This window comes from Pelodiscus sinensis, chromosome 1 (genome assembly GCF_052426305.1).
Source record: "Pelodiscus sinensis isolate ZL-2025 chromosome 1, ASM5242630v1, whole genome shotgun sequence".
NCBI classification, from domain to species: domain Eukaryota; kingdom Metazoa; phylum Chordata; order Testudines; family Trionychidae; genus Pelodiscus; species Pelodiscus sinensis.
Window position 1 is genome coordinate 99,241,203 of NC_143052.1, and position 72,089 is coordinate 99,313,291.

The following is a 72,089-nucleotide window of genomic DNA, read 5'->3' on the forward strand; positions in this document are numbered from 1 at the left end:
ACTGCCCAGCCAAGATAGGGGCTTATTCCGCAAGATGTTAGGCAGTTCCAGCAAGATGCTGAGTTCCTTCAATTCCTAGTGGCCTCGTTGGGAGTCACTACCAGGAGTTACTCAGTCCCACGTTGGATTGCATCCATACTATGGAACTAGTTGCACAGACTAAGTGAGTTGATTCCAATGGATTCTATTCACGTCATGTTCTTCACAAGTGTAAAGACAGGGAGAGATGCTCAGGCAATAGCCTGTATAACTACATTCCCCTTCTTCCTGTGTCTCGGTGTAACTCTTTGCTGATGCATACACCAGAATTTTGTCTTTGCAGAACTCATGAAAAAGCATTCCACAGAGTTAAAGCTCTGGGCTATTGTATGTACACCCAGAATAACTGGATGTTAATAATTCCCAGTCAATTTCAAACAGAGAGCACCACAAACATTCAATGCATAGAAAATATTGTAAATAGTATTTGGAATACTGCAAATGACTTAAATAAAGCTATTAGACTGTAAATCTATTGGTGTGCCTTCGGCAAAATCCCTTGCCCCACACCTTGCATTTCTATTATAAACATTCAAATATAAGGCTTTAACAAAACATTTACCATACTTCTGCACACATCAAAGACATTCCCCTCTGATCTCTTCTCAGAGAGGATTCCTCAGGCTTTACAGTGTGACCAAGAATGTGGGTTACCTGGGCTCTTCAGCACTTGAGAAATGGCAGCATCTCAGTCCTTTCAAACACTTCAGAGCCCTGTCAGTAAACAAACAGTATGGAGGGCTCCCCAGCTAGCAGCTGTCTAGTCCTTGGATTAATAGCTTTCAGTTGCAGCTGAAATAGGCTGTAGCCCATATCTGAAGCAGTACCAGATAGGCAGATAAAATATCCATTCCCTGGATCTCCATAAGGCTCATTCTATAGGGCGCCATCTTCTTCTCACAAGCCCAGCTAAGTCAGGCAAGAATTCACAATGCTCCCCCTCGCTATCTGCTGCCCTTTTGTTTCATTTAGACAGAATCCCCATTTAGTGCAGGAAGGCTGTCTACACTGCACGGTTTTTGCGCAAGAAGCCTTTTGCGCAAGAGTTCTTCCACAAAAACGTCTTGCGCAAAAGCATGTCTAGACCTCACAGCACATCGCAAAAGTGACATGCTTTTGCACAAGAGAGCGTCTACACTGCATGGACACTCTTGCTCAAGAAAGCTCTGATGGCCATTCACAGAATGGCCACCAGAGCACCTGTGTTTTTTCCCCAACACTCCAAGAACAGGCCCTTTTAACCACTGCAAGCTCTTCCAAAGTAGCCCTACTTCTCAATGGGGCCACAATGGACCCAATTAAGACTCTATGGTAGAACCCTGAATCCCTTCCCCCAAACTTCTGTAACCCTTCTGCCAGGTAGTGCCGGCAGCAGCCAGGGCTGGGTTCAATATCTAGGGGTCTCTTTTCATCCATCTCACACGCAACCAGCTCGAGCCCTCACCCAGTAGCCTGGGAAATTCACACACCCCTGGGCACCTCTGAGAGGCAATGCTTCCCCACTCACAAGCACAGAGTCTGAGTGTAGAAAAGAAACTTTTAATGAAAAAGAAAGAGAAGTCACATGGAATTAGCTTGGGAAAATACCATAACCAGAGTTCATAACCAACCCATGATGTCCAACTTCCATCCCAGCTCAAATGAATTGAACAATGTCTTTTGCCTCTCAGGCTCACTAGTGCGACAATGTAAGTCACCAACCCAAACTTTCTTCATACCCCACTTCAGACGCCCCACTTACAGCTCTGTCCAGTCAGTGCAGACCCAGACACATCACCCTGGTGAATCCACTCATTTAGCCTGAGGCCATGCCACCTTTGTGCTGCTCCTGTGGTCCACTTGCTCCACTAGCTGCCCTGCTGGCCTCCTGCCGCTGCTCCTACCAGCTGCCCACCGCTCGTTCTCACCAGCCGCTCTGCTGGCCGCAATGGGTCTGGGTCCAGGCCACATCAGTGACTTCAGCTCTTAGTGATTTCAACTCTTTAGCCACCACCTAGGCTGGCAAAAAGATTCCAGCTTTCAGTGGAATAACAAAAAAACTCTTAATGGAGTCTGCTTTACATCTATCCTTTGAACAGGGGGGGGGGGGGGAGAGACAGATTGAACCAGTCTTGCAGCTCACACCTGGCAAGCATGAAGCAGGCTGGCTCAAGCCCTTTCCCCCTAGCTCAGTTCATTCAACTCTGGAAGGGGGAGGCTTGTTTATCTGATACCTCTTACAATGATGGTGTCTCTCCCCCAAGCACTTGTATCATATTTTACAGTTCCTACATTTAGGGGTAGCATGGTTTGTGACCCCACAACAGCCCAAATTAGTGACAATACATCACATTCCATTCTAACAACCGATCCTCCATCAGCCCTGGCTGAACTGGATTTACATAACCACACCCTGGATTCCTTTCCCATCTTAGCATGAGCTGTATTAACATATCAACAGTTAATTATCTTGCAGGGCTAAACAGCTTCAGCTGGCTGCATTGAAAGCAGTCTTCAGACCTCTGGCTTACACTTCAAAAAGGACTGAATGAAAATATCACATGCCTGCCCCAAACTATGAGTTCCTCTGCACACTACCCTCATCCCCGAGACCCTTGTGTCTGCTGCCAATGAGAGAGAAAGGCGGGGGCATCCAGGCACAAACCTGGAATCAGAGAACTCAGAGAAGTTGGACCTGTTGACAAGAAAGTTTATTCTATGAGGCTGGAGGGGAAGGGTGCAACCCAGAACTGCAAACCAACAGGTGTTACTATTTGTGCAACTCCAGGCAAAAGTTCACAGACTTGCAGCCAGAAGATACTGGAAAAGAATTCTCACTTCTGGGCAATGGAAAAATTGGTGGTAAGAGCCTCTTAACAGGCTGCTCTGGATGCAGCTGACATGACTGTCAGGTCCATGGCTTTGGCAGTTGCCATGCACAGGAGCTCATGGTTGCAGTCCTCTGAGCTCCTGCAGGAAGTTCAACAGTCAGGACCTGACTTTTGAAGGAGCTTTGCTCTTCTTGGCACAGAGGGATGCAGTTCCATGGACCAAAAGACTCAGGAGTGACCCTTATGTTCCTTGGGCTGTACACCCTGGATCCTTCAAGGAAGCACTACAGCCTGAATGACCTCTTTGGTACATTGCCTCAGCTGCCAATCAGGACCTGCAGAGGAACAGAAGTAGTCATAGGCCAGCACCCACTTCTACCTCGACCTCTGTTCCTTCCCCACCCAGACACTGGGGGCTCTACACAGGTGTTTTGATAGGACTCTCAAGGACACTGGACCAGTTTCCATGATGCCAGATCCGGTTTCTCTCTTATTTGCAAACTGCTTTTCCCACTTCCTCAGTACTGGGTCCTGTATCACCATGGACCATTGGGTTTTGAGCACTGTTGAGGTGGGATACACCCTCAAGTTCATTTCTACCCATCTTTTCCACTCTCCCTCTCTGTCCCTCTGCAAAGATCTCTCCCAGGAAAAACTTCCACTCTAGGAGGCTCAGTCCTTCCTTCAAGTTGAAATCATAGAGGAGTGGGCCACAGAAGTTACAGGACAAGTTTTTTACTCCCACTTTTTCCTAATTCTACAGGCCAGGGGAGATCTCATGGCTATTCTAGACCTACATTAACTATCTCAACAAGATAAAAATTCTGCATGGTCTTGCTGGCATCAATTATTCCCTCCCTAGATTCTGGAGACTGGTATGATGCCCTTGACTTAAGAGATGCCTGTTTCCATGTGTCAATATGCTGAGGGCACAGGAGTTTCTTCAGAGACATTACCAATCCATGGTGCTCCCATTTAGCCTGTCTGCAGCTCCTTAGGTGTTCACATAATGTAGGACCACAACAGCTGCATTCCTGGGGAGATTAGGGGTCTCCTTATCTGAATGACTAGCTAGTCAAGGGATCAGGTGGTATCCAGTGTTTGAGTCATCTAGTTAATATTCAGGGCCCGAGGCCTTTTAGTCAATGCAGACAAGTCTACTCTTTGTCCAGTACAGAAGACAGAGTTTATTGGCGTAGTGTTGCACTCCACCCAGGTCAGAGTATTCTTTCCAGAGCTGCAATTCCAATCGATTCATTCTACAGTGACACACCTCAAAAGTCATCCAACTGCAACTGCTTGGAACTGTATGAGGCTCCTAGGCCACATGGCCTAATGCACTGATGTGGTACAACATGCAAGACTGCATGTCAGACGCATCCCCCCAGACATAGCTGATGTTAATGTACTCACCATTTAGCTACTGTACACTCACTACCATTGTAGGTCATCACCTCATTGGACTGCTGGTTGGATCCTCTTGGTGTTTGTGCAGGTGTTCTGTGCAGGTCCCTGCAACCATCAATGACTCTGGTCTCAGACATATCAACACTAGAGTGGGGAGCCTACCTAGAGCGCCTCAGAATTCAAGGCCTTTGGTCTGAGGCAGAGAGCTCAGAGCAGTTTGTTTTGCCTGCCAGATGTTCCTGCCTCACATCAGGGGCAAAAGGGGGTGTTCGTTTGATTTTAGATAACATTATGCACATATTTTACCTAAACAGGCAGGGAGGAGCTTGATCTTCCCACCTTTGTCAGAAAGCATTGGGAATTTTGTAGCTCACTCAATCAACCTAGAGGCCTCTTAAACTTCTGGGGATGCAAAACAAGGTCTTTCTCTAGTCAACATAAGTGGTCTCTTTACCTAGATATAGACTCCACCTGAACCTAAATTCCCTTCATTTAAAGGTCTGGAAACTCCATGGCTAAGTCCAGAACAGGCTTGCTCAAAGCAAGTCTGCTAGCTCTGGCTTAGTTGTAAAATCCTTTTACCAGGACCACCTACCCTGGAAGCAACCTTTAGTCTGGGCTTTCTTAATCTGGCCCTGCTTGCCAGGTGGGTTGCCCCCGACATGTAGTCTCAGATCTTACACATCTACTGCATCATCTGTGTCATATAACTGCTACTCCCTTTTTGGAAGTCTGAGTCCTTCTAGCTGAGTTGCCCTGCTCTCTGCACATGTGCAGTGATACAGAATATCCACATAAAATCCCCCTATTTGTCCCCACTCCTTGGAAAAAGGAAGTGGATTATACAAGTAACATGCCTTTGTTTTAAGGACCCATGTATCTGCTCCTGGATTGTGGTCATAAAGCCCATTTGATGTTAGCACTTTGTATAGTCTAGGAGAGTGTAAGTAGCATAAAATATGGATAAGTAAGTACTGTATAAAATGATCTGCAATGACTTCCAGTAAAACACCATAATTATTGCTGTACAAAAGATGTCAGCCTATTGTATTAGTTATGCAATCATGTTAATCAAAAGTAATATGCTAGCCTTTCTAAAGGGGGGCGGGAGAACTAAATTCATATAGCAAGCTGCAGCAGTCTGCTATGTCTGTGCAATGTATGGTGATCTGACATCTAATTACATCCAAGGGCATTCTGGGAATTGAGATAATATTTTCTGGTGCCAGGCCAGGTTAAATGTATATAGATACTAGACCTTGCAAATGCTCACTCAGATTCAGAAAAAAACAGTGTTTGTTATAGTCAGCTGGCATTCAGCATATATTCTGCATTTTCAAGGCAAGTACACAGGAGAAATTAAGAGGAAGTGGTTTACCACAATAAAAGCACTCATGGCTTTTAATGTCTTTCCAGTTCTAAGGAACAGATGATTGCTCATCAGAAATGTCAGTGGGAAAACTGAAGGGAAACAAAGCTTGCCATGTATGTGAATGAGGAGATTGCAGAATGAAGTCCCACTTTCACTGAGTCTCTTGTTAATAGAGAGTGATTCTACTGAAATCAAGCCACTTGCTATTTGCACCAGTCAAAGTAACCATGTAGGTTAGCCCCAACTCTTCTGTCACTGTGACTATGTCTACACTGCAGCGCTATTTGGAAATACCAGAGGTACCCTGAAATAGCTATTCTGCATCTTTTGAGAATGCCTGGTATTTCAAAGTGCAATGGGCTCACTATTCCAACGTCCCTGTAAACTTCAGTTCATGAGGAGTAAGGGAAGTTTCAGACTAGCGATTTATTTCGGAAATAAGTGTTGTGTAGACAGCGCCAAATTTCAAAATAAGCTATTTTGAAATTGACTTAAAGAAGCTACGCAATTTGCATAGCTCAAATTGCGTAGATTATTTCAAGCCATGGGTGCAGTGTAGACACACCTTGTCACTCCTACTCACAGAGAGAAAAACACCCATCCAATGCACCATTAAAGCTTTCCCTCAAAATATTGTGCTTCCTAATTTTCAAGATAGATATCAGCTTGGAAAGTCATAATAAAAAATTGACTCTCTTCTTTCGTTTGCCAAAATGAAGATTGTAGCTATGCTAGATAAAAATCAACAGATGGAAAACTCTAGTAGTAATAATGAGCCTGTTATAAATTTGTGCTTCACTAAAGGCCATATTCATGCTTGGACCATCACCCCTGAACTCCACCATTACACAGGAGGTAACTTTCAATGGAGTCACATCAGCCTAAAATGGAAGTAGCACAAAGTTGAATCAGTCCCAGTGTGTAGCTCCGTTTTACCTAGGGCTCACTCAAAATGGCCTGGAGAATCTTGAGGATGGGTTAAGGATTGTTAACTGATGTAGACTTGTAGAAAAGTTTGAAGCTGCACGCAAAAATAAATTGATGCTACAAGCTGTGCCTGTCTGTCTGTCACCAATAAATTGTAGGTGGCTTTAACTAAATTAATTAACAAAATTAATTAAAATTTCATCATTTTAGCAAACAGTGACCTCTAACTAAACAATAAAAAATAAAAGTAAATTAAGTTATTAATTTCAAACAGGGCTGCCCAGTGATGGAGTGAGTACACAGAACCTCTATGATGCCAGATGTACCATGCCTCCAAGACAGGCAATATACATTCTTCTGCAGCTAGGGCTTGCAGGCTCTAGCCCTGATTGGTCCAATAACATCTTACCATGGCTAAGTGAAAGGGTATTTTACTAGGATTCACTGGATAGAGAAAGTTTGCAGAAACCCTAAGTACAGACGGTTGAACAGCTACAGTTCACAGCGAGAAACAGCAATAATACATTTAAAAAGTAGATGCGCAGCATGGGGGACCGGGAACAAGTCAGGACAGCTGATTCCCTGCTTGCTCCCAATACCCTCCCACCACACCTCTGCTTTTTAAATGTATTAAGATCATGGCAGCTCTTCTTACATTTAAAAAGCAGAAGCGCAGCATCTGGGACTGTAGGTGAACTGGAAATCAGCTAATTCCCGGCTTGCACCTGGTTCCCTGCTATGCTTCTGCCTCCCCAGCCCCACCCTAGCACCGACTCCTGCTCCCGCCTCCCCACCCCCCCACTTGCTGCCTCTTTCTGATAGAGGCAGCAAGGGCAGGGAGTGACTAATCAAGTCACTACTGGATACACAATAAGCATAAGCTTATCTGGAAGTCGACTAGTCACATAGGGTATGTCTACACTGCCACCCTAGTTCGAACTAGCGTGGCTAATGTAGGCATTCGAACTTGCAAATGAAGCCCAGGATTTAAATATCTAGTTCGAATTAAAGCTCCTAATTCGAACTACTGTTAAACCTTCTTGCAGGAGGAATAACAGTAATTTGAATTAGGAGCTTTAATTCGAACTACCTAGTCCGTGCCGCATGTAGCAGCGGGCAGGTAGTTCGAACTACAGGCATTTAAAAATGAAGCCCGCCTGGGAACATGCAAATGAAGCCTGGGATATTTAAATCCTGGGCTTCATTTGCAAGTTCAAATGCCTACATTAGCCACGCTAGTTCAAACTTAGGTGGCAGTGTAGACATACCCTTACATCCCTATCACAGGGAGTTCAGGCAGTGTGCAGCCCCAGTCTGCTCAGCCCCAGAGCATGCAGAGGGCAGAGGGTGCATAACCCCAGCCTCTCTGCTCCCAGTAGACATTCTGGGGGCCAAGCATGGGTGGGGCTAGGCTGGTGGTTTGGGAAGTCATTGCCTTCCCCCACCTACAATACCCACCGCCCATGACTACATCAGTCAGCTCTTCTCCACTTCATATCAAATCACAAGCCGTTCTGAAGAAGTTCCGTTTTTTCTTAGTCAGTTGCTAAGTGTGCTGGTATTTTTAGTCCAACACAAAACCATTAATCAAATGGCTGACCACGAGAAATAAATTGGGTCTGATCTTCTCTTGCTCAGCAATGCCAAAGATGTTCTTAGCTTAATAACACTGGTTGACACTTGCACATTCTCCGTGGTTTCCAGTGTTTATTTATTAAGGTGAATGTATTCAGCTCAGCACTTTCACAGTCCCTTACACAAGGATGCTGACATCATTTAAAATTTATAAAGCATTTAAAAGCATTAACGTTGAACAGCACAGCTAACCTGGAACTTGAGTTATGCCTTGATTTATGTGCTGAAGGTTTCCACTGACCCTGCTATGAGACACTTTTAGTATATAACTGAATTTCGCAGTTGGCTGCTGTTTCTGTAGTTGACCAAAACTTTGCATCCAAACTCTGGATGCCTGAGGTTTGGGTTTGAATTGTTCACTTTTGGTCCATACTGTTCTGTTTCAACACCCAGGTGAAGAGGCCCTGGGGGCGTTGTTTCCCCCAGCCACAGACCTGGCCATTAGAAATCCAGATGGCAGCACAGTGGGGCTGGCAGACACCCCTCCTCCCCCATCTCAGTTCAGCTCCTGGACAGCAGCTGATATGTCCCATTGGGGCTCTGTGTGATGCCCTTGCCCACAGGTTCCACCCATGCAGCTCCCATTGGCCATGATTCCCAGCCAATGGCAGTTGCTGGGTGGCTCCTTCAGACAGGGGCAGCTTATGATACTCACCAGCTGTAAGGGAAGAATATACAGCAAACACCAACCACAAACAATATGGCTACCATAGCATGGAAACTGTTTGCATCTCCTACGCTTAAAGAACCAGCTACCAGAAAAGCAGGCTCAGAGCTTTCTTTAAAAGGTGAACTCAGAATGGGCAGTTTCAGCAGTGACAAGGCAGTCAGAAACAAAAGGAGCTTTTAGAACAGGGGCTGAATTCCCACCTTTCCAAAGATCAGGGATTTATTTGGAAGACATCCTGGGTTTTCAAAGCTAGAATGTGGAGTGTCTGAAGCTGTTGGGGAAACAATTGTCATTTTATTTCTCTTTTATATCATCTTCACATAATAACAAAGGTACTTTCTGGGCATCTACTACTTGCTTTATCTAAAGTACAATCACCCCTGCACAACAACAGACATAGCACTGCATTAGGTGACTCTGTCTCTGTGCAGTTTCAACCATCTAGCCAATAAAATGATTCAGGATCCAATAATTGGAAAGACAAACAAGTCCAAAACCAGAGAACTCTTGCTAATGGAAGAATACTGAACTCTCAATAAGACAGATGAGTTAATTAAAAGAACTGAAGCAGCCATTAAGGCTAAGATTTGGACACCTAATTCACATTAATTTTAAGAGGAATGGACACTCTAACCCATTAGGTTTGCAAAAATCACTAGCCCTGGTATCATTTCATTATCTTCTATACCACTCACTGACACGCTACAGAACATAGAAATGCATAGGAATGTTAAAGAAAGGGGAGTGAAATTGCAAAGGGGCAGATACACCAGCCATGTTACAAAACATGACAAAAATATTGTGTTAGATGAGGTGACACCAGCCATGTGCCTGACTTCTCAAAAAGTTTCAAATGTCATAGAAACCCAACATTGCTCACACATGTAAGTCTAGCACACCACCAGAAAGGCGCCACCATAAAAATAAGATCAATGCATCATGTTTGCCAAAAGAGTTTCCAGTTTGGCAAAAAAATTCTGGATATCAGACATAGTCCCTCTCTGTGTAGGTTCAGTCCCTACAAAGCAAAGCTACTTCCTGTGGATGGCAGTGAATGCAGAGAGATAAAAATGAAACCAGCTGGAAGATGCCAACCCTACTCTGTAAGGACAAAATCCAAGTTTGGGGATGTCACCTTGAGATTTTCCATTGACTTCAATGAGATCTGCGTTTACCCCAGTGACATCTCTAGTTGACCAGCACAATGATTTCTGTGGAAGCTGTCTTGGTAGAAGCTCCAGGTTTGATTTGTCATAGTAGCTCTCTCTTGGGCGAGTACAATCTAAGGTCAAGCTGGGAGTCTAATGCTTTTTTACCCATATAAAGCAGGAATGACACTCTTATTATGATTCCAGCCCTAGTCTATGGTATTTGGTGCTAAAAGTGTGGATTTTGCTTGATTCAGAAGCTTGTTGGTTTGTATGGTGCAGTACCACATGCAGGACTGCAGTTTTATTTCCTTATTATAAGGTGTGATCAGCTACTTCTTCACACCAGCTTCACTTCATTGGCTTCAGTGCAGGTGTCCAGACACAAAACTGATAGAAGATTAGGCCTCCAGGTCCTCACAGTAGGTCCTGGGAGGACTAGCCCATTGCCCTAGAGTTCAATTCTGCTTGATTGCTGAAAGCACAGAGTAGGTTGCTCTGAGAGCTGGCTTTGTAGCCTATAGGTTTTTGTAAGTACCTATTACAAAATAAGGAAAATTCGCAACCAGACCATGGTTTGGTGTAAATCAGAATAAATTCATTGAAATCAGTGAAGCTAGGCTGATTTACACCAGTTGAGGGTCTGCCCCATAGCATACATCTAGAACATTTAACTTTCAGTGAACTGGATACAGTTCTTGTACTTCTCGCTACTGCCCCCGCACCAGGGAAAGGTTTGCAAAACCATCACCTTTAATTGAAAGCACAGTTTCCTCCCCTACTCCCTCCCCCATACCTGAGCCAGGTAGTTATTATGGAACCAATGATAGAAAAGAAGCAGAGTTGCTTTGTGTTCTGTGAAACAATCATCTCTAGCATATTTTGATCTGTCCTTTAGCCTGTGGACTGGCAGGCTGTGTCCAGACTCAGGGGTTTTTTCGGGAAAAGTAGCCTTTTTCCGAAAAAACTTCACCTGCGTCTAGACTGCAGCCGCGTTCTTTCGAAATTAAATCGAAAGAACGCGGCTTTTCTTTCGACGGCGGTAAACCTCATTTCACGAGGAAGAACGCCTTCTTTCGAAAGTGCTTCTTTTGAAAGAAGGCGTTCTTGAATGTAAATAGGGCTTCTTCGAAAGAGAGCATCCAGACTCACTGGGTGCTTTCTTTCGAAAAAGCGGCTTGCTCTTTCGAAAGTTCCGCGTGCAGTCTAGACGCTCTCTTTCGAAAGAGGATCTTTCGAAAGTATCTTTCGAAAGAGGCTTGCAATCTAGACATAGCCGCAGACAACAGGGAACATGGGGCAGGAGGGAAGTGGGCTGTATTTAGCTAATAGGAACCTTACTTCCACAGCATGCCTGAAGGTACAAATGAAAGAATATATCTTAGCACAAGAATGAGCAACTAGTCCAAAAAGTCCTGATATATTAAAGAAAGCAGCTGGCTGACTAACAGGAAAGGAATGCATAATCAGCCTTTATCAGGTTTAACTCAGTCAATCCTTCTGCTGCAGGTTCTGCTTTTCAGATGTTATGTGATACAGGTCCAATACTCATCAAGGATGGCAAAATTATCAATTGTGATGCAGAAAAGGGAGAAGCATTCCGCAAATATTTCTTTTCTGCATTCAGAAAGCAGCATGAAGCATTCGTATCTTAAACTGACACTGAAATACTTTCTAGTCCATCATTAATGAGGGAGGATGTGAAACAGTAACTATTAAACACTTTTAAATCTTCAGGACTTGTTACTTATACCCAGCCGTTTTAGATTAATTGACTGAGGAGCTCTCTGAGGGTACATCTACACTGCAGGGCAAAAACTGAATTGATATGGAACTTCAGCTATGTCAATTGCGCAGCTGAAGTCGAAATAGCTTAATTCTGCTTTTGGCACTGTCTACACAGCAGGAAGTCAAAGGAAGAACACTTTTCCTTCGACTTCCCTCACTCCTCATGAAATGAGGGTTACAGGAGTTGGAATAAGAAGTCCTCCAGCTCAACAGTATTTCGAAATAATGGCTTATAGAGTAGACACACCCTATGTTATTTCGGAAAAGTTATTCCAAAATAACGCTGCTGTGTAGATGTACCCTGAATTAATGATGATTTTTTACAAAATCGTGGGGCACTGGGAAAGCTCCAGGAGACTGGGGAAAAGACAGTATCCTTCCAATATTTTAAAAGGGTAAATAGGAGGAACTGGGAAACTGCAGACCAATTAGGCAGACATCAATCCTGGGCAAAATCATAAAAAGGTTAATATGGGATGCAAGGCATTTGACTTAGTCCTGTATGACAATTTAATACAAAAAATTGGCAATATGCAAAAATCAGTGTTGTCCATATTAAATGGATTAAAAACTGGCTGATTAACAGATCTCCAAAATAATTTTAAGGACACTATCAAAGGCGGATGTTTCTAGTGTGGTCCCATAGGGTCTGTTCTTGGTCCAATGCTAGTCACTCTGGGGGTATGTCTACACTACCCCGCTAGTTCGAACTAGCGGGGTAATGTATGCATACCGCACTTGCTAATGAAGCCCGGGATTTGAATTTCCCGGGCTTCATTAGCATAAGCGGGGAGCCGCCATTTTTAAATCCCCGCTGCTTCGAACCCCGTGTAGCGCGGCTACACGGGGCTCGAACTAGGTAGTTCGGACTAGGGTCCTATTCCGAACTACCGGTACTCCTCGTGAAACGAGGTGTACCGGTAGTTCGGAATAGGCACCCTAGTCCGAACTACCTAGTTCGAGCCCCGTGTAGCCGCGCTACACGGGGTTCGAAGCAGCGGGGATTTAAAAATGGCGGCTCCCCGCTTATGCTAATGAAGCCCGGGAAATTCAAATCCCGGGCTTCATTAGCAAGTGCGGTATGCATACATTACCCTCCTAGTTCGAACTAGGAGGGTAGTGTAGACATACCCTGGGTGAATTGCTGGTAAAGTTTGCGTATGCCACAAATTGGTGAAATGGTAAACAGTGATGGGGACAGGTCAGTTACACAAACAAAACTGGATTGCGTGGTAAGGTGGGATCATTTGAACTATGTGCATTTTAACAGCCAAAGTCAAGTTCATAGGAAGAAAGACTATAGATCATACTCATAAGATGGGGGGTTGTAACCTGGCATGGAGTGACGCAGAAAAGGACTTAACAGTCATGTTAGACAACCAATGAAATGAGAGCTTGATCCCTGGATGTAATGGTCCCTCTATATTTTTACATCCACGTGTAGAATGAATTGTATTATATGTACTAAGATGGAGGTGATGAATGGCAGAAGTGAGGTCACAGGGTTTGGAGTGTGGAAAAGGGGGTCAGGGCTGGGGCAGTGGGTGGATGCAGGGGGTGAGGGCTTTATATGGAGGTGCAGGCTCTGGGGTGGACCCAGGGATGAGCGGTTTGAGATGCAGGGGAGGGTCATGGCAAGGGCAGACAGTTAGGCTGTGGGAGGGTAATGGCTCTGGCTGGGGACACAAGCTCTGGGGTGGGTCCAGGGATGAGGGGTTTGGGATGCAGGCTGTCCTGGGCTACAGGGGGGAGAGAGGACTCCCCACCAAGCCCTCTCTGACTACCACAGGGATTGGGGAAGAGAGTTTCTCCCCAGCCACAACAGCTCCGGCAGGACCAGGGCTGGGGGAGAGGTGTCTCTCCCTGCAGCATGGCTTAGTGGGAATTTAGCTTGGATGTTTAAGCAGGGGAATATCAAGGAGGAGCAGGGAGTTGGTACTGCCTCTGTTTACAGCTTAGTGAGCCTATTACTGGAGTACTGTGTCCAGTTCTCGGGTCCACACTTTTAAAAAGATATTAAAATGTGGGAAAGGAGTCTGAAGAGAGCTATTAGGTTGAGATAAGGTATGGAAAACATGCCTTAGAGTGAGTGATTAAAGAAGCGCAATCCATTTAATTTATCTAAGAGAATGCTAAGAGGCCAGTTCATCAGTCTACAAGTACCTACGGGGGGAAGAGATCTCTGATAGTCAGCTGCTCTTTAATCCAGCAGAAAATGGTGCAACAAGATCCAATAGCTGAAAACTGAAGCTAGGCAAACTCAGACTATAAGGGCATGATTTTTTAAATTTTATTTTTATATAGAGTAATGAACCTTTGGAATAACTTGGCTGTGTACATGATAGGTCTGTATCCCAGCCATCTTCCAAATCAAGGGATATCTTTAAAAAAAAGATTGCTATCACTCAAGTAAAACAGAAGTTATTAGGCTCAATGCAGTGAGTTCTTTGGCCTGTAAGATGCAGGTCAGACTAGATGATAGTAAAAGGGTCCTGTTTGGCTTTAAATCCTATGAGACTATGTTTTCATTTGTCATGTTTATTTTTTTCTTTCTAACTGAAGATGAGTTACAGCTTTATTGGCAAATCGTTAGTTGCCAGTATCTTTCAATATTAGATATTCTGAAGACGTAGCTATTTAATGAGAACACTGGAACATGTCCAGTGTAAAAAACAACGTTTTTAGAAGCATTATCTCTATTCTTTAAATCTAAATTAGGGTTCCTGTGAAACTGCAGAAAGCTGTGGTGTATCTTCCAGTTAAAACATGGAGACTTCTGGGCTCCAGAGTATTTTACTTTTAAATATATCTACAGTGAACTATACTGATTTTGATTTTCTGCCCAGACTAATAAAATGTATTTTAACTAAAGACACCAGGGGAACTAAAATGTGAAAATATACAGTTGAGAAAATACAATAAAGAGGGATTTTGCTCCAGTTGTTTACTGGGTTGCTAGAGAATAGACTCTTCTTTCACTCTATGTAACTCAAGATCCCATATGGCCCAGAAGTCACATTAACAAAACTGCTGAAATTCATGGGATTCATGAAATACATGTTGCCATTAGAGCTGGTTGAAACTCCACTTTTTTTCTTCATGAAAAATTTCTACATTGCAAGATTTGTTTCCTTCCATGTCACAAGCAAAAGATCAAACAAACACACCGGGATTTTTCCATAAAATAGAAAGTCCATACAATTGTGTTAGTAGATACCCAAACATCGTGTTTCTGAAATAAACTACTCTTCCTGGGGCCCTCAGTAGCTGCTGACTGAAATTAGCATTCTTGTCACTTTCACAGCATCTAATTAGCGATGGGCAGGCAACAGTGCAGAGAACACTCATCTTACTAGTATCAATCAGCAGTTGTCAGGGCTTCTAGGATTCATGGCATTAGGACAGCCCTGTTCCATGGACTGTTCTAGGGCCTCGACACCCTAGGACATCCAGATTCAGGATAATTGGCTCTCCGGACTGCCTGACTTTCAGGACAAGTGGCTCCTGAGTCTTCATGGAGTTATGCTGAAGCTATAGGGTCCCAATTGCAAGGCAGACCTTCAGTCGGGTTGCCAAGGAGCTGGGTCAGTGAGCTAGCTGGAAAGCCATCTGGCAGGCACGGCTCTGTTGGAATCTCCTCAGGGCTCAATGGGGAACCTAGTTTTCCATGATTAAAAACCCAACATTCTCTGATAAAAAGAACATAAACACGGTGGTTTCCACAATTAAAATGAAATGCTGAACTTTAGTTTCCCTAGTCACAATGTATACATATGGCTATCAGTTGAACATAACATTTTACGGATATACAATAGAAACCCATTTATCCAGGCCTCCATTTTCTAGCTCTCCATATTAACTGAATCACCAGCTGCCTGAGGCTGACAGCAGCAGGGCTCAAGTGGTCAGCCCCAGATGGCTAGTGCTTTGCTTAATACCCAGAGTTGGATAATGGGGGTTTAAGGTTCTACTGTATACTTTTTTTAATGAAACATAAAAACTAAAGAGTTTTTGTAAAAACGCAATTTCTGTGTTTTTCTATGGCAAATGGATTTCTAGAATCCCTAAGGTACATCTACACAGCAGCATTATTTTAGAATAACTGACATTATTCCTAAATAACAAAGAGCACATCTACACTGCAGGCTTGTATTTTGAAATAATGTTGAACTGGAGGACTTCTTATTCCAACTGATGGTAACCCTCATTTTATAAGAAGTAAGGGAAGGAAGAGTGTTCTTCCTTCAACATCCTGCTGTGTAGACAGCACCAAAAGCGAAGTTAAGCTATTTCGACTTCAACTTAGCAATTGACGTAGCTCAGATTACATAGCTTAATTCAACTTTCACCCTGCTATGTAGACATACCCCTAGTGATCAGTAAAGAAGATCCTTCAAAAGCAATATGCTTCCACTAAACATTTTACTTTCAACATATTGGCTTTTTCTGATGAAAAACTGTTCTGTCAGAAAATTTCTGGCCAGCAGTAGCTGCTATTCACTAGACAATTAATTAGCCATGCGAATGCCATCAAATTTCACCATTCTGGGACTGCTAGAGCTTGGAATTAAGAATAGGTTTCCTTTTCTTAGGAGATGGTTACTCATTTTCTTGAATATTAAGAAGGAAAATGTAAAACCACTCATTCAAAATTCTTGTATGTGCAAAATTTCCTTAATGAAACCTGCATATAAGCAAAACTGATCTGGCTTTGGTTTTCATTAGGTACTCAGACTAGGTTCAGCTCATGAAGATTTCAGCAAATCTGGAATGATTTATGTTTTGCATGGCTTCCACCACAAAACAGATGAAATCCTACAGCCGTGGCTGAGTTTCCCTTTGAGTTTTGGGGATCATTTAAACTCAAAACCCAAGAGAAGTGAACTTACATGGGCTGAAACCAGAAAAAGAATTCACATGAAACCTCTACAAAGTAAAACCACTGGAGTTTTGTCAGTTCTATTGAAAAGCCATAAGAGACGGGTAATTTAGGGGAGAACAAAGCATTCATTAATCTAGCAGCAATGATAGTGTGCCATGCTGTACACATTGACATCTGAGGAGTAATCTGTAGATTCTTGCAGTCCAGACTGGACTATCCAAGGAAGTCTTGATCCTGCAATGGAATCAACAACAACGTAAGAAACCTCTAGATCAGATCTCATTGAAAGATTGATGCTGGAGCGAGACATTTCAGAAGCATTAGTCAGTGCCAAAGTGGTCATCAATGAAGTCAACTTTTACCAACAGATACCAAACTGTGGTATCTAGGATACCATTTTAATTCCCTCTACCTAAAACAGAATTATAGCTATTAATAAATGGTGCCTGTCAATGATAACTGCTCTGTCTACTTCTAACCTGCTAAGCTATCTCAGGGTATGTCTACACTACCCCCCTAGTTCGAACTAGGGGGGTAATGTATGCATACCGAACTTGCTATGAAGCCCGGGATTTGAATTTCCCAGGCTTCATTAGCATAAAGCCGGCGCCGCCATTTTTAAAAGCCGGCTAGTGCGAACCCCGTGCCGCATGTAGCCGTGCGGCACGGGGTTCGCACTAGCCGGCTTTTAAAAATGGCGGCGCCAGCTTTATGCTAATGAAGCCTGGGAAATTCAAATCCCGGGCTTCATTAGCAAGTTCGGTATGCATACATTACCCCCCTAGTTCGAACTAGGGGGGTAGTGTAGACATACCCTCAAGGATCTCTTTCTTCACATTAATAGTGAGTCTTAGGACCAAATTTTCAACCAGTTCTCTCCCTGATGTTCATGAATGAATATGCAAAATGACTGGCATACACAGAAGCCTATGCCTGCCTAGACCCTTTAAATAGGTGTAACATTGCACACATCTAAGTGTTACAATCTGCAGCTGAAAATCTATTAAGATGGGGTTTTGACAACCAAATCTCAACATTCATGTGTATGTGTGTGTTGGATTTATTCACTCTTGCACCTTTATCGTATGCCAGATGTGTATGTATGCGTGTAAGCTTGTAGGAATATAAACAGAACCTGGGGCTGAAATCAGACCTACAGGAAACACCACAGTCCAAAACAAGTGGTAACGAATAAGTCATTGAGGACAAAGACCTCACTATTACATCTGGAATTGCCTGTTACTGTATGATTTATTTTGTCCTTTGCAGTAGTGCCGAATGGCCCCAGTGTGTGAAGTGCTACACATATTCCAAATGACTCTCCCTGCTCCAAAGAGTTTACAATTAGAGCTGATCACCAAATTCCAACTAAAACTGCTTTGTCAGAATGTTGCTGAAATAGAAACATTTGGGTCCAGATCTAACTCTGAACATTGCAGTTTTTCCCTGTCACAGTCGTGCGTGGTACCAAAACTCTTGATCTCAAAACTACCAAACTTTGAGAAGCCTTTGAATCAGTCAGGGCCCATCTCTAATTAAAACATTTTCCCTATGGCAGATGGCAAGGCAAGATGCTTCTCATTTTCTCTCGAAAAGATCAAAAGCCAGCTGGTTAATCAACAGATTCCAACTGGCAATGTTTGTTCTGAGTCATTTAGATGACCTGGAAATAGGAAGAAGGGAGAATTTGCTTCTCTTAGGCATATAAAACCTCCCTGATTCAGTGCTGTGACAAGCTTATGGATATGTTGAGGCCAATCTGTCACTATCTGATCCCCTAATATGCCTCAGTCTTTTGAACAGTGTGTGTCCAAATGAGAATCTGGGGTCTCAGTACCTCTGAAATTGGAGGATGTTTGAAATTCAAACCTAGATTTGGATCAGAATTTTGTAAACAAATCTTTGCTTAAGGAGGCCAAATTCTGGCCACTTTACTCCGGCTAGATAGTAGTTTACTCTATAAATAGTTTCATTCAGTGTGAATACCCTCAGAGGAAGAGATTATTCTACACGAATGTTCCTGAATCTAGCCAGTAATGAGCAGAAGCAAAACCTCAGCTCTGAACACCCTATATATTAGGAAGTAAAGGATAAGATGGGGATCCATATCCAAGGCTCCAGTAGCCCACATCTAAACAATCCTGAACTACAAAGGAGAAAGAAGAGAACTTCTAGCAGCTAGAAAGTGGGTAAGGGAAGAAGTCTCTTTCTTAGCATCTAGGGGAGGCATCACTCTGCACAAAATCTCAGAGGGGTAGCTGTGTTAGTGTTTAACTTTAAAAATGAGTAGTCCTGTAGCACCTTACGGAATAACAAATGTACAGGATCAAGAGCTTTTGTGGGCAAAACCCACTTCATCAGTTGAGTTTTATCAGCACAAAGTGATGTAGTTTGGTCTAGGGATGTAATAGTGTGATGTAGTGGGGGGTAACCTGCTAATTCTCTGGCTGCTGTCTGTAGTTCCACAGAGCAGACAATCGATGAGTCACTGTGCAAAGAGGGTATCCCAACTGGTTTGGCCAGCTGACCCCCATGGAGAGGGAGTTAGTTCCTGGCTGGAAAGCAGGGAAGAAGGAGCTGGGGAGGGGGGCTAGGACTCCCCTATCTCAAGGGGGCACTGAGGCCTCTTAGCCCCCAGTTCCTGTAACCAGATTACATCTGTGCTATGCTGTATCCTGGAGGAGCAATAAACCACCTTCAATTCCACTGGCTGGTGGAGTCTGTTTGTGCCATTTCGGGGTGCAGGAGATGGGGGACCCCCAACGCGCCGTCACACTGGTGTCAGAAGTGGGATGCACTGCACCCCGTGGATGGAGCTTCCAGTGGCGAGCGACAAGGCGCCGTAGAAGCAAGAGCCCTGGAGCAAGCATGCTAGAGACAGAGCGAAGCGGTTCCGGGGAATCATGGGGCGCTGCAACACTAGACTGATGAGTCTGCACCGAGGGGACCAGAGGGCAGATGGCCTACGCCCGACTCTTGAAGGCAGAGCTGGTGGGGCTGTGCAGAGAGAGGGGCTTGCCTGTGCAGAAAGCAGCCAAGGCCCAGCTGATTGCCCAGCTGGAAGAGAATGACCAGCCACAGGGCCAGGATCTTATCCCCAGGGGAAGCAGCCAGACCCCCCCCCCGAGAGTGTGTCAGGCTCAGAGAGGGGGAGGAGCGCTGGGGAGGCCTGCAAGCCGTAGCCCATCTAGGGCAGGCCAGCCCAGCGGAGCTGTGGAGGCTGGAGATCCAGCTGCAGATAAAGGAATTGGAAGCACAGGACCGAGAGAAGGAGCGCCAAGATCGAGAAAGGGACCGCCAGGACCGAGAGAGGCAGCGACAGCATGAGCTGGCCATGGCAGAGTGGAGAACCGGTGGGGCACCAGCTGCGCCAAGTGCAGATGGGTCCCAGGGTCCCGGGACTGCCAGACGCTTGGAGAGGCTCGTGCTGGCCCAACTGAAGGACATGGGCGACATAGACGGGTTCCTCAGCTCCTTTGAGAGGGCCTGTGGACTGCAACGGGTTCCCCCAGCCGACTGGCTGCAGGAGCTCGTCCCCGCACTGAGCCAGGAAGCGGCTGGAGTGCTCAGTCAGCTGGAGGACCTACAGCCAGGGGATTACAACCGAGTCAAGGAGGCCCTGCTGCACAAGTTCGGGCTGACCCCCGAGTTGTACAGGAAGAAGTTCTGGGGGGTACAGAAAGGGCCATGGGAGACCTATGTGAATCTGGCCTCCCGCCTGTCGCAATACGCCGTCACAAATAGTATAGTTGATTAACTGATTAACCAATAAGCAAATGCTTATAGGTTAATGCTATAGACTACACGCATTCCCCCTCCCACCCGCCACTTGCCAGTACAGTAATTCCTCATTTAACACTATAGATGCATTTCTGAAAATGTTTGTGCTAAGCGAAAACGTGCTATGCGGGGTCAATTTTCCCATTAAAAATAATGGAAAAGGTGGGGGGTTGAGTTTCAGGTGATGGTGGCAAAGTCAATTTTTGTTGGTGCTGGGTCGTCAATGTCAACATTAGATATCTAGCGACACAAGATAACTAGCAACATAAGTTGCCGCAGTTTGTTAAAACACAAAGATAAATACGTGAGTGGAGGAGTACTGTGATCACATGTATTCATCCGCTCATACGTATTACCACTGTTTTCACCCACTTATACCGCCACACGAAGTAGTCCGCCACTTGATTATTTTTGTGTTATTTTGGGGGTGGTCACGTTATTCAAAAAACATTCCCTAAAAAAATCGTGCTACTGTGAAAACGTGTTAAGTGGGTACATGTTAAATGAGTAATTACTGTTCATTTTTTAGCAGACTGGCCAGCAGCTCAGCTCAGTCCTGGCTTGAAATGGATCTGGGACCTACCCCTGCTGTGGCTCTGCATTTAAAGTGTATTAGGAGCTGTGTGGGCAGGCAGCCCAGCTCATTTCTGGCTTGAACCAGGTTCGGGAGCTCAGACCCACCCTAGACAGGGGCTGCTGCCACCCTGGGCTGCTGCCTCCAATACAGAGGCAGCAGTGTAGAGAGGCAGGCGGCTCCTCAGGAGTGAGGCTGGAGCACACTGGCTGCCGGCCCCACCCCCGATGCCTATGGAATACTCGACTGACAAGCATTCTTGAGGTTACTCGACTATTCAGTTAACTGATGTTTAACATCCCTAGTCTGGTCCCAGGGGCTAGAATGCAAAGTAATGAAATGTGGCATCCCTGCCAATAGATTTGGACAAGTAGAACAACAATTTCTTTTGTTCCTGCATCCCCAATCATCTTATCTGAGAGGGGGGTTGTGATTTTAGGTTGCAAACTGGTGATCTGCTCTTTTGGTTCTCAGTGTACATAATTCAAATAATTAACAGTAGCCTGATGTCCCTATTCAAGTAAAACTCAGTCCTTAGCTGAGTAGAAAGTAAATAAAATGTCAGGATTTCATCCCATGATATGTAGCCAACACCTGGCATAAAATCAGAAAATGTTCCAGTTAATGGAAGAATAGGAGAAATATCTATCAAGTTCAATTATAACATACTTTAAGGATAATATAGCTTATCGTCATTAACTAAAGTAGCTCTTCTCATTTCAGCCCAGTGGACAGATCATCAGGTCATCACTTCATCTCTTCCCTAATGCTTTGTTCTCTTTTCTCTAAGGTAGAAATGCATTTGAGTTCTAACAATGAATATGTGCTTGCATCCCTGTATTTCGGTAGGCATCCTAAACTCAGAAATGGAATAAAAATAATCCCTGTGTTTATTTTCATCTCACTGTGGGCAACTTATCTCCCTAAAATCCTCCATTGTTGCTCAGCATGGCAGGACGTGACAGCACAAGCAACTTTTACAACAATATAATTATTTTACCAAAACCCCATTAAGCTGCCACGTAACTATTCTAAGTTTACAAAATAAAAATTAATTAGTTACAAATCACACTGCCTGTACAAGATACTGGCTATTAAATCAATGGGAGGAAAGGGGGATTTAATCTCAGAACTACGTAGTTTTCAAAGGGAGCTGTTGCAAAGAAATAATTTTCAAATGAAACTTTATTAAATTTAGTGCTTTAATACTTTTCCCTTTGGAAAAGACCTTTTCTCCATGAAAGCTGGAAACAGCCTCTCATGGGATTGATTCCAAATCAAATTCAGTGGAGTAGCTGGGATAGTGTGCTCAGATGCATATGTCCAATTAAATGCATATATGCGCTCAGAAGAAAAAGCCAGCTGAATTACCTCCCAAGCACAGAGCTTGTAGAGAGGCAGATGGGATCTTTATTCCAGCAAGTTTGCTGAGCAAACATGAGAGAAAGAATGTGGGAGAAATGCATGTGAAAGCAAATACTTCATACCTTATAAAATCCCCACTGGCTAATTACAAAAATCTCTTAGAAATGCCAATTAGTCAGGTTTCTCTTTGTCCTTTTTAATTCTTCTACTCCTACTAAATCAGTATCTAAGACAAATTAATGGCTCTTCAAACTCTAGGTCAAATTCAGAGGCAAGAGGAGGTAGGATGAAAGCCTGTGTTTAATTTTGCACCATGATCTAACCTTGGACAAGCAGAGAGGGAGAGAAGGAAATAATTTAGCTTGATTAAATAACTAAAGTTACAGTGTCTTGAAAAAAAACAACTGGCTTTCAGGCACAGAAATATCAATGCATCCTTTGACCGAAAACCATTACCTCTGCTAGTTGTGAACTCATGACAAATTTGCTTTAGAGGCATTTCATTTTTAATTCACTAGACACCTTATCTCCTCCTAGATAACAGCCCACAAAATGTTGAAATACTTCAAGGCTGAATTACTAACCAGCTACTCCCCATGTGCCCTAGATAGGCTCTGTGCAAAACAAGGTTCTCCCATCCAGAAATGTCTGCTGGTTTGAACTTTTTCCAGCAGGTGCACAAAATCTGGCCTTGGAAAGTGGCAAGAGTGGGAGGGAGGGCAGCCTGCTTAAACGTTATGCATCGGTTTGAGCTCCTTTATGCAACAAAAGATGTAATGGAGCATTTGCCTGCTGCAGAAAAAAAGAGATTGTGGCCCACACTGTCTCAATAACGTGGAAATGTTCTGGGTGGCCACACTAAAATAAAAGGCCATCCCCTCCATTATTTTCACAATAGGACTTGGAAGGACAGATTCTCAGCTGGTGTTAATCGGTGTAACTCTACCGATATCAGTGATAGTCTCCTGATTTATGCCAGGATCCTGCCTATTACTCCAATCTTTTTTTAAAGCTCTTTACCTTTTCGAATGTACCTTGTAGTGAGTGTAGGAGAGAAGGGGGGGAGGGAATACCAATTGCTACCAAAGCAGACTGGCTTTTTTTTTTTATATGAAAAGTAAATCACATTCATAAATCTCCTCCCCTCCCTCAGGCCTCGTTATATTCTTGATAAATAGGCTGATCAGCCCCGAATTGAAAAACACCCCCCTGGGGGAAGTGCTTATGTGGTCATGTTTTGATAGCTACACTTTAAAAGGAAGTGTAAACATGTGGAATCACGTATGTGTGCTTTCAAGGGAGATTAGATTGAACTATTTCCTAAAAATATCCTGGATATAGCAAAGGGATGAGTGTGAAAAGTTTTAGAGAAACAATAGAGAAAAAGGAGGTAAGCATATACGAATCAACTGGCTTATTAACACCCATCATCTGCATAACTATCCTGTTGTCCAAGGATCTCAAAGGTCTTTGCAAACATTAGTGGCGGAGATCCTGGACCACCTGTGCAACTGTGTCGGACCATAAGGAGAAGTGACATACCCCCTATATCCTACAGGAGCTGCCTCATATGTTCACTGCAAGCACAGAGATAGCTGTACTCAAGGTACTTCCCTTGCAACACTGGTGCGTGGGACTGGGTAGAGGGGGGCTCTGGACGGGTAAAACCTTTGGCTCCACTTAGTGCACCAGTCAACACAGCTGAACCGGTGTGGGGTGGCTATCGGCTACGGGTCAGGGGTAGTAGCATGGGAGCAAGATGAGGGCAGAGAAGAAATAACAGTTCCTTCTCTGAGTTCCTCCTGCTTGCTGCGCACCAGCCCTTCCACAGGGCTGTGAGCCAAGCAGCAATCCAAGGCAGGGAAGTATTACCAAGCCCATTTTACAAACAAGCAAGCTGAGGAACAGAGATGAGGTCAATATTTTTCCAAAGTGGGTGTCTACTGCTCAGTACCTAAATCTGTTCTTAGGCCCCTAGATAAAAGCAGTCTGATTCTCAGTGAGGCTGTGGGTGCGCAGCACTTTTGAATATGAGGCCATATGAATTTGGGAGCCTAACTATTCACCCAAACTAAAAAAATTGGGCCTAAGGGTGCGTCTAGACTACATTTTTTTCTGAAAGGAGATATGCAAATTCGGTGCTAATTTGCATATCTTCTGATCTCATTTTCGAAAGTGGGCCTTTCGAAAATGAAAGTAGTCTGGACGCAGTTTTTTCAGAAATTTTTTTTTCGAAAAGCCGCGTAAACCTTTTTTTAGGTAGAGAGGTTTTTTTTCAAAAAGGGGTTTTTCTGGAAAAAAACGCGTCCAGATTACTTTTGCTTTCAAAAGACTCACTTTCGAAAATGCGATCGGAAGAAGATATGCAAATTAGCACCAAATTTGCACATCTCTTAAAAAAAAAACCATAGACTAGACGTACCCCAAGAGACTTGCCTAAGGTTCTACAGTAAATCAGTGACATACCCTAGACAAGGACACAGGAGTCCTCAGCACAGGATTGGCAATCTCTCACCATAGTCACTAGCTTTCAAACAGCCATCCACAACAGTTCATCATTGCACATGGGATTAGTGATGGATGCATTCATGCAGCAGTAACATTCCATAGGTTTCTTTTCTAAACAAAAGCCATCTACAGACAGTAAGGGATTAAACCTCCCAATATCCTGGCTGTATCTATACTACAAAGAAAAGTCGGAAAAAGATACACAAATTGCAAATCACAATTTGTGTATCTTTTCCCGCTCCTCTTTCTGGAGAGGCTTTTCCAAAATTTGGTGCGTCTACATGGTGCCAAATTTCAGAAAAGCCTCCTCTTTGGGCACATCCCTTCTTCCTCGTACAACAAGGTTTACACGGATGGTGAAAGAACGCATCCGCTTTTCCAAAAAAAAAATTCAGAAAAGCAAACACGTTCCTTTGACGGGGCATAGGTTTTGTGGGATACCTTCCCGGAAAAGAGCTGCAGTGTAGATGTAGCATCAGTAAGATAGTGAAGTATTAGGACCTCCTATTTGACAGGTATGAGAGAGAAACGATATGACTCACCTAGAAGTGGCTATTCTGCTTTCCACCAGGAGGGTGACTCAGACATAATGCATGGTCAGCATCATTCTGCCCTGATCCTCTTCCTCACTGCATTTTCCACTAGCAGGGGCAGGAATTTGCCCCGACACACCTTTCTATTGTCAAATTCTAGAAATCAAATTTCCTAGACTACTTAAGAACTATCTGTGTTCCTTTCCTGAATCTCACCCTACATATCATACTAACACTGAACAGGACTAGGAATCTAGTGTGGAAACACATCTAAATACATGCAAATCTGCCATGATCTTTTGAAACCACTCAACCTTAATTTTTGCTGGATATTCTGTCATTTTAAAACATCTGCTCATGCAAATGCTTACTCACATATTTAACTTTCCTCACATGAGCAAGTCAAGAGTGCATGTAAGTGTTTAAATGCCCATGACCTACCTTCCTATGCATTTGTTATAACTGAGTATCTTGAAATGTAATTTCCCCCCATAAAGTACTTTGCAAAAATAGAGATACATCTGTTTCTACCACATTTGAGCAACTTATGATTTGAGTATGATTATATACTGCACAAAATCATATGCCAATAAATATCTACTCATTTATATTTTTATATCCACACCTACATATTGACTTGCATGCTCATTGTAAAGAAATTTACAAATAAGGCTGATTTGGCAGTTTTCAACACTTAGGACTATAGGTCACTGATTTATACCTAATACAATCTCCTTATGTCTAATACTGGACCTTGATTGGATGTATACTAACATTTTTTTGTGCTGGGAATATCTAAATAGGCACCTAGAGTATTCCAGCTATCCCACAATGCTCCTTAAAATGTTTGTATTCCTGATTTTCTCAGACCGACTAATATTCAAAATCTGATGAAAGAACAACAGTTGCTTCTATTCTAATTTTATTGACTAAAAAGCCTCCATGCCACATGGCAGAATGAAAAGGATAATAGTGTCATTCATGTTTGCTTTTCAATGCCTATAGATTTTTACTGATGCTCTATTTTACAATGCTTCAGTCCTACAAACTGCTTAATAAGGGCAGAACCCCATATTCCCATCCCCAGAAACTAATGGTGGTGCAAACGTGCAAGAGCCTATCTGCACAGCACAGAACTGTAGTTTATGTACTAGCTCTGGTCTGAGAATTCTGAAATTCTGTTGCTCTCCTTTGAATTTCAACTTCCACTAGTGGTGACAGTGTATGACTCATCTTAGCTCATGCTTACATGTCATTTCCCATTATTCATTGAGTATGAAACCACAAGAAGAAGCAAAAATCCAACTATTTCATACCTCACACTTGTGTTTATTTTGAACTGATCAGTCATGGTGACATCTGTTTGGCCATAATCCTGATTTTTAAATACATATTGTTACGTTCTGTGCAAAACCATGCTTTGTTGCACCACTATAAAGGCCAATAGAGGCTGATGTATGCATTTTGCAAATCAAGAACATTTTAGGAAAGCCCACCTTGAAACTCCAGTAATTTTCCAGTAAATGTAGTTCATGATCTCACAGCAATCCAACTTTAGCTCTGGACTTGAAATCAACCAGTGGGCAGGATTCCAAGTGAAAAAAAACAACCAATAACCCCAAACCTCTTCCTCCCTATCTGTTCTGTTTCTAAACAATAAATTGCAATCTTTGATGTAAACCTTTTTGAAAAGTATTGTGGTCATTTAGTTATTCCTTTCCTGGACTCCTGGTAATTCTTCTGTGTCTTTGCTACAATGTTGATTCATATTTTAAGACTTGAAGAGACTGTTCTGACCACCTAATCTGGCCTCCTGTCCAACAGAGGCCACAGAACTTCACCTGGAAAATTTTACTCAGCAATTTCACCCATTGCATCAACTCCCAAAACTTGTGGTTGAGCTTCAGTATATCTTTTAGAAAGACCTCCTTGACTTAGTCTCTAAGGGTATGTCTACACTACCACCCTAGTTCGAACTAGGGTGGTAATGTAGTCAACCAGAGTTGGAAATGAAGGCCGGGACTTGAATTTCCCGGGCTTCATTTGCATGTTGCCGGGCACCACCAATTTTAAATTCCACGAGGAGTACAGGTAGTTCGGAATAGGAAGCCTAGTCCGAACTACCTAGTCACGGAGTCCGAACTAGCAGACATTTAAAATTGGCGGCGCCCAGCAACATGCAAATGAAGCCCGGGAAATTGGCGGTGCCCAGCAACATGCAAATGAAGCCCGGGAAATTGGCGGTGCCCGGCAACATGCAAATGAAGCCCAGGAAATTCAAATCCCGGCCTTCATTTGCAACTCCGGTTGACTACATTACCACCCTAGTTCGAACTAGGGTGGTAGTGTAGACATACCCTAAGTGGCAGAAAATTTACCGCATCCTTAGTAATCTGTTCAAATGAGTAAATACCCTTACAGTTCGAAATTTAGGCCTTATTTCCCATTTGATTTGTTCTATTTTCACCATTGTGATCTTGTCCCACCTTGGCTGCTAGACCTAAAAACCCACTAGTAGCAGATTTATCCACCCCGTGTATTTATTTCTAAACTGAACAAGTGGCCTCTTAATCTTCTCATTGATAAACTAAAAAGACTAAGCTCCTTACCTCTCGCTCTGTAAGGTATGCTTTTCAGAACAGAAATCACTCACGTTACTCTTCTCCTAGGCTTATCCAGCTGGGCAGCATCCTGTGTAAAGGGCGGGCACAGACCTGGACACAGGATTACAGCAGTCGCTACTAGTTAGAGTAGCACTTCACTACCACTGCTCAGCATTTCAGTATTGTGGCAAAGCTCCGGCCCTGCCCTGTGAGTCCTGCACTTCTAGGCAGTTACTATATGCCTCAGAGATACTACCCCGCCTCTCATTTTTTCTAGAGGCCAGGGTCACAGCTCACTGAGCCATTTTCACCATTTGCAAAGTCAAGGGACTGGGGTGAGACCCCTTGGCAATTCTGGCCTACATTTCCAGACACAGACTTTTTAGTGGTGTAGGGAGAGTTGGGGGGAACCCAGGCCCACTCACTACTCCAGGTTCCAGCCCAGGGACCCTAGGTAGCAGCAATCTAGCCCCAATACAGCAGCCTTTTCCCTGGGCTACTTCCCCAAATGTTCCCCTAGTACGTTCTCCCTGGTACCTGAGTGAATCTTTCCTGCTTCAGCACAAACACTCTTTCCTTTCTCAGCAACGCATTTCCTTCTCTCAGTCCTTCACTCTTCTCTTTCCTCCTCCCTTACCTGAGGGGAAACCTTTTAAAGTAATCCAGCAGGCCTTAATTGGTTGCAGGTTCCTGACTAGCCTGTTGCTTCAAGTAAGCTCTTAGTTAGCCTCAGGCCTGCCTGCCTTGATTATGTGGCAGCAGTCTGGCAGTTTATTCAGGAAACAGAATCGGAGGAAGAGTGCTCTACACTGCAGGTCTTAACTTGAAATACAGTACTTCAACATTATTTCAAAATAACTGCCTGCTGTGTAGATGCAGACCAAGTTATTTCGAAATAATGTTGCTGTGAAGATGTACCCTTACAGAGTCACTGTTCTTTAGGCCAAGGCCTATGTTCTTTCTTCCTAGCCATAACATGTGTTATTAAGAGGCATGTTGTTTGACTGTGTGCTGCTTACTGATCAATCCACATAACTCTATATAGGTGACCTCTCCTTCTTACTTACCATCCCACCGACCATTGTATCATCTGGAATCTTTATTAGCTACTTTATATTTAATTCCATATAAGTCAAAGTTAATAGCTATACCTTTATCACTTTCCTAATCTCTTTGGGTATGTCTAAACGACAGCGTTATTTCAAAATATCTTTTTTAGAAATAGTTAATTTGAAATAAGTTATTTCAAAATAACGCATCTACACACAAAATACATTTTGCTATTTCGAAATACCACGTCTACACTGAGTAGATGCTGAATTGCATTTAAGGCCAGCCAGGCATCAGGGCAAGATGTGTGGCTTTGTGTGGCTGCTACCTGAGGCTATCTGAGGCCTGTGCTTAAAGGGACCTCCCCCCCAGACAGCTGGTTCTCAGGTTTCCCTGCTTGCTTGTCTACCTCAATGAAGGACAGCAAAGCTTTTTGTCTCTGCATGCTTTGGTTGCCCCCACTCGTGACACCACAGCACTCTGCAACATGGAGCCAGAGCTGCCCCAGGTCACTCTGGTGCTTCTCTTGGACACGTTGCTGTGAGCCTGGCTGCACTTTCTGCAGGCTGCCATCCGAGAGGTCCATCAGGGGGCTGTCAGTATCCAGGAGGCCCTGCGGGAGAGCTTCCACCCTGAGGAGCCTTAAGAGCCTCCCTGGTCTGCCCCACTGGGGGCTTGTGCCTCATTCCTCCCTTACGTCCTTCCACTTACCCCTCCCTATCCCCCCTTCCTGATGTCAAATAAAATACATGTATTTTCATGAACACAAACTCTCTTTATTTAACAAAACTGGGGGGGGGGGGAATGAAACTCTGGTGAGACTGGGGAAAGGAGGCAGGAGAGGGGAGAAGAGAGGCTGGGAGAGGGGAGGAAAAAGGGTGGGAGAGGGGAGGGGAAAACTTGGGAGGAGGGAGCTGGAAGGGGGAAACAAAGAGAAGAAGGGGAAGGGAAAGCTCAGGGCTCAGGGGTGTGGGTCTCACCGGACCAACTTGATTTTCATGCAAACCTGCTCCTGGGTTCACATGTGGCCTTTGGTGGCCAGGCTGGCAGCTATCCTGTCATAGACGGCCACATTCCTCTGTTTAGTGCGGAGATCATGGACATTGCAGGCATCCCCCCAAGCCCGTATAAGGTCCATGATCTCCACTATAGACAAGGAAGGTGCCAGCCTTCTCCAGGCCCTGGCAGGCTCCTGGGAACTGGCAGACTGCTCTTGGGGAGCGGTGGAGGGCTGGCTGCCAGTGGGTTGTTGGCTCATGTTTTGGGGCCACTGGGTCTGGGGCAGTGACTGCTGGCTCTGGGCTGGCAGGCTTGGAGCTGGCACAGGTACTATGGCCAGAGTCAACCCCTTTAAGGACTCTGGGGAGGAGGGGAAGGAGAGGAGTGTTCTTGATTGAGGCTGGAGTGGTCACCAGGGCACCCTGGGAAGGCTGGAGGCCCCCTATTTCAATATAACAGCACTTTTTTCAAAATAGCTATTTCGAATTTGGCATTATTCCTCATGGAATAAGATTTACCAAATTCGAAATAAGTGCTCTGCTATTTTGAATTAATTTCAAAATAGCAGTTTGGCTGTGTAGATGCTAGTAAAGTTATTTCGAAATAACAGCTGTTTTTTCGAAATAACTTTGCTGTGTAGACATACCCTTTGAGTGCTGTTAGATGCAAAAGACATCCTGTTCAAGGAGCATCCATATAACCTGTATTCATCATCTATGCAAGTTACCACTGCCACAGTGACATTTTTTAAGACTATTTTAGCAGACATAAGCACAGATTTGCTGAGAGAATAGCATTTAAAGGATTTCATAAATGATTGGCTATGTCTAGTCCTGGAAATTTCCCTTTCGTCTGTCTTGAAATATTACACAAAGCTATGTTATCAACAAAAAGGCTTATTTTGAGTTACTAGCTCTATCTCTTTAAGATCTCGTGGCAAGCATCTTCCCATCTCATCACATAAGGTAGCTTGTACTGTACGCTGTACTAATTTGTCCTTGACTTGCTGCTGAACAATCCTTGCAAGCTATTTTACCATCTTAGCCACCATTTTCCTGAGCAGTCTTCCCTCTTCCAAATGCCTTTCCATTAGATGAGCTCGTGGAGTAAACCTGTAGAGCGTGACTACTGAGAGCATTAGGGCTACACCTGTGGTGATGGACAAACCTCAGAAAGGGTGGACAAATTTAACTTGCTTCTGAGAAACCATCAATATTTTGGATATTTATGTAAAGCACCCCAACCACTTGAATCTGCAAAACTGGGAGACATGCTCAGAGGCTTTGAAGGACTGTATAAGCTCCAGAGTTGGGAACCAAGGGTTAGCAAGCAATTTTGGGCACCTGCTGGGCATGCTGACAATAGAGGCAGGACTCAAAAGGAGGAAGACCAAATCAGTCAACAAGGACAATATGAGGGATCAGTCCTGTACTCATGCAGAGAAGCTTTCGGAGCTTTGCACTTACCAAACCAGACGTCGTTGCTAGGCCACCAACAGCCTCCAAGGAAGCCAGGAATGGTGGGCCACAGCTGATGAAGAAGAGCCTCTGGATCACTGGTGAGTCCATAAAAAGACTCTGCTGTGACTCTAAAGGGGCAGAGGTTGTGGTAGGAAATGACCCTAACAGCAGACTTGGGACAGGACCGGATTAAGACCTGTGTCCAGACTCAGGGTTTTTTTCGAAAAAAGTAGCCTTTTTTCGAAAAAACTTCACCTGCGTCTAGACTGCAGCCGCGTTCTTTCGAAATTAAATCGAAAGAATGCAGCTTTTCTTTCGACGGTGGTAAACCTAATTCCACGAGGAAGAACGCCGCCTTTCGAAAGTGCTCTTTCGAAAGAAGGCGTTCTTGAAAGCAAACAGGCTTTTTAGAAAGAGAGTATCCAGACTCACTGGGTGCTTTCTTTCGAAAAAGCGGCTTGCTCTTTCGAAAATTCCCGTGTGCAGTCTAGACGCGCTCTTTCGAAAGAGGCTTGCAGTCTAGACATAGCCCTAGAGGCCCTAAGCACTGAAAAGATTATGGTGCCCCCCCCCCCCCCGCATATAATTCAAAATAAAAAAAATACTATACTGTAAAATTTCTCTTTTTTTTTTGTTTTTTGCTCATGCTGGTGCCCTGAGCATGTGCTTAGTCTGCCTATTGGGTAATCCAGCCCTGCCTGGAGGGCATCTATTTGACCTGCCAGACACAGGGTTCTGGGTTGGACCGTAGTGGAGCAGGAAGAGCCTGCGTTTCTGGCCACACTGCATGACACTACTGAGCTCAGATGCTGAACCCCCTGGACGGAGCCGCCTGCATGCCATCTGTAGTTCTAGAATCACTGTGTGCTAGGGGCAGACTTGGTGCAGCAGGGCAGGTACTTCACAGAGTTCAAATGTGAGTGGAGAAAAACTCCATCTTGGGTTTCAGCTTCATTGTGACAACGCAAGCACAAAGGATTCTGCATCTGCTACACACATCTTGTGTTACAAATACAAACCATCCACTCACACCAGATGGTACTGATAGAGCTGCTCTTCTACCTCAAGAACTCCATGTCCTGGTCTTTCCTCCCTTCCTCCCACTAGCATAGCCCAACTGCTATTTAAGGATTGGATGTTAACTAGGCTCAACTGCATCTGATCATCTCAAGCCAGAGAAGTTCTCCCAGCTGGGAAACTGAAAACCCATACTGGGAATTTCTCTCCCCCACTCTCAGAGTGCTTATTGGAGACTCCCTCTTTGGGGTACAGTATGGCAGGGTGCATAGCTGCAGGGTGCCCTCTAAGGATCAACCAAGCCGACATGCTGTCCATTACACACAGGTTGAGGACCATACAAGGGCTTTTAATCAGTGGCAAGAAGACGTTCCATTTTTATGGGAAATATTAAGGGACCTGATGAGAAGGGAATCTGGTTTCGGGCTATAAAAATAGTGACTGACCAGTGTTTAGACTTAGGAAGGGAAATTGCTGTCAGTGTTTAGAAGATCAGCACACACACAAATAAAAAAACAGGAAAGGAGGCGCTTCTGTACTCTTTGATAGCAGCCCAGGGGAAACTGAATAATCTGGCAGTTGAGAAAACAAGGCAGTTGTTTAGACATAACACTCAAACTTATTAAGTACAAATGACAGAAACAGTCCACATCTTGCAGCATCTCAGGCAATAACAGCAGCACCGGACTAATAAATAATGATGTGGGTGAGACCCTGACAGAGACCCCAGATGTGTCAAACAGCTTGACATCTTTTTATGAGATTCCCTATGGTTGTCAATGGCACATAAGTTGAAAGAGATGCATATTTGGGAGCTTAAATGGCTTTTATCTCTTGACATGGTAGCCCATCTGCAATTAGATAAATTAGATTCTGTGTGGGGAGGGAACTGGGAAAACATGGACACTCACCAACCCCAGCAAAGTTCCTAGCCTAGACAGACTTATCAGTTCTGGTGAGTACTATGTAATGTGGTTCCAACCACAAGGATTTTTCTTTCCAACATCTTTGTTAGCCACAAAAAGAACAAGGTTGCGATAGACAGGAAATCATCCCAACCTATATTTCTAATAAAATACAACCCCTTTTCCTGAGATATTCTCCACTAGAGTGAAGGGCACCGTGCTCCATTTAGCAAACACCCACATGGGTTCTGCTAGGGCCTTAGCTATTATGCAAGTGGAATATAATTTCTCCACTGAGTCAATGAACAGTCTATTTTTATTTGTTTCACAACATGCCGGGGCAGAGGGAAGGCGGGACTCTGACAAAATAGAATATTCCATTTTCATTATGCACTCAGTGATTTAACAGCTTAGTGCTAAACATTACTGAATACTCAGTTACTTATCTACATTAAATGTTATAATTGAATCTGAGACAGGAAACAGCCTAAGCAAGATTCCTATTCCACTGGGCTAGACGACAGCACTAAACAACATAGGCCAGGAACTGGAGAAGGAATTACAAATGAAACTGCTGGGGAATTCTTTTACAAAGGAAATTGTGGAATTTGCACTAGCATTACTGCCTAGGAGATACAGACCACTCTGACTGTATGCTATATCCCTCCCCCCTCACACCACACTCCTTCCCTTTGTCCGTTTTATCTAATTAGACCGCACACTTTTCAGGGCAGGGGCTGTGTATCAGTTAGTCAGTATTGGCAATTCCAAGTGCACAAAAATCATTGAGTCAGGCCACAAAAACATATGACATTGACTTTAAAATAATGAGATTTAAAAAAAAATACGTTGCTTTTGTTTTCATTTGCTTTCTGTTTGTTGAGCCTTTTAGGGTACACTTGGATTATGTTTTCCAGCTTTTCTCCACAATTATAAGGGCCAGAAACTTATTTTTCAATGAAAGCTGAGATACTTACATCAGCAGAGGATTGGAGGAGCTAGATCCCTAAAAAGGAACCATCACAAGACTCATGATTTAAAAAAAATCACAAGAATTGGCAATACTGCTCTATATCTGTCCAGTGCCTAGCAATATGGGGATACAGAGGCACTGACAGATTGGGAAAGGTGGAGAAGGTGGCTTCATGCTCCCAGAAGGGACAGGCCTCAGGTGGAAGAGGCATGGCTGGAGTCAGCTAACCCTCAGCACCACACAGAGCATTCTGTGCTCCACTCTCCTCACCCTCCCCCGGCAGTTCTCAGAGCTGCCTGGAGCATGCTGCATGTGGCTCCAGCGGTGATTTAAAGGGCCCAGGGCTCTGGCCACCATCACAGTAGCAATAATGGCCTGGAGCCTCAGGCCCTTTTGAATCATCAGGCCTGGAGCAGCTTCCCCTTTGCCCACCATGGCGGTGGGCCTGTGGGGTCCCAAACTCTATTGTGGTGTCTAGGAGGTACCATAACACAAATTAGTAACAACAATAACTTGCAGTACCTTTTGTTAAAATTAAAAGAGAGAGAGTCCCTAAACCAGTGAAAAAGTGAGACCTAAATCACCCAGGAGATCAGACCCTGCTCCTGGAATCTGATCCAAGAGCACAGACCCTGGAACCCATAAACAGCCACACAACCAGCACTGGAACTCCAAGTGGATGGAAAGGTTGGTCCATGAAGATCTGTTTGCAGATCTTTAACACCTTCAGCTGTTAACATGGACTTACACTCATCACTAGACTGAATCTCGTAGGAAGCCATCAAGCATCAGTTTTGTTTCACAAACAAATGTCCCTAAATTAAAGATTTTGAAAAGGGCCTTCCAAACCCATTCGACTAAAAATTCCCTCAACAAATCCAGAATCCCCAGTGTAGAAAGAAGCAAACAGGAACAGGAATTCACAGTTCCTCATCTCTAACTTCGCCCATGTACTGTTTGTTATATAAGTTGCTGCTAAAAAGGCATGTTGAAGAAAATGTAGGAGGGAAATATGGAAGTACTTGGGACACAGACGGAATGGCTGAAGAGTGAGAGACTTTACCAAGAAAACCTCCACATCAATAGCTTGCTTGCTGTGGACTATTGTTTAATTTGTTTCTTGCCTTGAAGGCAATTTTAAATGGGAGACATATGTTAATCCTGAATGCATTACAGGGTTAGGAGAGGATAAAAGCATAGTCAGTGGACATGGTTAATCACATTTTTAGGGTAATTTTAAATTATATCTAGGATTTCTGGTTCAATGACAAAATTGGAGCCCAATAAATCTCCTGTCAAAACAAGAGGAATAAAATCCATCCCCATTGTAGTATGTGGCAAAACTCCCATTGACAGCCATTGAGCCAGGAATGCACCCAATATAGACTACTAGCTGACAGCCCATGCTGTCACATGATGAGTTGTTTATATGGGTAGTTTTAAAGAAGTGTGTCAGCGGGGCCCAGAACCACACCCTCTGTGCAATGTCTCTCTCACAGCCACTGAAATTGTTGCATGCAGATTACCTGTAGAGTAACAATGGTGATTGGTTACATTACCTCTGATACAATGGTCTCAGACTCTTGGCATAGCATAGGTATGTGCTTTTGTGTTGCACGAGCTGTAATCTGTAAAGTCCAATAGACTGATAATCCCCGTGAGGATTGAACCAGGTGATATTCTCACACAAGAGCACGCTCAGTCCTGCCTGTAGCTGTTTCCATCACTTCAGACTGAGGGTATGTCTACACGACAGCATCATTTCAAAATATCTTATTTCGAAATAGTAAATTCGAAATAAGTTATTTCGAAATAGCGCATCCACACTGAGTGGACGCTGAATCGCATTTAAGGCCAGCAGGGCATCAGGTCAGGAGTTACTTTGTGTGGCTGCTGCCTGAGGCTATCTGAGGCCTGTTCTTAAAGGGACCACCCCCTCTTCCCCCCTCAGCCCCGGACAGCTGCTTCTCAGCTTTCCCTGCTTGCTTGCCTAGCTCAATGAGGAACAGGAAAGCATTTTATCTCTGCGTGCTCTGATTCCCCTCACTCGGGACTCTAGTGTGGAGATCATGGACGTTGGGGGCGTTCCCCCCAAACCTGATTAAGGTCCATGATCTCCACCCTGGACCAGGAAGACACCCGCCTTCTCTGGGCCCTGGCAGGCTTCTGGGAGCTGGCAGACTGCTCCTGGGGAGTGGTGGAGGGCTGGCTGCCAGTGGCTTGCTGGCTCATGTTTTGGGGCCACTGGGTCAGGGGCAGTGACTGCTGGCTCTGGGCTGGCAGACCTGGAGCTGGCACAGGCACTGTGGCCAGAGTCAACCCCTGTACGAGCTCCGGGGACGGGAGAGAGGGGAGGGAGAGGAGTGTTCTTGTTTGAGGCTGGAGTGGCCACCAGGGCACCCTGGGAAGGCTGGAGGCCCCCTATTTTATTTCAAAATAGCTATTTCAAATTTGGCATTATTCCTCATGGAATGCGGTTTACCAAATTTGAAATAAGCACTCCACTATTTCGAATTAATTTCGAAATAGTGGTTTGGCTGTGTAGATGCCTGCAAAGTTATTTCAAAATAACAGCTGTTATTTCGAAATAACTTTGCTGTGTAGACATACCCTCACTGTGCAGACCTTCTAGGCTTCGGAATGGCACACAGATGGAGTGACAGTCCTGGGATGTTATTACATAGCTACTGCTGCTCCTCCACCAAGCAAAAGGTGATGCCAATGGTTCTGTAGCAAGTCAGTTTCTTTTGCTAGGGTGTCAGGCATTCTCTAATGTAATTTATTTACACTATGCACATAGTGTAAATTGCAACTGCTGGGCCAAGGAACACCACCACCACCACCACCACTGTTCCCCTTATCATGCAATCTCCTTGAAACATTTTGGGAATGTTGGGGATGTTCCATCTTCCTCAGTTACGTGGAGCATGGGTCACCTATTGGTATCAAATAAGCATCTCTCACCTAATCAATTCCTTGTCATTACAAAGGGTCTCATGCCTTGGTGGCACTGTGGCTCTCTCCTGTTCTCTTCCTATGGAATACAACTGTTCAGTCTCCTCTGTTAAACTGAAACTCTTTAGTTTAACCCAAGTTATTGACCTCAATATAGGAATAATTGGGTACAATGCTATGTAGGGTGACATACAGGAGGTCAGACTAGATGATCTAGCAGTCCCTTTGGGCCTTAAATGTGGTGAAGCACTCTTTCCTCTGGGATCACTAACTGGTTTCAAACACTTTGACCCCAAGATGCTGTATTTTCAACTGGGGAGACACCCCTAGTCCAGTGCTTCCACTATAATAACAGCACCTATTATAATCAAAGGGCACAGCTAGTCCCGTTATAAATAATATTTGCAGAAGGGCTGTCAAATGCCAATGATCTCTCAGACATACTGGGAGCTCATTCCCAAGAGCACAGGGCTGGTAGACAGAAACTTAGTTCACTGAGACTGTTGCCCAAGGTAGACCGCCTCTCTGCCCATTGGGGTGCTAACATTTAGCTGTATGAGCAATTATTGGTGGAGAACGATCACACACACATTATAAGAAAATGCATATGCCACCTATTACTCAATAGGCAGATTTGGCCTCTGGGGGAAGATAAGTGGAGCCAATGGAATTATGTATATAGTGAAATTGGCTATTGAAATTTTGCATTTCATACTGGTCTCTCCTTTTTTTTCTTTTTGTTAGTTCTGCTTACGGGTGGAAATGGTGGATGATAGATAATTGCATTGCTGTAAACACAGTGCCTGATCGAAAGCTCACGGAAGGCAATGGAAAGCCTCTAAAACTGAATATCATAGGATTTGCATCAGGTTCCCATTATACACTGTGTGCAATTTAATATTATGATGCATTCCGTTGGGAAGATTTGAATGCAGCCAATAAAAAGGACAAAGAAGAATACACTAAATGTGGCTAAAAGAACATTCCTATTTGCAGGTATTTTTCTTTCTGACATTCTTGCATTGTCTTTGCTGGTTAACAGGTGAAGTACTTTTTAGCTTTGAATCCTTCAAATTTATAGTTGGTTAGGATTGGAAAAAATGGACAGTGCAACCCTGTGGTGAACTACTAATATTTCTAGGCTGGATTGGCACAATTAAATGGTATGGTTTTCAACTACCATGAAAAGCTGGATAGTTGAGTAAGAGTATTTTGACAAATGAGAAATGAATGTATGGCCAGGATGAGATAGTGCCCTACATTTTAAACAGTTGTAGTCAGAGGAGAAAAATGCAAAATTGGTTCCTAGATAATAATGTCTAATCTTTATTTTGATGGCACGCAGCTATGCAATTAAGGCTGGCTCGTGAAAGCTGTGCATGAGCACACTCTAAATGTTTAACTAACTCATGGATGTCAGGCAGGAAAATAAATACCCTGGTGTTTATACTCTATAAAGTAAAAGCATTGAGCTAAACAGTGTGAATCTGACAGGTGTGACTTCCTTAGTGTTAGATTAATGTATTCCTCATCGGCATCTGTGGCTGATAGCGTGAAACCGTTGATGGAAGAAAAACATTGTTCAGCTACTGACAGGAGTATAAATGCCTGGATCTTAGAAGGGGCTGACTGGTGAATGTAAAGAATTTCAGACACTTTGTTGTATGGGCATATGGAAGAGACTACATTTTGTTACCCTGTGTAGAGGCAATATGTATAATGAATGTATAGGGTATACAAAATGGAGTCTGTGAAGCTTCCATTTTGAAGAAGATTGTTTTACCACAAGTGTAGCTTCCTGCCAAAAGGTCAGCATTGATCTGTGCACTCATCTCAAGCCATGTGCACTCGTCCCTACAGTGCTGCACCCCTCACTAAAGCTGCACTCATCCCTCTAATTATCTGCACACGGCCCTAAATATTGCACTCAGCACGTCAATCCCGTTTCCAACCTCAAGGCCAATAAAAGGTCTGGGCTGAGGAAAGTTTGGGTTCCTTAGGTTCCAAACCCTTTTGTGTTAGTGTCTATTCAGTGTAACATCTATGGATTACTGGTTTGTGGCGAAGCCTTTGTTTTTGACTCACCTGCCACCTACGTGTGGAGCCATCCCACGTGAAGGGTATTTGGCTGGAGTTAGTACAATTGGACTTGGACTTGTCATTATTCCACCTCATCCCACTCACCTTCCAGACTGGACATTTCCACTGAAGAGCCAACCATTACCGCAGCCTGGGAGAGCCATTAGCCTAGACAGTTGAGGATCTTACAGTAGCCCTAAGCCAAAAGGCTAGGAACCCTGCACCGAAGGATCTCCTCGCTGGTCCTCCTTCGAGGCTTTAAATTAGCTTAGAAGTTGCAGGTCGTGAGCTCCGATCGTCTGACATTTTGTAAAGTATTACCTCTTGTGCACGGTTCTTTTCTATCTTCTTTATATCTAGGGATAGGGTTGGCTGTGTTCTTGTTCCTGTTTTTGCTGTTTTAAATTCCTTAATACATGGTTTGGCCCTAAACCTTGTGTGTGCCTGATTATTGGATCATTAGATCACCGGTGATATGGGATCTACCAGGCGTACCTCGTTTCTGATTCAGGGATCATTAACAGCTAGTCAGAGCGAGTCTAATTACCTTCTAAATTAACGTTACTTCCTTCCCTGGGTAACAATTTGGAATAAAGGAAAATCATTCTTTTTCATAGCTCTTGCTCCATGGATTCTGCGCAGCCCAGCATTGGTTATGGGAGGACTATATGGATGCACAAAAGCAGATTTGTGTGGAACCCAACCATCCTGGAGGAGATAGCCGTGGCCTGAGATTGCCATGACAGATCCCATCCCCAGTTTGTTCTGCCCTTTTGCACATATAGAGGAGCCAGTAAGACCAGCTGAAAACTTGGGAGCCTCCCTTGACTAATCTCTGGTCCAGGGGACTCAGGTGGTGGACAGGATGTGTTTCTGCCAGGTTTGTGATCTGTCTAGAGCTCCTTGCCTGCTCTCTGGTTGCTATGCTGTATTGCAATCCAAACTACCGTCATTTTGCAGTTTGAATTTATTTTATATATTATAAAAATGTTCATGTGCACATCACTATGGGGGCCAGATTCCTTTACATAATTAAAAACACACAGTTAGCCATATTCCTAAACTAATAATAACCTGATTCTAAACTGTATGGTTCTGAAATGCATGCTCCCCAAGTACTACAGTGCACCCACCTGAATGTGCAGAAATTTAGGTTAAAAAACAAACAAAAAGGCCATGTCTTGTGCTGCACCATAAACATGGCCATACCGGGGCTCTGATAGGCTCACAAAAGTAAACACGTTCCAGAGCCAGGAGCCTCCAATGAAAAGACCCTGCCACCTGCTCTCTGAAGTTTAGCCTTGGCCACAGATGGCATTCCAACCAATTATGACAGCTCTGAAAGGGCCGGAAGGCACTAATAGAGCCACTTAAAGCTTCGTGAAGGACAACCAAGTTCAACAATTCCAATTGCAACCTGAAGCAGCCTGGGAGCCAAGGTGAATGCAAAGCACAAATATTGCCTGCCCCTACTAAAGGCAAGACATGGAATTTTGCATATTTAAGTTGAACCTCTCTAAACCAGGACTCTCTGGTCTTGCAACATCCATGGTCCCAGTAGAGGGCTGGTGGCTGGGAGCCCTGCAGGCAGGCAGGGCAGCGGGCTGCTGACAGAGAGCTGCCAGCAGGGCCAGGAGCCCAGAGTTCCCCAGCAGGGCTGCCCTGTAGAGCTGGGAGACCAGCACGTCCCTGCAAGTCTGGCCGGTGGGGCCAGGAAGCCCAGTGTAGCTGGCAGGGCAGCAGGGCTGGTGGCAGGCTCAGGCTGGCAGCGAGGCCGGTGAGGCCAGTAGCAGCAGGGCCAGAAATGACCTCCCCTGGTCTGGCAAAATCCCTCACCTGGGACCAGTCAGGTCCCAAGGGTGTTAGACCAAGGAGGTCCAACCTGTATTAAAGTTTCTGAAAGGTTTTCAAGATCAAGCCCTAACTAGAGTGTTTTGCATTAGTCCAACCTGGAAATAAAGATGACAGAGTAGGACCTGAGCAAGATACTGGAGTAGCTGACATGAGACTCAACACAGAATGAAAGGAGGGCAATGTAATGAATGCTAATTGATATGCATGTAGGGAAAATAGATCCTGGAAAACTCACTTGAAATCTTTCTTGATGAGATTACAACTTTGGTGTATAAAGGTAAGAGTGTTAATGTAACAGACTTCTATAAGGCACTTGATTTGATATTGAATAACATTTTGATTACAAAACTAGACAGATACAAATTAACATGGCACCTATTAAACTGATCAAAACCTGGCTGATTTATAGGTCTCAAAATGTATGAATATATGGAGAACATCAACAAGAGAATGTATTCACAATGTGGTCCCAGACCTTAGCCCCATGCTATTTAATATCTTTACTAGTAATCTGGAAGAAAACATAAAATTATGACTGATAAAGTTTGCAGTGGTGAACAACAAACTATTCAGATTCAGAGGACTCTGGATTACTGGTAATCTGGATGCAAGCAAACAGTAGAGCATTTTTAATATGGCTAAATGAAAATGCATATGCCTAGGAACAAAGTATGCAGGCCATACTTACAGGAATGGGACCTCATTTGGAAAGCATTTGGGGGTTATGGTGGCTCATCTGTTCAGCATGAACTCTCAATGTGATGCAGTGGCCAAAAGAGCTCATGTGATCTGGGGTGCATGAATTGAAGAAGCTCAGGTAGGAATAGAGAGGGGAGATTACCTCCATATTTGTCACTCATGCAACTGCTATTGGAATGCTTTGTCCAGTTCTGGTGCTATAGCTCAAGAAGGAGGTTGATTAATTGCAGAGGGTTCGGAGAAGAAAACTTGCCTTATAATGACAAGCTCAAAGAGCTCAATCGATTTAGCTTAACAAAGAGACAGTTTAGGCGTGAGGTGGATTCTGTCTCTAAGTATCTACATGCTCAGGTTAGATTCTACATAACTTACTATTTTAAAATCAAGATTGGATTTTTTTTCAAAAAGATCTACTCTAGGAGCTAGTTTGGGGACGCTCCAGAGCCTGTGTTACACAGGTCAGACTAGATGATGACAGTGGTCCCTTCTGGCCTTGAAATCTATTACTCTGTTATCGAAGAATGGCTGGCTTGCAAATTGCAACCTAATAAGACCAATGCTGTTACCTGGGGATCCAGAAACAAGAGGTCCAATAAGACACTGAGATAATGAACTATTAAAGAAATGAGTGTTCATACCCTATTAGGAGGGACCAGCCATAAACCCCATAAACTGTTCAAGCTGCTCTCTCTCATGTGGGAAAATCATCTCCATCTTGTTTGGCTAGAGTTTAATCCAGCTAGCTTTCATCCAATCCTTAGCCAAGGCACTAGGACATGAAAGAAACTAGAAAATCTAAGGGCAGTGAGCAGCAGCTGTGCAGTTAAACTTCATCAGACCATTAATGGTACTGTAGCCAGCAACAGCACCATTTTCACTAGTGTTCTCACATCTACATTGAACACAATAGGATGAGCTGATATGATTTTTCCTTAACAATTCCATAGACAAGAGAGCCAGGGGAAGAAGAATGTCTCAGGTACACTTCAGGCTTCTGCAGGCTTCCAAAATTCTAGAAGGACCACGGGTAGTCAAGCAACCAAGCTTTCATCCATGAGCAGCTCCTACATATTATGCTACATTAACAGATACCTTGATTAATTAAAATAGCACTGAGCACCATGGATTGTTTATGGTGAAGAGGACTTGTAAAGGGAAGCAACAGATCAAACCTCTTAATGCTTCTCTTATGGAAAACTTTCCAGTACGAATTAGTGGCCGTCTTAGTTGTTTTGATTAGTTGAAGTTTTTATGAATAATCATCTACACAGACTTTCCCTCTTGTAAAGCTGGCGTTTACAGAAGGAGCAAGAATGTGTTCCATCAGGTCTCCAACCAATGAGGGAAAACTGGCTCTAATAACCTTTATCATTTGGTAAATTATAAACATCCTAAAGGATGGAGGAAGAGACTGGAAAGCTCACTGCATTATTCACCATACAGCATGATTTGAATTTAAAGCAATGGGAAAACTGGGGTTAGACTGTGACTGAAGACTGCAGAAGTCTAAACCACGAGCACAAAATAGCTAGGAAACAGAAGGCCAAATACAGGCTCTTCTTAATCCCATACATGATAACTAAGGGGCCCAACCCTTGCTCTTTAAAGTTCAGTTTTATTTGGGAAAAGTGACTCTATAAAACATCTGCTTCCTGCGCTTGTTCAGTGTTAGAGCAGTGACAAAAATAAGTGTTGATTTCTTTTTACTGCTGTGAGCACAGAAGAATGAATAGAGTCCTGAGAGTAAACTTGCTGTTACTGCATCTTACGTATCAGTAGAATTGTGAACTACATGCTGATGTTAAGGGGGCAAATTCTGAAGGCAGAATTTGAAGATAATGTGGTTGCACAGTGTAAGCCAGGCAGAATTTCAGCAGCAGGATCCCTGCTGCCAGTATTAAGGCTTACGCAGAAAAGCAACCAGCAATGATTGTGAAGGGCTAACAACTGGGGAGGAAAGCCTTTTTAGATCTGTCTTGAGAACATTTAATGGTGGACTCCACATTGTCATTATTAACAGGATGCTTTTTGGAGTAGAGCTGCACTTCAAAGTCAATGGCAAACTTCTCATTGACTTCAGTGAAAGCAGGATCTGTCCCCATGTAAACAACATTGCCAGAGAACATATACTAATTAACAACGGTTGATACCCAACATGAGTCATTGTTAGAAAGGTATCTATTTCTTTATTTCTTTTCAATAATAAGCTGTCCTATCAGTTTCCTCTCAAAGGCTACATCTACACCGCAGCGATTTTTGAGCGTGCCTATTATTTCAAAATATAACGGGCTCGCTATTCCGACGTTCCTGTAAACCCCATTCCATGAGGAGTAAGGCACTTTTCAGAATAGTGATTAATTTTGAAATAAGTGCTGCGTAGACAGCGCCAAATTTTGAAATAAGTTATTTCGAAATTGACTGGAAATAAGCTATGCAATTTGAGTAGCTCAAATTGTGTAACTTATTTTGAGCTATGGGTGCAGAGTAGATGCACCCTAAATGTTTTCCCATGGCCCTCGTTAACAAACAGGGCAATTTTACTTTTTGGATCCCTTTGTTAAAAAAAATTCAATCTTTGTATAAGTGATCAAAAGGAAAGAGTGCTTTTTCTGCAAGATATTTTATCCACAAGGTAGATCAACCAGGATCCCATGGTAACTTCCAGTAAAAGGCTGACATTCAGTTTCAAAGCTCCTGACAAGGAAATAGAATCAAGTATTTGTTACATTTCCAGAAATGAGACAATATTAGAGGGGAAGCAAAGAAACACTGTTTTGCTTCACTGAGCCACAAAGCACACAGCTGAGATGGATCAAAAGAGTAGAATGGCTCCCCAGCCTAACATAAGAGGCATGTGTAGCAATGTTGGCGTTTTGTTGTTAAGCCATAAAGGGGCTTCCAGAATGTCTGAACACAGAACTTGGCATGCGATATAGGAGCTGGGAGGGAGGGAGAGAGAGGGGAGAGAGGAGGAATGGCTATGGATTAAAAGTGATCCCTTCTCAGAAAATCCTCTTCTCTCTTGCATAACAAGATGCTCTGGATACTAGTAAATATCAACAGTGACATGCTCCCACTTCCTCCCCCATTCATGTTGACTTTAGCTGACTTTTCCACATTCATTTATCAGAAGGACAAGGCTGCGGAGCTTTATTTAGAAAATGTTACAAATAACAAGCCTGAAATCAGGAACATGACACCACAACTACAATAATGACAACAATAACAGCACCAGCTGCCAGGCACACTTCTCTAGCTGGTAACACCGCCGCAATCCAACCCAATATTACCACATGCGCCTGCCACCTTTAACCAGTTTAGGCAGGGAAGCCAGGCCTCTTCCTTCATAAATAACATCATGCTCCAACTCAATGTTGTTATTGAGCTCACCAGTATGTGATGTAAGAGACCACCCTGAGAATGGATAAATAGGCTGATACTCAGAGATGGGTTATATTCTGATGGAGTTTCATTTAAGGGGCTATCTCCTCCCCCTGCCCCCCACCGTGACACACACACATTGTGAAATTCAGGAGAAATTATATAAAATCATATTGTGATTTTTAAAGCAGGGGAGAGAGGATGCAATTTAAAGCTATTTGGTTGCTCGTGAACTATCATCTAAAATGCTGTAACTGCTAATCTTAGGTTCTGGCACTGAAAAGAATTCAAGGAGCCATACATTAAATATTAACATGTTCATCAACAAATGAACTCTTAACCAGTTCTGCTTTTTCTGAAATATTGGGCAAGCATGGTAAACACCTTCTGAATTCCAAACTAAGCAACCCAAGAGTTATTTTCTCATAGCCTACAGGAGTATCTGTTTACCCTGGCTGCAAACTGAAGGTAGGTTCTGACAAAAATATTCTGAAGAGCGAATTAAGGTTGAGAAAGTGTTCCTTTAAAGCAATATTAACAGAATGTTGTTATAACAATAATAAAAACCATAGCTCTTGAAAACTGAGGACATTTGCAGCTAAAGGTTCTTTGGTCACTAAGTTCTCTTCTCCCCTGGATCCCTACTCAGTCTCCACTTGCTGGTTGGAAACTTGCACCAGATGCCATATTAAACATAGATCTGTCGGATGGAGTATATTGATTCCAGAACTGAGCACTAGCTGTATGAGGAGATAACTCATATCTCACCATGTCAGCCTACATGAGGTACAGGGCCATTTTTATTCACAAATGGGAAGGATATCAGAAAAGATCTTTCAATTCTTGGGATCTGGACCGCCTTCTTGAGATGTCCATGCACACTGAGCTATTTGCAATGTATATCCCCAGACCAAGCAAAGAGCAGAATTTTAAGCCCCTCAGGTTGTATCATCTAACTCACCGACTGACATGGAGGAATGTAGGTTGAGGGCCAGCAGGATCTTCTGAGAGAAACACAGTGATGCTAAGCATGCATTCCAGCTCCTCTCACTCCTCCATGAGGAGCAGAACAGAGATAAAACCCTCGAGAATTGGTGCACTCTCAGGTCTGTGGCCATTAAGTGCAGAGAGGTTAGGGTGATAGTGAATCTCTAGAGTTTCTCTGATCCTTATTTACAGGATGAGTGGGCCCATATGTGGAGGGTGAATGAGGTAGAACAAGATTTCTGGAGCATAATGGGATGGTCACTGACAAGGGAACGTACAGTTTCTAGAAAATAAGTGACATGTAAGATATAATTGATTTATACTGAGAGGATGCAGTAGGAAAGGGGGAGGGGGAGTGAGTATTTGTCCCATGTGAAGTGGTGGTTCTCTAGTCAGTGAGCAGAAAATGGATGAGGATATGGGTCAGGTGTTGGTCTATATCTCCTACTGAAAATATAGATAGAAAAGCGCAGGCAGAGTAAAAACACACCTTTTGCCTATATGCAGGAAGTGAGCACCGGTACAGTTCAGGCTGTCATTAGAACCTTCATTGTGACTTTCCCATCATTCAGTTGCTTTTCAATAGTAACACTTAAATAATGCTATTTAGTATGTAGCATGGTGTCAATACTTAGCTCTCTGAAAAGTATTCTCTGCCTGAGAAATTCTTTAGGTTTTGAGGTTTGGGTTGTTTTTACAGCCGGCGTTTTTTCCCTTCTCATGTCTCCTTCATAGTGCTCATGAAAGTCACAGGACCTGATTCTCATTTATGTTAAGGCAACTTTACTTGACACCACTCTCCAAGAATGCAAACCAGCTTTAAGATGGATGTAAATATCATTTACTCACACTTTAAAGTCCTTTAACAGTGCCAGAGCTGTGTCAAGTAGCTCTAGTGTAAATGAGATTCTGAGCCTCTATGCTCCCTGATTCCTGTACACCCTTTCCACTGCACATACAATTCTCTCCTTGGAGGGAAGAGAAGGGAGAATGAATCACACATAGCACATGTTAGTCATATCACATAATGTACTGCTGGAAGGTGCTCAGATAGGTTCTTATGTGACCTTCATTGCCCTAAGTAGAACAGCTTAGGGAAAGATTCCATCTCTCCGTTCCCTCTTGCACTAGGAATGGTGATGGGACTTTGAAGATTCCACTGTCTGAACAGATGTGCAGTAGCACTGGTATTCTGCTTGTGAAAAGGACTTCTCCCTGAGGAAGGGGCAAAGCTGTTTTTCTTGCAAGTTATAACTGCAGTATAATCAATGTAGAGGTTTTTCTGGTAAGCAAAAATGCATTAAAAATTATAAGTAGAGTATGACTGTTCTTTAGTCAATGCAAGTGTTCATGAACTCAAACTAGCACTGTGGTTATTTTCCAGTCTCAAAAAATTGTTCCAGAGGCTCATAAAACCTTGAACTTCAATGGGTGTGCCTTCCCCCAAATATTCTCCTAAGGAAAACCAAAAGAGATGGACAGCTGTATAAAGAACAAACAATGCAAATTTTTGGATATCTTTTTTTTCTGCTAGCATTTTGTTTATCCACAGAACTACTGTATTTTATATTATTTTATTGGCAGTTTAGATCTGTGGACCCAATTTTTAGCTTGTCTAAATCTTCATAGCTCCTTTTACTTCAGTGGCCATATATAGAGAGGAGAAATAATATATTTCCATTTGTCTACCCCTGCAGGGTCTCTGGGTTATTATTCACCAGAGATTAGCCACCTATTTTGATACAGCCTGCTCTCCACATATCAGCTTTGGGGTCAGACAAAATAGTTGTACTCTACAGGAGGAGATATATTTTACACACCAAGTTCTTGTCCTTGTTCCTCCCTCCCCTCCCCCGCATCTGTTGCCTTATCAGCTATCAAGAATCATTTGCCTAAATCTCCAGTAATAAGTTCCCAGCTTTTAGCTCTAGACACCACAGAGGCATCTGGACTTGTTCATGCAGTGGCAACAGACTGGCCAACCAGTGACGGAGAAACGAGAATACTCTTTACTTACAGTGGCCTGCTTTGCTTGTCAGCCACTGTAGAGCAAAGTAATAGAACAACAACTGTCCTGACAAGTTCCAAAATGTTTGCAGTGGGCAGTATGACCATGAAATTGACTCCTTATTTACCACACTCTAGTCACCACCAGGACTTCCCTTCATCTGACAGATTTCCTACCAAAGAAAACCTGGCTTTCTTCAGAAAATAAACTAATCACAGTGTACCTGCTGTCAAATATGACATTGCCCTATGTTACAATCCTGCAAAGGACTCTGCCAATATGTTTTAACAAATTGCATACATCTTTCACTTTTCCTCACTGATATTTATGAAGCCTCCTTGGAAGCCAGCAAGTGAATCTGTTTCCTGATCAAATGTTCATGTTTTCCTTTGTGAACGCACATTGGTGTATTATTGTAGGGTCGTTCAACAGTGGCTGAGCTGTTGGCATTTTTTAAAGTATATAGATTCCCCTTGAGGGACTACTGCTGAACTTAACCCTACGTACACAGATAAGTGAATTGCTGAAGGCTTAAAGCATGTGTCTTTGAGAGAAACCCACACAAAATACAGGTGGATTTCCAAATAAATATAAACAAAACATTCACGATGAATCAAATATATGCAAATCTCGTGTTCTGCTAGCCTGTAAGGGAGCTGTAAATTGCAATCAATAAGTTTATGTGAATCTAAATAAATAAATATAAGGGACACTAGAGGAAATCTAAATTCATGTACCTTATATGTCAAATCTGGACGTATTTATTGAAAGAAGGTGTATAATATATCATGCTATAAGATTTATCCAGCATTGCTCGGGTCTTTAACTCAATTCATTTTTATTTTCTTCATTTAAATCATTGATCTGGGGTGGGGCTGGGGATGAGGGGTTCAGTATGCAGGCTGCTCTAGGGAGACGACTATTCCAGCCCTCTCTCACCACAGCAGTTTGGGGCCAGGTGAGAAGCATCTCTGCATGGCTACTGCAACTCCAGTGGGCACAGACAGGGGAGAGAGGGGTGCATGTCCCCCAGTTGGGACATGTCCAGGCTCACCTGCCCTCTGCACTCCCCAGCCAGAGTGAGGAATGTGGGAGACTGTGCACTTGCCCCTCACTCCCTGGCAAAAGGAAATTGCCAGCAATGTCCCCGTACAAATCAGGGGGGAAGGGAGAGAAAGGGGGAAGAGCTTCAGCCCTCCCTAAAGAACAGACACACGGACAAACTCTCTCAAATGTATAGTAGATGTACTGCTGCTGGGGAAATTGCTCAGAACCAGCTAAATTTTAAATGAACAGCAGAGCCAGAGCCCCTTTTGCGTGAGCATAAAAACAAAGTCCGAACCTTCAGTTCAGACACTTGCACTGCATCACCCGCTTCAATCTCACTGTAAAGAGCGTTGAAGTACAGGCCTGCTCTGAGCAGCTCTGAGGGCTGTCTGAGGGGAGGACGTGCAGTGCAGCACACTCTCTGAGTGGTGCTGCAGTGCCCCCATCCCTGCTCCTTCTGCCTGAGGCCCCACCCCTTCTGGGAGCATAGAGCCGGCCCCCTCATCTTGCCCAGGGTCCAGCAAGTCTGTTTCCTCCCCTCCCCCCATGTTGAAGCAGCGTGCATAAGAGAGCGTCACAGTGAATGTAAAGGGAAAGAATACTCTTGTGGCAAAAGCAATGGAAAAGTCCTGCCACAGACTTCCTTGGTCAAATCCATTCATTCCCATCTGCACAAACTGTGGATCATTGGATTCCCTTTCTCCATGTCTTGGTCTGCATGGACTGTTTAGCTTGTAAGCTCTTCTGAGACAGGACTCCTTGCCCCTCTGTGTATGTACAGAACTTGGCACATTAGGGTCGCTAGATCAGTTGAAGCATTTTAGTGCTATTGATATTTAAATAATAATTATGCCCCTGCCCTTCCATCTTGCTGCTGTAGCATAGAAAAGGGCTTGTAGACGAAGGCAAAAGGAATGTAGCCACGATGCACCAGTGTCGCAGTGTTTCTCGGGACTGATTGCGGCATCTTCCCTGATTAGTATAGCAGCCCACTGTAAATTAGACCTTTGCATATGGAGTTTCCCCATATCATAGAATCATAGAATCATAGAACTGGAAGGGACCTCGAGAGGTCATCGAGTCCAGCCCCCTGCCCTCAAGGCAGGACCAAGCTCCATCTACACCATCCCTGACAGATGTCTATCTAACCTGTTCTTAAATATCTCCAGAGAGAGAGATTCCACCACCTCCCTTGGCAATTTATTCCAATATTTGACCACCCTGACAGTTAGGAATTTTTTCCTAATGTCCAATCTAAACCTCCCCTGCTGCACTTTAAGCCCATTACTCCTTGTCCTGTCCTCAGTAACCAAGAGGAACAAATTTTCTCCTTCCTCCTTGTGACACCCTTTTAGATATTTGAAAACTGCTATCATGTCCCCCCTTAATCTTCTTTTTTCCAAACTAAACAAGCCCAGTTCACGAAGCCTGGCTTCATAGGTCATGTTCTCTAAACCTTTAATCATTCTTGTCGCTCTTCTCTGTACCCTTTCCAATTTCTCCACATCTTTCTTGAAATGTGGCGCCCAGAACTGGACACAGTACTCCAGCTGAGGCCTAACTAGTGCAGAGTAGAGCGGCAGAATGACTTCACGAGTTTTGCTTACAACACACCTGTTGATACAACCTAGAATCATATTTGCTTTTTTTGCAACAGCATCACACTGTTGACTCATATTCAACTTGTGGTCCACTATGACCCCTAGATCCCTTTCTGCCATGCTCCTTCCTAGACAGTCACTTCCCATCTTGTATGTATGGAACTGATTGTTCCTTCCTAAGTGGAGCACTTTGCATTTCTCTTTATTAAACCTCATCCTGTTTACCTCTGACCATTACTCTAACTTGCTAAGGTCATTTTGAATTATGTCCCTATCCTCCAAAGAAGTTGCAACCCCACCCAGTTTGGTATCATCTGCAAACTTAATAAGCATACTCTCTATCCCAATATCTACATCATTGATGAAGATATTGAACAGTACGGGTCCCAAAACAGACCCTTGAGGAACTCCACTTGTTATCCCTTTCCAGCAGGATTTAGAACCGTTAACAACAACTCTCTGACTACGGTTATCCAGCCAATTATGCACCCACCTTATCGTGGCCCTATCTAAGTTATATTTGCCTAGTTTATCAATAAGAATATCATGTGAGACCGTATCAAATGCCTTACTAAAGTCTAGGTATATGACATCCACCGCTTCTCCCTTATCCACAAGGCTCGTTATCTTATCAAAGAAAGCTATCAGATTAGTTTGGCATGACTTGTTCTTCACAAACCCATGCTGGCTATTCCCTATCACTTTATTACCTTCCAAGTGTTTGCATATGATTTCCTTAATTACCTGCTCCATTATCTTCCCTGGGACAGACGTTAAACTGACAGGTCTGTAGTTTCCTGGGTTGTTCTTATTCCCCTTTTTATAGATGGGCACAATATTTGCCCTTTTCCAGTCTACCCATCCTGAGTAGAAGAGGGACTCTGCTGCCTCTGCAAAATCATCCCCCCTTTTCTTGGGGTCATGAATTAGGGACCTATGTATGGGCCAAGAGGCCTGGAGTATGGCACACTAATTATACTCAGTCAGGATTCTATGGTAGGGGAAAAGCTGCAACCTGTCTTTTTGTGGGGTGGAGTCTAAATTCTGATCTCAGTTACATACTGTGGTCTAAAAGTGGCATAATTGCACAGAGCTCAAGTTGATTTACTCCAGATTTGTCTCTTGGCCATTGATGAGTGGGATATGTTGTAGAAGGCCTACCTGCCAAGTTAATGTATCGGTAAACACAACTGATGCGTGCACTCTAGAAACCTGTGATGCAAGCAGGCTAGAGGCTAAAATGAAGTCTTTGAAAAATGGCTGCATCAGTCTCTTATCAGGAATTCTAGAATAAATTGAGCCTTTGTACAAGCAGATGTGATGCCCACTGAAGCCGAGAAAGAAAATGTAAGGCTGGCTTGGGGTTTGTGAGTCAACCCTCCTTTGCGCTGTGCAGGATCACAGGTTTTGTTCCTGGAACTGGCCTTGCTCTGCAGTGACTGGGAATGCTGCAATGACAGTCTGTTTCACTCCTGAAAGAAGGGAACACCTGGAGTTACTTTGCAGCAATGTTGATGGAAAGAGGGCAGTGATAGACGTCAGAGGGCAGTTCATTCAGCCATCCTGATCTAAAGAAGCTAGTTGTAATTTTTAGGGAGGTGGGAAGAGGAAAGTCCATCACTGAGAAACAGACAGGAAAAAAAAGTCCAGTAAAATCCCCAAGAAAAAATGAAGGGCTAATGCATTGCAGATTCAAGCTGACACATTAACACATCTTATTTAATCATTTCAGGAAATAGCACTGAAAACACTATCTTGAAGTATAAAAAATAGCTGTGTCAGCTGTCATAAAGTTTTACAATCAGCCTTGAGTTTGAACCAAGAAAGTCCCTTAATGTGTATCAGCTTGTCAGAGGATGCTGGGTGCATTTTAAAGATTCCATTGTCCTTTCATTCCAAAGTTTGTTTGTCTTCCTTTGCAGTACATTGAAATTGATGGATAGTTTGTTAACTTCTGAACCTTTAAGTTAACTTTTTGAGTTTTGTTTCATTTTGGAGGAAAAGTATATAAATGGGAGAAGGAAATATTTCAAAGATTTTGCACCACAAAAGATGGCAGCAAGCCATTAATTATGTGCAGAGTAATAATAATAGACTGACTTTTTATTATATTTTTTTTACAGGCCGAGCTATTTAAAACTGAAAGACTGCTGTAGAAAAGGCACAACCCCTCACCCACCTCTGCTTTTACAGCTTTTTGGCAAAAATATAAAAATATGAACGCAGCTTTGATACAATGCATTTGTATGTTGAAATGATTGCACCCGGATTCAACAAACTCTGAATTCCTGTTGTTACTTAGTGTACATTGCACTTCATACACGCCGCAAGAGACCTAAAGAGTTTACAATCTATAGTTTTGAAGTTAATAGGAGGCTTTCCACTGACTTCATAATAGACATAAAGTGATACATAGGACAACAGTTCAAGGACAGAAGGCATGGAATAGAGGCAGTGCAATGAGGAGCTTATCAAAGGGAGGATTTGCAAAAATAATGAAAGAAAGGCTGGTAAGGAAGGGAGGAAGGGTGTTTGGTTCATGAGAAATTAGAGGCTTTTCAAAGAATAATGGAGTAGCTTGGTGCAAAGCTGTGAGAGAAGGAGATAAAGGTAGAGATTAGGAATGAGGAATGGAGCAAGCATATGTTGATACAGGAGGAAACGAGAGCTGAATGCGGGGACATTTAGGGCTATACAGTTTTGATGGAAACAATAATTTTGAGTGGCACACTTCTCCGTGTTCACAGCCACCAGTAGTAATATCTGGAGGAGATGAGTTAATGGTGCCTCACCATTCTTGTATTATCATTATCTATGGGTACCAGCATTGAGGAACATGTCAAAGAGTCCCACCCACCAAGAGTATTGTTTGGAGAATGGCTTTCAAGATTCTTTTAGTGTTAGAGAATTGCCCTCTGGAATTGTCAGAAAAAAGTGGGAAAAGAAAAGGAATCCTAGAGAGTTATTTTTTTCTATAGCAGAAATGAGAGGAACGTAACCCGTCATGTTCAGCAGCCTGTGTGATAATCTGAATTCTAGTTTAATTTGCTTGAGCACTAAGGAAATAAATGATTAATCTCTACTGTCCCAAAAAGTCTCAGGGGGTAGCTGTGTCTATCTGTAACTTAAAAAACAACAAGTGGTCTGGTGGCATCTTTACAGACCAACAAAAATATATAGGACCGTGAGCCTTTGTGGATAAAACCACGTCCCAGTCCTTCTTCCAGAGAAGTCAATTGAAAATATCTTGTTGTCTTCCATGGGAGCTGGATTTGGCTTTACAGGAAGTTTGTTTTACTATTACAGGTGACCTCACTGAGTACTTGATATAGGATAGTTCCATTGGACTCATTGGGACAATTCATTTAACTCGGTGTTTGCTAAGCAGAGTTTGGGTCACATAATCAGGCCTTAATTGGGTCCAGAGGGAATCTAAGCTACTGTATATTTTACAGAGTTTTTCTGTCTATGAGTCCGTCTGTGTGTCTGTCTGTCCACAAACTCCTCCTAAATGATAAGAGCTAGGATCACCAAATTCAGTTTACAGCTTCCACTTATCATAACTTAAAGTAAGGTCAGGGGTTGGTTGTGCCAGGAAAATGGGATGTGCCTGGAATGGAATTGCTTCTCAGAAAAACATACAGGATACGTCTAGACTGGCATGATTTTCCGCAAATGCTTTTAATGGAAAAGTTTTCCGTTAAAAGCATTTGCGGAAAAGAGCATCTAGATTGGCACGGATGCTTTTCCGCAAAAGCACTTTTGCGCAAAAAAGCCCCAATCGCCATTTTCGTGATCGGGGCTTTTTTGCACAAAACAAATCTGAGCTGTCTACACTGGCCCTTTTACGCAAAAGCTTTGTGCAAAAGGGACTTTTGCCCGAATGGGAGCAGCATAATATTTCCACAAGATGCACTGATTTCAGACAGTAGGAAGTCAGTGTTCTTGCAGAAATTCAAGCAGCCAGTGTAGACAGCTGGCAAGTTTTTCCACAAAAGCAGCTGATTTTGCAGAAAAACTTGCCAGTCTAGACACAGCCACAGAGAAGAGAGAGAATCACCAGGCAGGTGAAAAGCGCTGGCTGGGGGCGCTCCCTCCCTCCCATTCAGGACTGCCCAGCCCTGATCCTTGCATCACCCTCCTTCTCCAGGTGCCCTTTAGGGAGAGCAGTGGAGCTGAAGCTACCCCCTCCTGGTTCATAGTGAAACATTGCTGGCTGTTCCCCTTCATCTGGGAGTGAGGGACAAGTGCACAGTTCGCTGCATTCTTCACTCTGGCTGGGGAGCACAGGGAGCAGACGAACCTCGACCTGCCCCAGTCAGGGGACATGCACTCCACCCTCTGCTGTACACAGTGAAGCTGCAGCAGCCATGGAGAAGCGCTTCTCACCTGGCCCCAAGCTGCTGTGGTGAGAGGGAGCTGGGGTTGTCCTCTGTCCTTGGAGCAACCTGCATACTGAACCCCTCATCCTCAGCCCCACCCCAGAGCAATGGTTTAAATGAAGCATATATATTTTCATTTTATTTCCAAAAAACAACATTAATCATGTTAAGGACCTGAGCAACACAAAGTAAATATTCTAGTACATAAATATCAGCATTTGGATAATTGATTCAACTATTGGAGGGCCCAGAAGTGATATGCTTTCTACAATGTAAACTCATCAGAAGGATGAAGTACTAGGCCATGCTAAACAAATGGCTAAGTCCGTGACTTGGAGAAAAGAGCATGTCTGTTCCAAAGCACAAAGATGGGGTTTGGGGAAGCATGTCTGGAGTTGTCAGTGTCAGTACAATATGGCACTTGCTGATTTAAGGGCTTCTGAGATGAGTTCAAACATCCAGCAGTCGCATGATGCCTCGCCAGACACAAAATCAACTAATGGGATATAATGAAAGTATATTCACCGAAACAGCCAGCGCACTTACCAGCAGCATTTCTTAATGACAAGTTGATGAATAGTGTATCTTCTGTTCAGGGGAGCTGGCTGAATTGTTGACATTTATCTTTGGTCCATTTAACATACATGATTACCATGATGAACGAAAAGGCATATTTGCAACCAGTCTTTAAGCAACAAGGAGACAGACAGTAATTAAAGCTTGATACGCCCCAGAGCTCCAGTGGAAGGGCTCATAAGCGCTTTTAACAAGTCTGCTTCACCAGCATGCTTATTAAATGTTCATTTTTTTATAAAAGTGCTGACAGTTCCAATATACTGGATCAGAGCTTGACACTTTTAAGGACAAACTCGCTCATAAGTCAGCCTTTTGGTTTTCTTGGGAGACCACAGTTAAAATCTGAGCTCCTCCTAACTGTCCATATTTAACAAGCTAAACAGCAGCTTGTGTCTATGAATTCCAACAGCCCAGTCATGTCAGGACAAGGGCGTCACCCACACTCAGTAATCTGGAGTTAACCTCTCAGAGAGGCAGGGAAAATGGGATACTGCGCAGCTTTCCTGTGGGTTTGCACTAGTTTCGCCCTCCACTCTATCATGTTGATTACCAAGCAAACTTGGCAGACAGAGGCCATTATTATATCTAAGAGAGGCACACAGCTTTTATTGGGACCAGGCGCATTCAGAGAGCAAGCCAGGACACGTTACAGGACTATAATCTGATTCTCAGTTCACCCTTACACTTTACATTCTGTATTGAAGTTTGACAGATAATTGCAGCTTTGGCTCACATGGCTTAAAGTTTGTTGAGAGGAGAAGCATAAATATCTGCCTGGGACAAAATAGACACAGCTTGTTAGCAACATTTCCTGACAGGCTCCACCCGGAAGCAGCTCCAGGAGGATTCTTTCCTTCACAGCTTTAATGGGGAATCCCCTACCAAATATGGCCCTGAGAGTCTGTGTAGAACTGATTGTGCATTACAGCAAGCTGGATAATATAAAAACAGCCCGGCAGACAGAAGCACACTTGTTAGTTTCATTAATTAAAATCAGGCATGCATCATTTGCCAAGAGCAGAATGTATTTTTTTATGTGGCAGCCATCTTTTAGAAGGCAATTTGGCCTCAGGGTCTAAGGCATGGGACTGGGAATCAGGAGTTCCTTGGGGAAAATGGTATGTGTTCATGTGGTTCAGGGGTGGGCAAATAATGGCCCATGGGCTGGATTCGGTTTCCCAGGGTTAGCCCCTGGTAGGCCGCTGCCACTATCCTTACCTAAGCCTCCACAGGTACAGGCAATTGCAGCTCCCGTTGGCTCCAGATTGCAGTTCCTGGCCAATGGAAGCTGCAGGAAACAGTGTTCCATTCCACATCTCTTCACACAGCTCTCATTGGCTGGGGACAGCAATCGGAGGCCAATGGGAGCTGCAGTTGCCCATGCCTGCAGAGGTGCAGGTAAATATAGCAGCAGTGGCCCGCCAAGGGCTAACCGTGGTGAAATGCCACCATTTATTGCCCACCCTTGTTGTAGTTAAAGATTGTACCCTGATATAGATGCATGGAAGGGCTGAATAAAGGCTGCAAAGGCAACCTTGACTCTGGCATTTCCCAACTTTTGAGTGTTTGACCTTGCCACCCTCTAGATGATTTCTTTGCTGTTTTAGAAGCCCAACAGACCAAAAAAATTAGAAATTCTATTATGTGCTATTGATGGGTCTTCAGCAGAGTTGGAATCTTCAGATCCACTGCACAGAACTCTGACACCAATTGAACTAACAGAGTAACTGAGAGCAATAATAGGTCACCACCTCTGTGTGGATCAGCCACTAGAAAGGCATGAGATACATGTACTAGCCATGGGTTTCATGGCTATTTGCTGGAAGCAGGTGGATCTTGAGACTCATGAATGTTGGGTTCCATTCTAGGTTGTGTAGGTGAGTGTGGGCTCTAGTGGGCTGTCACAGGGTTCACTCAGAGGATTAGCTCACCACCCCTCTTGAAGTTTCTCCACCCCGTTGTCCCAATCTCTCCCTTAGCAGCCTCTCTCACACTCCCCACACTGCAACGTTTCCTCTTTGGCCTTCTGTCCAAGTTTCACCCTTTTCGGAGGATCCAATTCTCTCTAAACATGCCATATCAGGCAATCTTCAAAGGCCATTGCCCTATCTGTGCCACACCCCCAATGGCTAGTGAGGAACCCAGGCAGTGTTCCCTATGAGCGATACACTTGTGTGGCTGCTCAGGAGAAATTTAAATAGCACTCAGCTGATTAGTAGAGCAAGGGTCCCACAGCAGGGTTTTGTGTTTCTACTGGTGGTGCACATTCACACATGCCTCAGTGCATATAAAATTATTCCACACATGGATGGAAAAGATTAGAGGGTATTCCAGTCTAGGCTATTTTCTCCCTACGCCTTTCTCTCAAGTCATTGCTGGCTATCTCCCACTGCCTTCACTGAGCTGCAGGTGCTACACATGCTGTGGGTAGCTACACAGCATGGAGACTGGCCTCTACAGCACTATTATATCCCCCACCTATATATAAAGAGGGGTGAAGAACGAGTAAGACCTAGGTTCTATCTCCATAATGTTCCATCCAGCATAGCTGTGCAGGGGTGCAGGCCAGTGGTGGGGACCACAAACAGCACCAGGTACAGGCTTGGTGAAATGTTCTTCCTGCTGCAGCAAGAAGGAAAACCCAAGAGGCAGAGGGTGTCTCAATCAGCCTCATGATCTGGCCCTTAGAAAATGGAACAATGCTCTGTCCCTTCAGTAGGGCTTGTGGCTAGGCCATGACTGTCTTTGCTCCCTCAAATAATTCATGGATTACCTTTAACATCAGCTACTGACTGTAGTTATTATATAGTGACCCATTTGCTCTTTGGCATAGGAACCCTATGTCTCTGTTTCTACTCCTGTTCCTGTATTCCCTCCAGCAGGGCCCACTACTCCATGCGCACCCCCATCTGGGGACAGCAGCAGTCCTCAGTCTCACACCTGCCAGCTGCAGCCAAAGTCTAGTCTCTCATCTCAGGGGCAAACCACAGTCTGAATAGGTCATGTTTCAGTGTGGTAAGGTACAGTGCAAGGGGGGAGGGACGGGCCTGCTCACTACTCAGTCTCCCAACTCAGGGACCCTGTGGCAGTAGCTTTGTCCTGCCCCTCCTTCACTCCTCCTTAACTGCTCATGCTCCCTGGGCCACTTCCCCATGCCCTGCACCTTCTTGGCCCTTTTCTCAAGACCACAGCCAGGCTGGAGCGAGCTTGCTTGCTTGCTTGCTTTCTTCTCTTGAGTTTGACCAACACTGCTCCACTTAAGATGCTTCTTCCCTGGGAGCCAGACCTGCATCCTTGCTGGTCAGGAACTAATTGCCCACAGCCTTATAAACAGGGCTTCCCCAACAAGCTGCTGTCTGATTGGCTTCCTATTAGCCTTTTCTTAATTGTCTGGTTCTCTGTGCAGCTTCTGACCTGCTCTTAACCTCTCCTTACAGACTTAAACAAGGATTTCAGCACCAACTCAACAAAACACTTGAGCACATGCTTAACTTTAAGCGCATAGTTTTGTGGCAGGGTCTACTCTCCTTGGTAGGTTGATCCAAACCCTTACAGCCAAGTATCACTCTAGTGCACAAGACAAGGACTGAAATGTTAGTCCAAAGCCGAGTACATCAGTGAGCGCATAACAAATCCAAGGTATCTGAAAGGAACTTGACTTCCATCAAACTGACTCAACTGCTTCTCGAGCCTCAGCAACATAGTTCTAGATTAAGAAACCTCCTTCCCTTTGAGCAATGGCCCATTTTTACAAGCAGTACAGACTCAAAGACCACATGCTTAGGATCCTCCCTAGATCCCAGCCTGTCCTCCAGCCCTCAGGTTACCAACTTTGTTTGGATGAATTCCTGGGGGTTTCACCACATGACATTATCTTTAGTTAAAGATTTATCATTAATTCCTGGAGAATCCATGAGAATCCATGAGAATCCTGACAACCCTATCCAGCTCTGATCTCAGATTCTCAGCCTGCAGCAGCCACATGTGCTCTGCCCTGCTACCTGTAAAGTCCTTTCTCCAGTGACAACCCCATCTCCAATCAATGGAGAGCTGCCAGCAGAGGATACGGCCTGTCTTTCTTACTAGCATCTTTTCCAATCAGGACTTTGTGGGGGAAGAGGGAGAGGAAAGTTAGCAGGCCAGGACTTACCTACATAGTACTGTTGTTCTGTAGAATGGAAGCCCCAAGATTAAACCCCAGGGGCTTCAATAAGACTTGAGCACATGTTTAATGTCAGCCTGGTTCACAAATCCTGTACATTGGCTAATCCAGGCATTTAGTAGGGCAACATCGAAAAGGATGCAAGAGAGACATTCACTGGAAATTGGACTTGTCTATAAGCAGAAATGTGGGATTTCCCATATACAGGGAATGCTAACTGCCAAGTAGCTCAACCTGGAGTCTAGCCTGGTGATCTCATTGAAGAATAATTTAGTGAGTCCTTTCAATAGAAATCAGAGAGGATGAGCAATCTGCAAGGGGACCAAAGCCTAACTGCAAACCTGTAATAGAGTCATCACAGGTGTGTGCCGTTTGTGTGTGTGCAGGGGGGAGTTTGTTGACAATAACCTTTTATGTGGAGATATTAAAAAGAAATCCACAGCTCTGAGGTCACCAGACCTACTGTTTGGAGATCTTCCGTTTAATTGCTCTCTGCTTGACATCAGAAAGCCTGACAGTCCATTATATTGAGATGTAATATAACTACAAAAAATTGTTTGAAAACAGAAAACAAAGTCTGGCTTCTTGTTTCCATATTATTTTTCTCCATTTTGTTTAACTCTTAGAATCTGTTTGATTGTTTCTTTTAGTTTCCTTTTTGGCATACTGCACATTTACATAAACAGCTGCATAGAAATTACTAATCCCCTCTGTCTCCTCTTATTCTTTGTTAAGTTGTGTTGAGAAAATAAATATGAATGGCACAGATGTCCCATTTTTTCTCTGCATAAAATAGTTTATGACATGCTGCAAATGTTGCAGAAAATTTTCTTTTATCATTAAAGAGATTACATATTCACATTGGTTAAAGAGGCTTTGGCAGGTTAAAAATCATTCTGGGAAGAGGGATTAAAATGTTTTACTAGTAGCACTTTAGTTTATTAAAACAAACATTTTAAAATTATTTTTGTCACCATTTGTGTTGTAAATGCTGTTGAAGTGTCTAGGGTTACTAATCAGCACATACCTTACTTGCACCTCTCTCCAGATCCCCAAATAAAATAAGATTCAAGAAAAAATTAGAGATGAAAGATTTCAGTTCTGAACACTGTTCTGTGTGTCATGATAGACAGAATCACAGTACAATTTAAATAGAAGCAATTATTAAAGAAAACAGTAACAATTACCAGCAGATGAACAAACCTGCACACTACTTCAGTTCCAGCTTTATCTCCTTCATTTACCCAGGAATAAGTACTCTACAGCAGTGTTTCTGAAAGGGTTCCGCAGAATCACTCTCAGAAACACTTTAACTGGCCACCCCGGTTTGTTTATTTACCGGCGCCATGGCCACAGAGCCTCACGGCTCCCATTGGCTCCATTTCGTCCTTTGCAGCCAAGAGGAGCCATGGGAAGTGGTGGCCTGACCTATGCCACTTTCCGCGGCGCCCTCTTGGCTGCAAAGAATGAAATGCAGCCACAAGGCTCTGTGGCCGTGGCGTCAGTAAATAAATAAACTGGGGCAGCCAGTTAATGTGTTTCTGAGGGTGATTCCGCAGAACACTTTCAGAAACACTGCTCTAGAGCACACAGAAGAAAAGTAGAGGCTGAAAAGTCGAGTTGACCAAAAAAACATTCCAATGGAAAATTCCTAACAGAAAACACTCTTTTTGCAAAATTTCAGTTTTCTGTCAGGAAAAAAACAAAAAGGGCATATCTACACAGAAGGGTTAATCTTGAAATAAGCTACACAACTTGAGCTATACTAATTACATAGCTTAAGTCGTAATACCTTATTTCGAATTTGGGCACATCTACACAGCACTTATTTTGAAATACTTCCTCTGACTTCCCTTACTCCTCATACAATGAGGTTTACAGAAGTCGGAGTAAAAAGCCCGTTATTTCAAATTTATTTTGAAAAAATGGGCTTGCTATGTAGATGTGCAATATGGTATTTCAGAATAACTGGCGTTAGACTGAAATAACGCTGCTGTGTAGACATGCCCAAAGACAGCACCTCAGCTTTGAAGCAGACCACAATAGCATAACTCGGTCTATAATCACTGGGTAGGTGGGCCTAGTCCCACACCAGCAGTAAGTTTGGTAAAGCATAAGGGAAAGTGAATGGCTTTCATAAGAAAAGGGAAGCCCGGGCAAAGGTGTCTTTAAAAAAAAACATAACAAGGGAGCAAACAACAGGGAGGCAGAATTCCTTCCGAAGCTAAGGATGATGTTGGCACAAATGGATATAAATTGGCCATGAGTACGTTTAGGCTGGAAATTAGAAGGAAGTTTCTAATCCTCTTGAGGAGTGAGTTCTGGAACAGCCTCCAAATAGGAGAAATGAAGGCAAATGACCTAGCTACTTTTAAGTTGTAATTTTATACATTTGTGAATGGAATGATGAGACAGGGTTTTCTGAGGCAGTAGGGGACTAGACTTGATGACCCAGGAGGTCCCTTCCAGTTCTGTGTTCTCATTATAAACTCTTCTGCTAATCAGGCTGAGAGTGTACTGTTAGGAGAATGTGAAGTTAGCCATTCAAAATCATGATGATGTACACAAAGTTCATGTGTCTTTTAAAATAAATCTTTGGAAAGAATGTATGTATTTATTATAAAGGAAGGTTAAATAATAAAAGGCAAGATCAAAAGTGGTCTGAGGGCTTGGGTGTTGGACTGGTACTCACGTGAGCTGGGTTCTAGTCTTTGTTCTGCCACTAAGGTGAATCACTTCCCTTGCTCTCTACCTCAGTTTCCCCATCTGTAATAGATCACTAGCACATCCTGTTGGAGTTTTTTAATGAAATACACTCTTGCTTCATTTCCACAGAGCTTTTTTTCCCCTCCCTTGCATGGGGTAGAGCTAGTAAATATCTCTAGAAGCATGAGCATCCAGGTTATGTCTCTGAAAAGAGAGAATACACAAAGCCCTGAAGCATATATCTCCACAAGAAGAAGAAAGAAAGCAGATTCAATACATTCCAGGTACTAATATAGAAACTCACTTGGGCAATGGGGCTGCTTTTTGAAGTCAAAAGCACGGTCAATACTGAAATAGCTCAGCTTTCTATCAAACAACATTTTTATTGAAAATTCCACTTATGTTTCCACTTTCCCAAGTGATATTACACAGGAAATGTCAGTAGCTATACTAGTCTTTGAAAGACTAGCTGGATAAAATAGGTGAGAGGATACATTTTACTGGACCGACTTTTTAAAATGTATTCTAGCTTTTATGTCAAGCCAGTAAAAAGGTAGCATACTTGCCTATATTGCCTTTTAATCATGATCACTCTTTTTGAGATGGCGGTTTCTTCCTCCCCCTTTTCTGACCACCTGTGATTTGATGTGGCCATGTTAAATTGCACCATAGAGATTGTGATTAATGAGTAGGACATCAACTTCTGTCTTCATTTAACATGGTTAAAATTAGTATTCACTAAGGTAAGGCTGGAATTAAAGCCTATTTGAGGCTCTGATATCCTGCCGGCCTTTGGGTAATTTGAAATTAAAAACTTGAAGTTATTTTTCATAAGCTAGAACAATAGCTCTTAGATCTGTTGGCACATGCTACTGACAGGGTGCTGGCAGCAGGCAACTTACAAGAGGGCTTGCCAATGCCTTCATGCATACTTCTAAGAATAACTCAGTGTCCAAGAATTTGGCCTGTTATATTACAGGCCAGGGCCAGCCGACAGCTGTTTTGAATTACAGTAGACTGAATGATATTAGCTTTATTGTAGTTGGACTGACACTGTGCTCTCTCTTAATCGTCTTAATGTTCCGATTTGCCATTCTGCCAGCAGTTGCATGGCATTATTTAACACTCAAGTTTTAGTCACAAGTGACAGATTGGTTGGAACATCTGAACACATGGAACATGATCAAAGTAAAGGAGTATCCACTTAAGCCTCTTTGTAAGGGACAGACTCTAGTTTCTAGGTCTAGGGGTTTTTGTTGCACAGCAGAAAAGACTGACTCTTAGATCTATTTTACATTTTCATAGAAGACAGACATTTCATTCTATGCTTTACAAGCATGATCATATCCTACTTTGCTTTCTCTTTGAGTTCTAGGGAATTTCACAAAGCATCAGTCATGAATCTCTTAACTGTTGCATACAACAAGTAGTTTATAGACACCATCAAAATTCATGTACCATATCTTCAGCCCATTGAAGTACACAGCAAAACTGCCAGTGACTTAATTAGGATAAGGGTTTGGCTCTTAGAATTTTGAATGATCTTTTGGCATTAGAAATTTCCTATTTCTTTACAGAAAGTGGTGGTTACTCCATCTCTTGATGTCTTCCAGTGAAGACCAGATGCTTTTCCAGAATGTCTCAGAGGCATAGTCATGTTAATCTGTAACTTTAAAAACAATGAGTAGTCTTATCGCACCTTAGGCTATGTCTACACTACCACGTTATTTCGAAATAACTCTCAAAATAACTACTTCAAAACAAGTAGGAGTTATTATTTCAAAAGAACAAGCCCATTATTTCAAAATAACAGGCTTGGTAGTATGGACACTTGCCTTGTTATTTCAAAACAAGGAGAGTAATTTCAAAATAACTCCCCAGTGTAGACATGCCCTATGAGACTTTCATGAGCTTTCATGGGTAAGACCTAGTTCATCAGATGAGTTGGAGTGGAGCTAACAGAAACCTAGATATATATATGAGCAAAAAGATCCATGTTAATGAGGCCAATTAAGTGGACTGTATGGCTTTGGTCCACAACTCACTACTGCATCATACAGGAGGCTGGTAATATGCAAGGGGGTCATGTTAGATAATCTAACCATGTATTACAGCCTTAAAGTCTGCAAAGCTATGCAAAACTGTGTGTGGCACACTGAAGGATGTGTCCACACAGCACCCTAAACTCAAAATAAGATACACAATTTGCATTGCGCAAATTGCATATCTTATTTTGATTTTATTTCAAAATAGCTTATTTTGAAATTTGGTGCATCTGCACGGTGCCAAATTTCAAAACAACACACTATTTCAAATTATCCCTTAACCCTCATGGAACAAGGGTTACAGGGATGCCAAAATAGTGCGTTCGTTATTTCAAAAAACATTTCAAAATAACAGGTGGCTTGTTAGGATGCGGGGTAGCTATTTCAGGATTCCCCTTGGGACTGAGAGAATTCAGCATCATGTATATGAGCACAAGGAGGCACCTCTGCAGTTTTCTTCTTTCCCACTACTAATTGAGCTAGTTGAAAGTAAGATCCTCTGAGAGGCTTGGTACCTATGATTCCCGATCCACCTGGTGCTGGCCAAATTGAACTCATGGAAAACACTAGGTTAAGGTGGGAGATTTTTTTTCCCCGCTTAGGCCTTTGTCTGTTAGAGTCAGTGTGGACATTGGGGTTTGACACCCTTGTTTTCCCTTTTCCTTCCTTCCCTCCTTCTACTCACAGGGGTGGGGCGCTGTTATCTAGTCCTCCTGGTGCTAAGTCCTCACAAAGAGATGAGACAGGAAGAGTCCACTGAGAGTGATCCTCACAAGTGACCTGAGCCATTCCTAGGCTATCTGGGGGGAACTTTCAGACACCTGCCCCTTAGAGTCTCAGTGCTGATTGGCTGAGCTGGTGACTTAAGCTCTACCCTTTCTAGTCCATCAGCTTACCTGACAGCTTAAGGAGTTTAAGAAACTATGGATCTCCTTATACTGGAGCAACAGAGAGCTCCTGTCCCCAGGAACCCCTCCTTGTCTTTGAGTCCTGATGGACTTTTAGCAGGGCTAGGTGCTTGGTAGACAATCAGCTGCTTTACATGTGCTCTTTGCTTTTAAATTAGATACCATAGGTAGCCTGGGCCCAGAATCTCTTAAAGGTCCCAGCAATCCTGACACCTCTGCCCTGACATGGATTATGGGAGCTATTTAGCTAGGATTTTCACTTGGTGCCCATCTCAATGGTATGTGAAAGTCAGGTATCTGAAGGAGCCAATCTCTCTTCCCCCTTTAACAATAGTCTGATTATTTTGTTTTATTTCAATCTAAAGATGCATGAGTGTGGGTGAGCAGGGGCTTGCTTACACTAGAGAGTTTTATTTCTGGAGCTCTATTATAGTTGAAAAAGCTACAATCTCCCTATAGTCTTGTAAAGTTGTTTTATACTAGGATAAGCCTGGGGAATAAGCTTTATCGTTGTAAGGCACTTCTATGAAGCTAGAACTGTGGACACATTAAAAGTTGTGCTGGGACAACTGTTTAGGTAGAAATACAGGAAGAAATGCATTTCTACCCAAAACAGTTCCATAATGACAAAAAAACTGTATGTAGCCCAGGCCTGAAAGAGTCAGGAAACCCCAGAATTACTGTTACATGTACAACCTCTGCCTGGTGCTGCTGTACAAGTGACCATGGACCCGAGCAAAAGAGACAGTGACAAGTTGTCACCCGGAGGATATACACATTGTCCAGGTGCCCCCACCCCCTGCGAAAGCTCTGCAGTCCTGGAGTCAGATGATGTTCCAAGCTGACCACAATGTCCCAGCCCCCAGAGGTGGGGGGGGGAAGGGCTCATTTGCACAGCACGTACACATTCCCCGGTGATCCTGACCTGCCTCCCTCCCCCACAGTATGTCAACTTCCGGATCAGGTCCTGAACATCCCAGGAGAAAGCCCAGGCCATTCGGTACAGCACAGCCCTGCTCCGATTTACCAGCATGCTCCCTGAATTGGACTTCTGGTAAGTGACCTCTGCCCTCTGGCTTTCTGACTTTAAGTGTAGGTGGGCCGGGCTGCAGGAGCTGCTGCTGCAGGGACTGTGGGTTAGGAGTGTTCCCTGGAGGGGAAGCAGAGTTAGAGCAAGGAATGAGATAGGCTTGAGTCAAGTTCTTCTTTTCCTGGTTCATTGATAAGCCTGGGCTTCCAAAGGGGACCATTCGCCGGCTCCTGCTCCGGCCAGCTGTGTGCCTGGTCTTGGATCCCTGCTGGTCATCCTTGAAGCGGCTGGGGGAGCAATTCCTCCTTGGGAGAGCCCTGCCCCTCATCCCTTTGCTTCAGGCTCCCTTGAGGGCAGAGAGAATTCAGAGTCTAGCTCTTGCTCCTCTCCCCCCGTGGCTCCAGCAGAGGGACTTGAGGGAGAGGCTCCTAGCCCCAGGGGCACTGGGAACTGGCAGTAGAATGCTGATGGAGCCCCCTCTCCTCTGCCCTCCATTTGAACTCAGCACATCTCCCGCAAGGTGGGAAATCTCAGGGCTCGAATGAGTCTGTTCATCAGTGATGCAGCCAAGGACACCAGCCAGCACACTAGAGAGGGTGTTTACCCACTTTACCAGCTGCTGCTGCTATGCCAGAGAGGTAAGGAAAGCCAGCTGGGGAATAGGACCCAGTAGAAGACTGAGAGACTGGCAGAAGCTGGGCAATGCGACCCCTGAAGAAAACAGCCTCCTCGTATGTGAGTATGACCCCAACCGGGTAACGGGGCCCCTACCAAACCCTGCCACTCCTCTGAGATTGATCCCAACTGGAGGATGAGTCTTTCCTCCTCAGTTTAGGATCTGATTCCCCACACCCACCCAGCCAGGATACCCCCGTCTGGAGGGAGCCAGGGATGCAGTGAGAGCCCCTCCCAGTGCAACCAAATCACAATGGGAAACCTGGCTGCATCTCTCTGATTGCCCCAGGATTGACTGTACATGATGCCGAAGGCCTGTGGAACCAGGACTGGAAAGACAGCGGGCTACAGGAACACAGCTACGATGGAGGAGGTAAAGGTTTTCTGCCAGGGAATCTCCTACTCTGTGTCACTGGAGCCACCATTTCGAGTTGCCCCTATCACTGGCAGCTTTCTGGGGCTGAGGACAGACTGGGCCACCGCAAACTGGCAAGGCAGGGCTGAGACACATGATCTGGAGGGGAAACAGGTTTGCCGCAGCCCAGGCCGGACCTGCTCTGGGCAGAATTGGAGGAGTCAGTCAGCGAGGGCAGTCAGTCAGCTCTATTCACTAGGGTTACCATTTCACAGCTTCCCTGTTAGTCACTTGCGGGGAAGGCTCAACCTCCCTCATCCCATGTTACTGATGCTGGAAAACCTCCCACCCCTGCAGCTGCAGCCCCCTCCTTGCCCTAGCTGGGTGGAGTGGGCGGGGAAGGAGAGAGTCTGAGAACTTGAGCAGCGTCTCCAGGGGGGTTTGGAGGTGGCACAGTGTCAGCGGTAGGCTGAGGGGAACAGAGCTCACCCTACAATGGAAAGCAGGATCTTTAGCACTAGAAGTCACTAAAGAGGAAGACAAGAGTGCCTCCCAGGGGTCATGAGAGTAAAATCTGTCCCTGAGACTGAGGTAGGGATACACAGACCTTGAAATCCTAGGTGCTAGCTAGGTTCTAGGTAAAAATGCTGCTGGTTCCTGTTCCCATTAATCGCCCCTGATTCCTAGGCACATCCAAGTCTCTGATGTCCTTGTTCTCTCACAGGAAGATTTCACAAAGGCATGGCAATGTACCAGCTCCATTCCAGCCCCACCCTTTGCCAGAGGTTTGAAGCAATGGCACTGCAGAGGCTGTGCCCCTTAGGGGGCCTGTGATGAGGTGTGCAACCCCATTCTGGGCCAGGATGGGTAAGATAGCAGTCCTGGGCCACTGGGCTCCCACCCAGAACCTGCAGCTGGAAGAAGAGCATGGTGAAGCAGAAAGCAGCCAGCAGCACAGAAAGAGTTAAGGAGAGCCTTTGGGCCCAGATAGCCCTGCCCTGTTATACCTATAGCCAGTGCCAGACCTGGAGGGGAGAGACAAAGGAGAATGCCGACTCATTTTGGAGTTGTCTGATGAAGAGAGAAGGAAGGATCACTTGAGGGAAGGATCACTAGCCTGCAAGCCAAGGCAGCCACCAGGAACCCAGCACTGTCTCTAGGTCAAAGCAGATGGAGAAAGACTCCTCTGGATCTTAGAAGAACCCAGGTGAAAGAACAGAAGCCTTAGGGGGGTTCTGACCCCACAAACTTACAGCAGTTCCCCCCGGGACCTGGGCAGGATATTCCAACAAGTGGCCACCCAGGAGCAGCAGCAGCAAGTTCAGGGGTCGGTAGGGCAACAATGAGAACAGCTGCAAGGCCTTGTCCAGCAAACAGTGCCTACGCTGACCAGGGAATAGGGTGACCAAGTGTCCACTTCTGGACAGGAACACCCAGTCCAAAAGGAACCCTGGGCTCTCTGGTCAGCACTACTGGCCAGGCCATCAAATGTCTGGTTTGCGATGATGCCTGGGACTGGCAATCTCTATGCTGGTCACTGCGCGGCCTGTAAGGAAACAGCCGTACCAGCATGTCTGGCTCCTAGCACTGGGGGCTGCTGGGGGAGAGGTTGTCTTTGTGCTGCTCTGCCTTCCCTCCCCTCCCCTCCCCTCCCAGCACTGATCCCTCTTGGTTGGATCAGAGCAGGAGAGGAACTATTCCCAGGAAGTATGGCGAGGAGCAGCAGTGGAGTAATCCGGCCTTCCGGGGACCCCAGCCCCTGGTCCTTCCCCTTCAGCCCCCTCTCCATTGCAGCTGCAGTTCCTCCAGCACCTGGGAGGTGTGGTGACCATGCCACAAGCCCAACGCTCTGGGTAGCATGGTCATGGGTCAGGGAGAAGGGGAAATCCAGAGGCAGTCAAGAGGCCAGGAGCAGAGGGATCCTGAGGGGGCAGGGAACAGGGATGGTTAGATAGGAGGCAGGGGAGCCTAGGGGGGGTCAGAGGGTGGTGATCAGGTAAGATGGCTAGGAGCTGGGATTCCCTGTAGTGCTGGTCAGGGGCAGGGAACAGGGGGTTTGGATAGGAAGTGGTTTCCTGTGGGTGGTGGTCAGGGAGCAGGAAGTATATGGGGTTGGATAGGGGGCAGAGGTCCCAGGGGGTGGTGGTCCAGGGACAGGGAGCAGAGCGGGGATAGTCAGGAGGCATTGAGCAGCTAGGAGTTGAATAGGGTGTTGGCATCCTGGGGGAGGGCAGTCAGGGGGTTGAAGAGCAGGGATGGTTGGATGGAAAGCTGGATCACCATCACCAGACTTCCTGGGAGTAGTTCTTCTCCTGGGGTTCAGGGGCCTGTGAACCCCTCCCACTAAGGGAACTAGGGCTGTTGGCCTATACTCCTATGCCTATATCGAGCCTATGCTGTGCGGTATCTTGGAGAAGCAATAAACCCATTTTTATTCTACTGGCTGGAGGAGAGTCACATCCGGCTGTGGACAGAGGTGCACGGTCAGGGGTCCCCGACACGCCATCACAACAAGTAAAATTGTTAATCAGTTTGCATTAAAAATAACTAAGAATGGGTCCTTTCAGGACAAAAATGGTCTGATAGAGGGTGCTACATTTCTGAATGTAGTTAACAGGAAAACAAAAGAGACCTTAAACTATCTCCTAGGGTTAAAATGTACTTGAATGCTGGGGCCTGGGTTACATTTCAATAATTTATTTAGGATTTATGCCTTTTCTCCTTCTCCCCGTGTACCTTATTCTTTGGAACTGAAAGTTTCTATGTCAGCACCTGGGGACATGTAATATTCTACCACCATTAACTTTATGAAAAACTGTCCTCTTTACAAATGGCTGCCATCGTTCATTGCTGTTAATGAGACTGAAGGCTCAGTAGTCTCCACATAGAGGCCATTTTGAAAAGACCATTTCTTTCTCACTGTTCTTGGAAGAAATACAATGACATAGTGGGGAGGGGGAGAAAAATCTAGTGTGTTTTTAAAAATCAGTTTAATCTAATCTGAGACTTGGGCACTAATCATAATCATATAGCAACTGATGGCATCACTACAGTCAGTTCCTTTAATTGTGCATTCCCATATTTTAACTTGTTTGGATTTCTTTCATATTTAACTTTAATTCTGAACTTCCTGGGTCCATATCTGCTCTGCTTTCAGATAGCTACAAGATTCCTGTAATGTATTTTATCCTATATTAAAATGTTCTGAAGCATAACTCCATATTACTGTAGTGAGTGTCTGGGAATATATAAGCCAAATTCTGGCATAATTGACTCAAATGGGTACGTGAATATTTTACAGCAGCAGAATTATTGTGCACTCATTTTGGCTGAGTCCATAGAGCCATCTTGTGCAATCTATTCCTAATCAGAGCAGAAATCTTCTATGCTGGGCTATTTGAGGAGGCTACTGCCTGCCAGGTCAGGGATCATATAAACAAACATGCAAACCATTGCTTCCAGTCTGGCAATGACACTATATTCCTTAAAGTCTCTCTATGGCTCCGGTCACAGAGTGTCTTCTCAATTATACTTTGATAGGGCAGCCAACTTCAGCCCTCTCTCCAACTGCTTACCATGGGCTTACAGGAATTTAGCTATGAGGAACAGCAACTGCAAAAAAAAAACCATGGTTGGCTTGAAAACTTTGGCAGCCCCCAGCAAGTCTGTTCTTGGAGAGAGGCACATCTTCATCTCTTCCCTCACAGACCTTCTCAATCTATCATCTCCTCGCCCTCCCTGATAAACTTGCTCAGACAGCAACAGATCCCACAACTTTGACACTCTTGCATAAACTGGAGGCCCCAGGGACTCTGGATTTTATAAGTCTCAAAACCCTGTTGTGTATCAAACATCTTTAAAAGGCCAAAGAACAATCAGTAGAATCCCATAATATTGACACCCCTCCCCACACACACACACACACACACACACACAAAAACCTGAGCAACAGAAGCAGGATGCTCAGAGACCATGGTGTTGATCTTATCAGAAGTTATTAACACAACTTTAGTGATGCTAATCAAACACCCACAAGGAACAAACAGATCACAGCTGGCTCATCAACTCATACTCCTTATTAGGTACTACTAGTGGCATCAGACATTTTAGCTCTATCCTTGAATCACCTCATATAAATATCCAGTGGAGAGAGAAGACTATAAATTTGTGAGACACATTTAGTATGCCGTGTCC